Source organism: Phodopus roborovskii, unplaced genomic scaffold (assembly GCF_943737965.1).
Source record: "Phodopus roborovskii unplaced genomic scaffold, PHOROB, whole genome shotgun sequence".
Taxonomy (NCBI): domain Eukaryota; kingdom Metazoa; phylum Chordata; class Mammalia; order Rodentia; family Cricetidae; genus Phodopus; species Phodopus roborovskii.
The window spans coordinates 30,495,457-30,567,545 of NW_026126480.1; the positions used below are offsets into that span (position 1 = coordinate 30,495,457).

At 40.9% G+C, this 72,089-nt stretch overlaps 1 protein-coding gene across 1 annotated transcript; it reads right to left on the minus strand.

Annotated features, from left to right (window-relative positions):
* Positions 1–2,401: 2,401 nt before the first annotated feature.
* Positions 2,402–58,492, minus strand: Usp31 (ubiquitin specific peptidase 31). Its single transcript, XM_051192854.1, has 16 exons — positions 57,730–58,492; positions 33,336–33,473; positions 32,283–32,371; positions 32,094–32,186; positions 31,179–31,314; positions 29,079–29,223; positions 26,387–26,564; positions 23,836–23,947; positions 23,287–23,381; positions 20,629–20,706; positions 19,694–19,823; positions 15,492–15,611; positions 12,990–13,215; positions 7,731–7,889; positions 6,200–6,352; positions 2,402–4,478 (listed from the first exon to the last, which is right to left on the minus strand). The coding sequence occupies exons 1-16, from the start codon at positions 58,345–58,347 to the stop codon at positions 2,911–2,913; spliced, it is 4,038 nt and encodes a 1,345-aa protein (XP_051048811.1). The 5' UTR covers positions 58,348–58,492; the 3' UTR covers positions 2,402–2,910.
* Between the last annotated feature and the right edge of the window lie 13,597 nt (positions 58,493–72,089).

Below are 72,089 nucleotides of genomic sequence, written 5' to 3' on the forward strand. Positions count from 1 at the left end.
AAGTGACATTAGCATTATCTGAGGAGTCATGAAGGCAAGATGGAAGGCTAACCTAAGGAATGGTGTAGCCTCATGCACAGAATGTTTACAGGAAAAGAGAACAAGGATAAAATGGAGTTTTATTTAACACCAAAAAAATTACTACCAATGTATCACTCTGTTGGTTGGTGCTGTGTGCCCCCTGGGACTGACTGCCCTAACCACGCTCAGTGGGTTGCCAAGCAGAAGCTCAGGCCAACCATCTGAGCAGGTGATGTTGGCCCCAAAATACACTTATGTTCAGTGTATCCAAATCACTGGGAAAAGACTGTAATAACCAAGTCCCTAACCCTGCCCAGAACTGAATGAACCAAGTGACAACACTCTCACCAGCTATTTCACTTCAGACAACACCTTCAAAGCAGGTTTTCTTGGGTCTTAAACGCACCCCAGAAGTCAGGAACTAGATTTCACTGTGTCTCAATCTCATAAGCACACAGCTTCATAGCCTAGACAATGCTGTAATAGATCCTGATTTTTTTATTAAATTAAATATGAAATAAGGACTAAACTCCATATACATATAGCTTTTTGACTTTATTATATTATAGAAATTGTATTTCTAGATCCCACGAAAAAGTAAAGAGACTTATACAGGGTTTTTCTGTTTGGATTTTTTAAGAACACATGATACATGTGGGAGGGAGGTCCATTCCTACTGCATTCAAGAATAAAACTTTGTAGTAATGTGAAAATTAAACTAGTTTCTATTCATCTTAATTATGGCCAAACAGCTTATTATTAAAATCCTTGGTCTTATCACACTCTAATTCTAAGACTGTTTCAGAGGCTCAAATCACACAAATGCTCAATTCCTGATACTGATGGTTTCACATTTGGTGCTTTTTCAGAAAATAAAAATAACAAAAGAAAGTAAGATTAGTGGCTAAACACTGATGGGACTGACCTTGTGCCACTGAACAATAATTGACATGCAAAGGCAGCTGTCACCTCAGGTACACCAAGGCAGAGCAGAAAGCCTCAATGCTTTGGGAAGCCACAAAGTGTGTTGGGGCGGGGGCATAGAAGCAGCCAGTACAGGACTGAGTGCAGTGGACACTGGCTCACATACACTGGACTTCATGGAGCACTGTGGTAATGTGCACAAGGCTGAACATCTAAGCCTCAAATACCACAAGGGCTGAAAATCCCAGCCACCCTGACCCTGAAAGCTATCAGCTAATGTCCACACTAGCAGCAAAATAAACTTAAGTAACCTATTGGAAATACTTCCCAAGAGGTATTAAAAACAAACAAACAAACAGACAAACAAACAAACAAAAGGACAGTGCAGAAATCACAACTGCATGCACATATGCACTGCAGTCACTTCACAGAAATACTGAAAAGGAAGTCTGTATGGGAACCATGAGCCTTAGTACTTAATAACACATTAACTCAACATGCTGTATTTAATGACAAAGTGACAAATGTTACTCAAGAATCAACACCATGATTCTCTTGAAGAAGGAGGAGGAGAAGAAACAACTAAAAAAACTGGGCTAGAAAGTACTTCCAAGCAATTTCCACAAGGCTTAGAAAACTGTGTTTTGTCTGTGAGAATTCAGTGAGGTTCCTCTCTTTATATATACTAATGCAATTTGCAACTACAAGCCAGAGGGAACATATGCCAGACTCTGCTTGAGTTCTAGATCTGAGATTAACTCTTCAGAACAGAGCAGACATAAGAGTTCCTGAAAAGCAGTCAAAAGGAAGACTGATGGGCAGGATCCAAAGTGCATATGCAATGCTTTGTCTCACATCACATCAACACACAGTCAGTGGCTCTTGGCAGGAGGCAACTTCCTTCTTTTCCAAGCAACAAGATAAGGCAGTAAGCATGCACGCAAGGGGCAGTATGAGATCCTCAACATCTGACAGAAAAAGCAACATCAGGGAAGGAAAATGCTATCAACTCAGGCTTCCAGCTTGGAATAATTTTTTTTTTTTTTTTCCTCCCTGGGAATCTTTCAAAGGCATTAACTGTTCTGCTACAGTTCGGAATTCCAATGACCTTAAGAGAGTAAATTTAGACTGGAAAAAAAAAAAAAAAAAAATGGTGACTGACTTTCTGAGTATCCAAAATTTGTGCAATCTTAGGACACATCCAAGGAGTCAAGACAGGCTTGGGTATGCATATCACTGCAGATATGAAGGTAGCAAAAGATTTTATGTCTACCTCTGAAATCTCTACCTGTGGCAGTAGGAGAAAGGACACAGTCACTACCTCCCCCCATTTCACCTTCCTTTTGAGCTCATTTATTAGTAATGTACATCAAACCTAGACTAGCTGAGTATATATACCTGAGAAACATTAGTGTTAAGATATTGCCCTTACAAAAACTGGTAGGTGGGGCCAAAGTGCAGAAAACAAGTTTTCCCTCGGTTTATTTTGTTGTTAGCGTCACAGTTTTTGTTTTTTGTTTGTTTTTTCAAGCTCTTGATGTCACTCAACAATCTATACGAAGATAAATTCTGCTCAGATGAAACCCAAGTCAAAACAGTTCATCTGTCTACACACTGATAGCTTAATTGATTCACAGGTTTCCAAACCCTAGTGTCCAATGAAAGTCAGTAGAGTTTTCTAGAAAGAAATTGGTACAGTTGCTAAAGGGACTACCCAGACTATTTTCTACAGTTATTCCAGTTAACTTGGTATCAATGCTTTGCCTATGGCTCTTATTTGGTTCAATGGCAAAATAAGGCGACGCTTTTAACAATCTGAATTCCACACACACATTCATACTCTCTCACAGTCAGGCACATGACCCCCAAAAAATACAAAATAAAAGCATAGAGGGCTTTAGTGGGGAGGGAAGAGTTCTAAATAAATAAACATCTGTACAGATAAAACACCCGGATTACAGAAGATCACTGAGGTTTTTGAGAAGGCCGTGCAGAGGTTTGCATGCTAGAAGATAGCTTTTTGGAGCCTTTCTCAGTGGTCAGCCTGCTACTGGGAGACAAGGGAACTCCAGAATCTAGCTGGGAAGACTTGGATCGGCGAGCAGACAGCAAGGAATGTTTAGCAGAAGCAGGGTCCTTGGAGACAAGCTGTTCTTTTCCAACTGCATTTGTGTTTGCCTGCTGTGAGCCTTGGGGCTGATGGCCTTTCTCTGTCTTGTCATCTGTTGTGTTCTTACTGACTGACTTGACAGAGCTCCCACCAGCCTTTTTGGACAGCAAGGTTGTCTTGCCAAGATCAGTGGACCGCCGGGTTTCTTTCTGTCTCAAGGCTGACTTAAAGAAGGATAGTCCCTTGTCCTCAGACTTGCTGTCCCTCTTCAACCCAGAGCGCACACTTGTGCTAGGTGAGCGCAGACTGGCCATGGAGGAGCTCCGAACATGTTTGCCATCAACTCTGCTGTCCCCTGCTCTGGCTGGATTCACTCGAGGGGAGCTGGGTTTGGAAGTGGAGGTGACACTGGCTCTGTCAGAGCCTAAGCTTTGTCTAGAACCCTCTCTACTCAAGCTCTGGTCATTAGTCCTGCTCTTCCCAGAAGGGAGGGAGCCCCTGGTGGCAGGGCCTGGGGCTTTTTTGGCAGATATGGAGGAAGAGGAGTAAGTGAAGGCAGAAGCAGACTTTTGCTTCTGTGGTGAAGGCGATGACATGGATTCCTGGGACTTGGGGGATGATTCTTTTTTGGGTTGGGTAGAAGCAGGCAACGAATGCCTTCCACTGGCCCTGGAAGAATCTGCTTTGCTCCGACAGCGGGAAGGTTTCATGGAAGCCTTCACAGGAACAGGTGAAGAAGGGGATGGACTTGAAAGAGAAGATTCCTGGCTGGCCAAGGCTGGCCTCCCCTTCCGCATGCTCTTCTCTGGCTCAGAAGTGCCTTTTGAACTAGGCGATCTCTTGGTTGTGCTCTCTGGTTTCTTTGTGAGGGAGTCTGAGTGACTTGGAGGTTTCACCTCTTTGACTGGAGAGCTGTCAACAGAATCACTCTGATCCACATAAGCAATCTGGTTATTATTATCAAAAGGATCAGAGATGGGGGCCAAGCAGTCCCCTTGTGCTAGATTTTTGCTTGGTTTTTCTACAACACTGGAGTTTAATTTTCGAGAGTCTGACTCATCTTTGAACACACCTTCCATGACAGCCAGTGGGGCCCGGCCCACAACCTTGTGCTCTCGTCTACTGTGACTGTCACTTGATTCCTGGTGGCTACCAGAAAGGTTCCGTAGACTACCAAAGCAAGAAATGGAGACTTTGTCATCACCTGCCTCCCCAATCCTTTCAAGGGTGGAGGCAGATCCATGGATCGGGGAGTCCCCTGAGAAGCGGGAAGGAGAACTGGAACGCATCTGTAGCTTGGCAGACAGGGACCAAGAAGGCCGCATGCAATTTTCATTGACGGCCAAGGGGCTGGTGACAGAAGATCTGGATGACAGACTTTGACGCTGCACACTTCTCACAAATGGTCGAGTAGAAAAGCCTCCTGAACAGCAGAGAAAATTGTCAGTTTAAACCAACAAAAACACTTGGTACACCTTAAGACACTGAAGACAGAGCAAGAGCAAGCCTGGCGGAACAACAGGACCGTGACCTTCAAAGCTGGCCTGTTTACTAGAGTCAGAGATAGCTGTTTTCTTTCAACCCTTTGAGGACCAGTTCCCTTATCCACAAAATAGGGTCATGCTAACTCTGAAGTCAGCAAAATGTTCCCCATCTATTTCCTCCTATGTCAGGGTCAGCATGCTTCCTGGAAGGACATAGTCAGTCTGTCAGGCTGTTCAGGCAGTTGCTCAGCTCTGTGACCTTCCTATAAAAGCAGCTACAGGTGGCACACAATTAAGCATGGATGATTATGTTCCAAAATCTACGTGTGGCCTCTGGTGACAGTCTGCTGACTGTTGGTCCAATTAGATAATTAAATAAAATCTTAGAAGTCTGTGTCCAGTAAGGATGCTGCTACTCCCAGATGTTCACTGAACATGGGTTGCTACTCCAATTCCTTCATCTTCCTGAAGGACACTTGGGACTCACAAAATGACACAAGACCCATGACCCCATTGCATTTCCTGTGCAATTAAGTCTGTAACACATAATAATGAAAGGACACCAGTGGAAAGAACTAGCATCTTGGATATTATACATACTACCTTGAGTGACTAGTAGATTAGTATTTCCAATGGCTTAAACCTCCCCAAGATAATTCCAAGCTGAATTCTATCTACATTTGTTACTGTAGCTGTGGCCTTTGTGATTTCTAAGAGTCAGGTTCTGTTCTATGTGACTATTGAACATAACTAAATGATGATGCTTAAGAAGATATTGATTTCACCAACTAGACTGTTTTAAAAAAGTTTAAGGCAAGCTACTTCTTGGTTTTTGTTAAAACAGCAAATTCCAAGTTTACAGGGCTGTGATGAAAATAATGTCCACCTAAATAGGTATAGGCCACTAGTCAGCTTTTCATAAAATACTGGGAAAGACAAAGGGCTTAGCAACAATAATCCAATATATTCCATCCATTTCACGGGGAAACAAAATGCCAAAGCAGGTAGAGCCACAGCTCTGCTAGTTTGACTACTTCCAATCACCTTCCATTTCAGCTCCATTTTATTTTCTCAGAATTATCCATCACCCCTAGAAGAAGATTAAAGCAACCGAAATACTGGAAGCAGGGTGAGTCTCTTTGGAAGATGAGTCACTGTCTTCATTAAAGAAGCTGAGCTCATCCTCTCTACCACCTGGGGCTCCTGAAAGTACTAAGGGCTATCCTGTCAATACTCAAGCAGAAGTGAAAGGTACCAAGAAAAAAACCAAATAAACAAAACATACTTCAATATTTAATCAGATTTTCCCCAGTATTGCTATTGTGACTATGTTTAGAGCAGAGGTCAAGCTGACCCAATGGTGTCCTCATTAAGCTGAGACAGCATCCCAGGCAAGGTAGAACGTCTCTGAGTCATTACAGCCATTCCACAACTTTAACAAAAAAGAGTTAAAGATCTAATCTGTACATTGACATATAAGTGAGAAATAATGAGTAGGAGAAAGCCCTGAGTCATAGAAAAGCCACAACGCAGTCATGTACCCCCACTCTTTTGAGTTCTACAATCTCCTTGGAAAAAGACTTTGTTCCTAAGCCTGTGGAACCTGTATTTTGTTTACGAGTTGACACTTTGGAAACCTGACATCAAGAATCACACCCACCATCATCTTCACTTCTTTCCCCTGTCATCTCCACAGACTCAGAGAGTGAGGCCAAGGAGGTACGTCTGGAGGAAGCTGCAGAGGTCACACTGGCTTGCTTGCTCCCTGGGAGCCGGCTCACCCAGTGCTCACACAGAGAAGAACTTGTGGAACCTGCAGAAAAGCAGATGAGTCCTGAGGTCAGCCAAGAGTCCTGCACTGCACACATCCTGTCAAGGTATTGCCAGCCAAGCCAGAGGTTTGTGTCTTCATTCCAGAGTTAAGACAAATTTCCAGAGCTGAGTATCCCTAGCAAAAATGAAGAAACTTCAGGCAATTCCTGCATACAGGAATGTCATAGAATCAAAACTCAAATACAGAATAAATGTTTCCAAAAGCAACACCTAATCCTGGCAAGGGAATAGTGAACAGGGACACATAGCCACTCAGTCTACAAAGACTCGCTAAGCACGCAATACTACTGAATCACCCAGAGGAAGGGCAGTAACACAGACACTTTTTCTTAGCTTCTCTCTTTTGGACATTTTAAAGCCATTTTATAATATTAATGGCACATACATGCACATGCATGCACCAGCATGCGCGCGCACACACACGATAGGGGATGTAAAAGTGCTGTATGTCCTTCGGTCCTGTCAATTCCAGGGGTACCCTTAAATATGTTATGGTAATAGTGTTCTTGAAAGTGACTACATGAAGCAGCACTGTCTTAAAGAGACTGACTTTTTTTTTTTTTTTTTTTTTTTTTTAAGCACATCTCATATTCTAGAATGGCCTAAGAGTACCAGAGTTCCCTCTTCCAGACAAAGGAGCAATCTACCCACAGAGTAGGCCTTGTCTCCTGGCAAGGGTCCCTCTGCTTGAGTGAAGCTTCCTTTCAGTTGCTTTGAGCACACCCCTTTACAGGCCTGGAAAGGGACATAGGTCACTGTTCCCTGTCTATTTCAAGCTATTTTCTTAAAGCCATAGTCTGAAGTAAGAAGCATGCACCTTTCTTCATTTGGATTATCTATAGCTGCATCCATGTTGTGTGTGTAACTCATTTCTACATTTACTAACATAATAGGCTGCATCTCATCAGCAGAACTAAGCCTTCAATCAGTTAACAGCAGTCAATCCTTCCCCTAACACAATAGATTAATCTTATGGAAGAAAAAGAACTCTCTCTTCCAATGGTCTTCACATACCTTCACCAATGGTAAGCAACCAGCATCCCTACTGGGCAGGTGTTATCAGATGGAACATGTTCCAAGATAACCCAAACAGATGTCAGAACAACACCTCAGGCTACTAACATTACTCCTCCGGGCACTTAACCAACAAGTAAATTATGAGTTGTTTGGCTAGACTCTGCCCCACCTTTAGGTGAACTCTGCTGGTCCACAATAGTTCAGTGTTCACCTGAATTTCCTTGGTGGAAGTGTAAAAATTAGTCTCATCAAGCTTTCAATAATGAAGCCTTCTGAGACATCCTCTGGACCAAGAATTATAACCTCCTGCTCTGGGAAAAAACAGCCAAGAGCCAGGTTACCTGCTACTGAGCTATTGGCCGACCAAGATGGGATGGCTGTCCGCCTCTGGTAGAAAAGTATGTAAGCTGTCTGTGTGCACACCTCATCTTCTGACAGCTGCTGCACATCACTGTCATCGAAGCAATACCAGAGACCATCCACGGAGTTCTTACAGTATGCTGCAAAAAAGAGCACACCATCAGCACCAGAAAGGCCACACCAGCATTCTACCCATGAGCATTTTAAACTGCCCATAGTAACAAAAAGAGATTAAGGAGAAAAAAACTTCTAAGTTTCATATTTTACCTAGGCAGAATGTCCTGAGAAATTCCTAAGTATTCCAATTTCATAACTATTTCATCTCAGAAAACTCATTATATGTCTAAGTAGGTCTCAGCCAGGGACAATTCTGTTCTGCTAGAGACACTTGCAATGAATGGAAACACTTTGTCACAATGGGTAGGTTGGGATGGGAATCAACAAGCACCTAGTGGGTAGAAGACAGACATGTCCACAGTGCATAGGAAGCATTCTACAACACAGAATATCCAGTCTCATTGTCAAAAGACAAGATAAAGAACTTTGATTTTTGTTGTTGTATCACTTTAGTGTTTACTAATGGCATAATATGAATAGCCACCAACAAATATTTAAGACTTATCATATCTGCTGGGTGGTGGTGATGCATGCCTTTAATCCCAGCACTTGAGAGGCAGAGGCAGGCAGATCTCTGTGAATTTGAGGCCAGCCTGATTGAGTTCCAGGACAGGCTCCAAAGCTACAGAGAAACCCAAAATAAATAAATACTATCACACCCTAACCATCTCATTTAATCCTGAGATTTATTATTACTACAAATTTACACAGGCTCAGAAAGATTACTTATGGGGCTGGGAGCATACCTCAGCTGGTAAAGAAAGTACTTGCCAAGCAAGGATAAGGACCTCAGTTCAATCCACCCGCAGTCTAGTCAAATCAGCAAGCCCCAAGCCCCAGAAACCCTATCTTTAAAAACAAAACAAACAAATAACAGCAACAAAAACCTAAAATACAAAGTAGGTGTACCTGAGGAGGACCCTGGCCTCCACACACACACATTCCACAAATACTCCTATATTATCCTACACACAAAGACTTTCCAGCACATAGTTGTGCAGCTGATAGAGAATGAGTATATTACCTAATTCTTTGACTTATGCTTAAAGCCCTACTGCACCCCACCCTTTCCTTCAGGGTAAGCCTAAATGATCTATGGAAATTCCCTGGCAAGCCTGAGAATACAGAAGTCAAGAATAGATACATGGAGCCTTCTCTCCAGTTCCAACTCTAAACTTAAGATAGAAATAAAGAACATTTAAGTACCATTGAGGAAAACAAAAAATAAGAACCAGCAAGAGCCAATAAAAACATAAGTGTCTCAGTATTACAATGTGTACTTAGTGTGCCTAAGAACCTGGGTTGGATCACAAGCACCATACCCACATCAAAACCTTGAGATCGTGAAGACAAGTCAAACTATTAGGCTGGATCAAGGGGTCTTATATAGTCTGATCCCGAAAAGCAAATTATTATCACATTTCTCAACATATCCATTTATTGAGTATAGACAAGTGCTGAAATAGTAAATGCTGACAGCCTTAGGACAACTTTCAAGGGCAAGGCACATACAATCCTGACAGGCACCATGAATGACACCCTCAGTAGGCCACTTCACTTTTCCAAGTATGGAACCACAGAGATGAAAGGGACCCAGGCAAGGAACTGTTCCTAGCTAGAAAGGTTCCAGAAGACACACAAAGACTCTGAATGTGGGAGAGAGATCATGTGCAGCTACCAAACCAAGCAGTAAAACGGAGACACACACAACAAATGGAGTCATAGCAACAGCACTGGATGAGCCAATGGTGTCAGGCCAGGCTAATGCACAAACGGTCCATTTGGGGAGGAAGCTGCTATTCTGGAGAGGTGAGTGGGAGCAGAAATGCACAGGGAACACACCTACCAAGAGACAGATACCCTTGCTCTAGTTCAGTCTGTTTCCTTTCAGGATGGTCTGTTCTCCATTGTGGCAAGGAAAGGCCACATAGTAACTTACTAAGAAGCAATCTATTTATTTATAATTCTGCTTGCTTTTCTCCCTAACACTACCTTCCAAAGTGTTTTCTAGGCTAGTGCTACTCAAGCTGTGGCTCAGAAACTGGTGTATGTCCACCAAAACAAAGATAAACATTCAAAAACATCTAGCAATGACACTGCTGTAACATCTGTATTATATGTTTACAAAATTGGCTTATGAAGAGTTGGAAATGCTGAAATAAAAAATAACAAGGGCTTTATCACAGATAGTTTGAGTTTGCACAAGTTAGCCATATACACAAGCAAGAATGCATCAAAGACATTCCAGTGAAAACTTCAAAACAGAACCGTCAGCTAAAATAGTACTGTGAGGAGGCTCACCAGGTAAAGGTATTTATAGCCCATTTGATCCCTAGGCACCACATGACAAAAAGAACCAACTCCATCACACAGGCTGACATCTACATGCACTGCCACACCCAACACAATTTAAAAAAATCAATGTAATGCTGAGGGCTGTTTCTCTAAACTGTAACTGTAAACATTTACAGATCAGACAATCAATGATTTGCCTTAAGAACAGGAAAGGAGGGAATTTGAGATGACTCCACATGGCACATGGTGGTAACCCTTTTGCTGGGGAGGCAGAGTCAGGAAGATACCTGAGGATCAATGGACAGCCCAGCCTAATTGGCAAGCTTCAGGTCAATACAGCCTGTCTTAAAAACAAGGTAAGCAAAGCCTGAGGAACAACATGGTTGTCCTCTAGTCTTCAGACACAAACCCAAATATACGCATAGCACTGCATAGAGGAAATAATATAGACTGGTGCCTCTCAACCTGTAGGTTAGGGCCCCTTTGGGAGTCAAATGACTTTTTTACAAGGGTCACCTAAGACCATCAGAAAACACAGATATTTACAATTCATAGCAGTAGCAAAATTACAGTTATAAAGTAGCAACAAAAAAAATTTTATGGTTGGGGGTTATAGCAACATGAGGAATTTTATTAAAGGGTCACGGCATTAGGAAGGTTGAGAACCACTGATAGAGACTATATGAGCACCTCCTACATAGCAAGGGGCAATGAGCAGATACACTCCTGTTCATCACTGTGCTTCATAGAATCAAGTAAAGTTATTTGGCCAAGTTTTCAGATGGGTCTACAATCTCACCCAAGCTCCTTTTACTAAGCCACACTGCTGTTTCCAAGTAGTTTCCAAAGTCTGTTCTAAATAAAGAACAACATGATAATTCTAAAATCTAGCACTGTCCTATTTTCCCTAACAATTCATTTCCTAGGCAGTATGTAATAAATCCCTATTTTGCAAAATGACTTCTTTACCAAAGCTGAAGTAGTGTAAATATCAACCAGAAATACTTCTAAAGGGTTAATACAGTGAATAGTTAGTAGATTTCAATTACTTCTAAGTCTCCTTCCATTCTAAGAGTAAAAAAATATATAATCTCAAGACTCAGCATCCAAGAAAACATAGATATAACTAGTAATGTTAGAAAAGGAAATATCCAACTAGAAATACAATCATCACACATATGGCTGCTATAAAAAATATATAAAACAACAAACATTGCATTGCCATCTACATAGTGCTTTTTAAAAGCACAAGGTAAAACATATTTAAGCTATTAATGTCTTCTGTGAAATGAGCACCTTGGGAGCTCCTTTTCTCCTTGCAAATACCTCCCAGACAAGCAAAGCCAAACTGCTCTGTCATGAACACACCAAGAGGCTGACTGGATCATTCCTCTCAAAAACAGCTGCTACCAGCAGAGTTAAACCAAGAGGGTTTCAAGAATGAGCAATCATAGCCAGGCACCTTCCTATCCTCCTGAGTTGGAAGACAGTATGCAAGATTGGGAAGGCCAACAGACACTATCACCTTGCCAATACACAGAGGAATTGGTGGCTAACTGCTAGGAGAAGAATCTACAAGGAGGGTCATCAATATTAGATTAAACTAGCCAAGTCACTTAACAGAAATATGTTCTGACAAATGCAATGTTACACAATTCGTCAATATAACTATACAAGCTAAGATGCTACCATGTCATTAAAGCAATATCATCTTTACTGGATCACCAAAAAGATGTGGCTCTCTGAGCCCATAAGGCAGTATTGCACAAACAGGTTACCAATCTGAGGCAGCTTTTCCTCCCTTCCTCTGGGCTCACCTCCACTACCACTTTCTATACATATGGTAATTTTCTTAAATTTCATTTCTATCTACATCTCTGCCTACTTGTTACTGCTCCTAGAAGATACAAAGTGGGATTTAGTCACCTGTGATATGATCAGAGTCTATTGTGAAGTAGCTACAAAGTGTTTCATATTTATGAGTGAAACATACCAGTATAGTTACATAGGTATAAAATAGCAAATGTATCAAAGCATTACTATAGATGAACCTTAAAGACATTACTCTCAATAAAATAAAGCAGTTACAAAGAATAATACTTTGTGGTCCCATGTCCAAGTTGCACCTAGAGTAATAAGTTCATCAAGACAGAGTATGGTGGCTATTAGAGGCTGGAGGAGGAGCAGCATGGAACTTACTGCTTAATGAGTTTCTGTTTGAGAAGATGAAAAAGTTCTGGAAATGGATAGTGATGTGGCTACACGACAATGTTTTCTAAATACCACCAAACTGGACACTTAACATTGACTGAAATGCTAAGTTTAATTATGTATATTTTTAACTATGATTTCTTTAATGTTAATAGCATTTATATTGATATGCCTGGTAAGCCCATTTCACAATAGCATTCTTTCCACATCTCTCTAGACTTCTTGTGCTGATCAGAGTTGCTTTTATAATGCAAAAGTAAATTTACCCTTAAAAGAATAAAGACATCATGAAAGTGGTTCATGACCATTCTAAGTTAGTGAGATGCTAGAGCCTCAAAACTATCACATAGCTATAATGGGGAAGCACGCTGGGTAAACAACAGTGGCTCCTCAGCTGTCTCGTGCAAACATTCTCCCATCAGGTCTGCTCACTACTGGATCAATGAACTCAGAAGAAAGAAGGTTCATGTATTTGATCTTGGACAGAGAATTGAAGGATGAAGCTGCTCTCAGAGCTGGCAAAAGGCACACTGGAAAAGAAAGGGAGATTCAAAAGCTACAAGCAAACAGCCTGAAGGAAGCATCAGCACAGACACGCGGTCTCTCGCACTGCAGACCTGTGTAGTGCCCCCCTTGCATGGTGCCATGATGATTGCACACAGCATACAGGTCATAGATGTAGTCCTCAGGGTCCCTCCCAAGTCCATAGGGCCGTCTCCATGGGGACCAATGAGATGGCAAGCTCCAGCTGCTCTGGCTTCTCTTAACCACATGCGGTGTCATGTCCAGGCCAGTCAAGGGGAACTTAACCATGTTCTGAAGTTTCATACGCCTGTCTCCTTCCTGTTATAAGAAGAAAAACAAGTTCTGATGACATTTTAATGTAAGCAGATGGAAGCTCAGTTTAGCATGAAATGTGGGCCCTGTCAGTTAAATCGCTTTGAATCACCTATCTGATGTTTCCTAAGACACATAACAGGGAAATAGACTAGGAAGAGTTAACTGTAGACAGGAACAAGCTTTAATACCACCTACAGTAGAACCAATGAGGACCAGCATGTAGGTGAAAATGAAGCTCTAGAATTTTGTTTTTATCTGTCAAAGCTTTGGGGGGGGCAGGCAAGCTTAGAAGAAAAGTGACAATTTCAGGTGGCTCATTCTGATACTTCTGTCGGATGCCTGAAGATAGAGTATAACTATGTAAAAGGCAAACCCCCAACACCTAGCACAAGAGAGGCATTTAATAAGCAGTGATCCTTTCCTCCCTACTTCAACAAGCACATTTATTTGGCTGAACTCAGCTATTTGGCCAACAATCTTAAATAATCTATGTTTTCCATTAAACCCTTTGGAATATCCTTGAAACCTAAAATTCTTAGATTTTTACTATTGAATACTGGAGAACATTTAACAAACTAATCAGACATGAATGTGACAATTCCAAGGACTTACGATGGATCTATTAAAGGAAAATATACATTCATGGAAGAAAAGCTTCTGAATGAGGGCCAGGCTGAAGAATGGGGCCCTTATTTTGTAGTGAAGAAGTAAGCACTGAGGTTTGCAGGAAGGAAGTGATGTCACCAGAATTGTGAGTGAAGAACTGAGCAGTATGTAAAACATGTTAGGAAGGGCAGAGTTATAGAGGTTAGAGATCAATTAAAGACTACAACTGCAACCACCTGAACAGTAACAAAGTCATTTAATTGTACGGTGACAGCAAGCAGGGGGAGACATACAAGGAATCCATGGAAAAGCCAAGTCAATTTGAGCAAGTGGCTACCAAGATTAGACTGAGAAGAAGAGATGTCAAAGATGACACCACCATTTTGAGTCTGGGATTCTAAAATGAAAAGTGAACGAAATCACTTAGCTTTAGGGAAAGAAAACAGAGAAGGTTGGACTAGATGTTTCATCAATTAGCTTTAGGGAAAGAAAACAGAGAAGGTTGGACTAGACGTTTCAATCAATTTCCCAACTACAGAGCCCAAGCTGTACTCCCAAGGCAAGTGCCATGTTTCATTACCACAGAAGCCCAGCTCTGAAATTTAGAAAGGTTTGGGAATCTAAAGTAGTCCCCTAAGTTTTACCCGGTGATTAGAAAAACCCAGGCCCGGGGACTAGGTTTGTCACCTTTGCTCCATCTTAGTCTTCACCTCTCTCTAGCCCTATTGCTACAACTCTCTCCTAAGTCAACAGCAGCCTCTATGATGCCCACAATACTTACAACTTTTTTTCTGCTAACAGAAAACTGAAACTTTTTTTCTGCTAACAGACAGCTGAAAGGATCATTTCAAAATACACATTTGGCAATTGCTACTCCTGTTTAGAGCTCTTCACTCTGCCTACAAGGGTATTCTTGAACGACTGCTCTCCACCTGTCTTTCTCTCCCATCCTCTCCCACCACCCATCTTCAGGAGTGACAGTGTCACCCCACTGTCCTGCTCACAGCCTCTTCAGGTCCCAGGCTCATAAACTGCTTACTCTGTCAAATAAAGGTACACACCTGCTTCTCCTTCTCATCTAGCAAACAGCTGCTCATTTTTCAGACACAAACTCTTAAATTCAGCCACAAAAACTCACTACAGATCACCTCTGGTTAAATTCTCTCACAATGTAACTATCTAGGATGTTCTTCACCTCAAGAGGCAGACAGACTTTTTGAGAAAAAGTGACTCACAAAGCAGTACAACAAAAAGCAGATATTTGTATCTATTTATCACTCACCTCCCCAACTATATAATAGCTCCTTAAAGCAGGACAAAACTGTGTATCACATTAGGTAGAAACAGAATTCTACCTCTCTCACAAAGAATCACTTCTCAATCCTAAAGTAAACACACTAAAATTTAAGGAAAACATTTACAAGTCTAAAGCTAACCCTTAAGAATAAGGGCAGGAATGACATGAACTACAATATTCAGGACTTAAAGGATCACAGGGTAGTCAGATTTTGCTTTAGAAAACATGACTATGGATAGGGTCAAACATGTGGAGACATTCAGACATCATCAGTGGCTGAATCCAAGACAGTCACCAAAGAACCCAAACAAGCCACCAAGAGGAGTCAAGGGAAACAAGGTCATGTTAGCTTTCCCCAGTGACAAGATTTTCTCACCTGACGGAATCTCTTGAGGTGTATAATAAGCACATCAGGCAGAGTCCACAGGCTTAATGTGATGCTCCCCTGTTGCAGCTGCTTGCAGTGTGGGCACCGCCATGCATCATCTGGAGCAAGCTGGAAACAAGGAGCACGATTTCCATTAGGTACCACATAATGAAAATCTTTGTCATGGCAGACAGCTGAACTACTCTCCTGCCCAGGGCCTGGTATTACTCAGCATCTCTCTGGAAGTTGCATGGAAGGGCAGCCAATGGGATAACATAATCATAAGTAGCAACTGGCCAGTGTAGACACCAGATGAGTGCTAACCCACTCTACCTCCCTTAAATAAGAATGACTAAATACTCTTGTTACAGAAGCGCCCCCAATCCCAGCATGCCCCCAAATGCAACCTATCACCTTTACATCAATATGGACTTTTTAAATATAGAACATCTTACCTGAGCAAATCCCACTACTGCCAACCAAAGTGGAACATAGGGGGCTATCCCGAGCCCCAAGTCCCTACCATTTCCTTCTTCCTTTCACCCCATATCCCTCCATTTCTGAGACTGTCTCTTCTCCACACTAACTTCCATGAACACACTGTACTCCAAGTCTCACTCACTCTCACCCACACTTCATGTGTCCTAACCATTCTCTCCTCCAGCAGCAGTGAACTGCTCTAAGCCATCCTCCCCATATGCTTTCAGCAAGCTCTTCCAAACATCAGTCCAATACTCCATCCACATATAACATCTCTAAATAGGAAAGCTGGGGACATGTCAACTCAGAAGTGTTAAATGCATGAAAAAAATCCAGCCAGAGGAGCAACATCCAACCTGGGATCACACATGGGCTGAGGTAAGGAAAGCCCTAGGAATGGAAGATAATTCCCACCAGAATGTAAAAGAACCAAAGTCAGAAAATTGGGGAAATTGTCCGTTTTAAGAGAAATAACCAACCTCTGAAGTCACCAGGATCTGAAGGAGCACCCCCTCAAAGGGGAAAAAAAAATTATATGCAAACCAGAATCATCTCCTTTAGATGAAGCAAGAAAGAGTAGTGAGACTATGAAGTCATCAGTGCCATGCACCACAAGATGGTCAAATGAAGCCTGAGCAGAGACCACTGAGAACCTCAGAGACCAATGTCCACACTTCAAATCAGATAAACAAGAAGAGGCTAGGTGGACAAGAGGGCTACCAACAGTAAATGTGGGCAGAATAGAGGAAAAAGACCAGCCTGGTAACTTCAAGGGGAAGCACAACTGATGGGCTGTTTTCATGATGTGATTCAATCATGTTCACAGAAAAGATTGGTGGACTAAAAGGTAGAAGTTTGGGTCAACAGAAATGATCAGAAAGCCAGAAGAAAGGGGCCCAAAGTATCATCTAGTAAGCCCACATTTCATGTGGCATATTAATACTCTCCTTAAGTGGCTATTTAGTCTTCATACTTGTGTCAAAAGTGGGTCTCTGTCTGTTTAAATCCCAACACATTATAAACAGATAGTTTCATGAGATACAGTAGTAATGTCATAACATTTAATCACTCTGATAGTTTCTAAGATATTTCTCTGGTTTCTGTACTGACTATAAGCTGCTGGAAAGCTCCCAGGCCAGGCAATTGCACTCTGAGTATACTTGGCCTATCAAGGAGCCAGCTCTACAGACATGGACTTCCAGTCTGGTCTCATACACAGGTCTTCTTCATGGCAGGACAAGATCACTCTCTTCAGCATTTCCAACCTTTAGATTTTGTTCTTTACATAAGTCCAACACCTCAACACAGGACAGTCCAAGTGTCCCCAAATAACTATCAGATCCCTCCTCAAGGCCCCCTTCATCAAAATATTCTTGGCTATATCGTGACCCCCCAAATGTACCATCCCCACCCTCTCTTCCACATTTGAAGTAATGACAAGAGCAGCACCAGGAACATCACAGTTTTAGGAACTGTTTCTAAAGCCTCCATGGACCGCACAACAGCTCACACCCATACAGCACTGCTCGCTCATCAGTACTGAGCCTGAAGACAGCTGGACCCCAAACTATTGTCACACAACTGACTGCTAAGTTCAGCCTCCTCCTCTATATCTGTACTGTTATTTTAAACCCCACATTAAACTTCCCATCACATACACATTCCAGTACATATTTACTGAGCACTTCCTATGTGTCAAGCACCTCTCTTGGATACAAAGATATTCAGTTTGAGACAGATAAAGTCAAGGCTTTCACCATCCTAACTCTCTCCCTTAGCTCTTGTGCTCTTGCCACATTGATTAGATTTCTGTTTTTAACCCTGTCAATCTCCTTCCCACCCTAAGACTTTACTTCCCTTATATGGCTGTTTTTCTGATCTAGGGTATGAACAACATGAAGGTAGAACCACTGTCTTGGTCACTGAGTATTAAAGAGCGCTTTGTTTAGGACCCAACACACTATAGGTACTTGACAAAGCTTTAAAAGAATGAGCCTCTACACTCTAAAGCAACCTACCTGGCCAGCACAAACTCCTCAAACCAAGGCAGTGAGCTATTCTGTAGATCAAATGCACCTATCAGTTCATCTGCTAACCCCTAAGCTTTGTATTATTTTCAAACATCTCAGGTCAACTTTTAAGAACATGCAGTGAAAAAGACAGTAAACAAAGAATCTTTAATCAACCAACTTCAAAGCCAATGGGCTATTTTATAATTAAACACGTGTCCTTTGATAAATTATTTTTGAAGAAACTTGCTACACACAGATTGAGGGAGAGAACTCAGTGAGAGTCAGAAAATTATTTCCCAATATTTGAAGAAAATGACTATTTGTTACAGTATGACCAGGGGACCTATTTCAGGCTAATTTCAGCCCCTATCAGACCTATCAAGAAAGGAAATGGGCACCAGGTCTTAAGTAGACAAACTCCTTATAATAGAAGGCACTCAGGCAGCTGGAACAATCATTCATTTTAAATGAGGTAAAAGAATAGAAAAAGGAGTTTTAAAGTCCCTTCTAAACCTAAGGTGCCTAATTCCATAAATACAGGAGCAAAGTGTGAACTAACGGCCAAAATTATAATCCTGTTATAGTTGAATGCAAGTGCTCCCTGAAGGTGCACATACTAAATTTTGGTCCCTATCTGGTAACACTATTTTTGTAGGTATTGGAAACCTTTGGAAGGATCTGGATGGAGGAAGAAGGTCACCCATGATAGATCTTTGGGGTATCTTTTCCCTGGCCCCCTCCTTCTGTCCCCTCGTTCCCCACCAGCCATGAAGAGAGTAGTCTTCTCCTCAACATATTCCCATCTCCAGGATATTATGTCTCATAACAGATCCAGAATTAACAAAGCAAAGGACTGTGGCCTGAAACCATGAGCTAAAACAGATCTTCCCCTCTTATGTTGTTATCTTGAGTATATCAAGTGTTCTGTCAAACCACACAGAGTCAGGCTAACACAGATATGAAAAGCAAGATTAGATGAACTCTACACCCTCTGGTCAAGATTTTCCATAGGCCTGAGCTCCAGAGACTTAGCCATCTGCCTACCTGTTCATTCAACAATTAAATATTTACTGAGTTCCTATTATATGTAAACCACTATGCCAAGTGGTCCAGCACACTATGCTCCAACACAACATGATATGTGCACTGCTCTATATCAGAGCCACTGTCACTGAGTACTTAATAAGGAACTCAATTTTTCATTGTATCTAATTTTACTTAATTTAAATTTGAGTAAGTCCTGACACCTGTGTTTACAGGACATGTATACTAAATTGAAAAAAGTTGGGTTGTGTTAGTGCCACAGCTGTAATCACAACACTCAAGAGAGAGGTAGAGGTATGCCTTTGAAACCATCCTGGTCTACATACCAAGTTTTAGATCAGCTAGGTCTATATCATGAGACCTTGACTCAAAAACATAAAACAAAAATGACACAAACAAATATATTTTGAGAAAAGTTTCTATTACTAAGGAAAATAACACTTCCAAACTGAAATGAACAATATTAATAATTATGACTAAAATAATTACAAAAGTTCATTTCTAGAACACTCTAAATACTCAAAAATTTAAGTCACTCCTTGTTAAAGTCCTAAAAGGACTAACACTAAAAATGCCCACGTGGTGTGTAGAGTCTGTGGGAATGCAAATTCCTGAGGCACAGGCATGTGTGTTCCTGGGCAAGACTAATCTCATCTTGCTGGCCCTGCATCTTACCCGTTCTTCTTTGGTGTAGAGTTGGAAACACTGGGATAAAGTGCATGTTTGTGGCTGATGATGTTGTTCCTTCTGCAGACGGACACTCTCTGCATCAGGGATATATTCATCTTCAGTGTTTACAAACAAGCTGCAATTCAGGGGAAAGGCAGCTTTCAGAGAATGACTTATAAAGCAGATACAACAGCTTTTCAAAATAGTTATGAATTTATAACCCAAAATATCAATGCATAAGAATGTGGTAACTAACTCTTCTACTTTCTAAAATGTTCTTGGAAATTTCTCCACTGCAAAGTTATTTCAAAAGTTAACTTGGAATTAGCTTTTCTAAAATTGTCTATGATTGTGCTTATTGTGTTTTGAATTATGTGTATCTATGTGGGTATGCACATGTGAACACAGGTGCCCAAGGGGGTCAGAAGTGTCAGCTCTCTTAAAGTTGGAATTACAAGCTATTGTTAGCCTCCTGAAATAGATGCAAGAATTGAACTTGGTTCCTCTGCAAGAGTAGTATGTGCTCTTAACCAGAGCTCACTCTCTGTCCATGCTGCTTAAGTCATTCCTTCTTGACTATGTTATCTATGGACATGCATTTGATACAAGCTTACTGATTTACAGCTGTACAATCCTGAAGACACCTGATCCTGTCTGATTTATGCCTACAAGAGGTATGTCCCTGTGACAAAAGATCAAAGTAAATCAACACACACAGCAATTAATGAACATGTGGCTTTCTCCTAAGCAGCAGGTAAAATTTCTAAGGTTTTGTACCTAGGTAAGAAGTCAGGAAGAGAATAATAAACTGCTTCAGTAATGGGTTAAAACACACTTAAGATACTCAGTTAATGGTTAAGACTTGTATGTCCTGGCTAAATTAAAAGCTCTGGGTGCTGCCAAAATGATAATAAAGTTTAAACAAACAAACACACACTCACAAATCTTTTGTCTCCTTGTCCCATTCTACTACCAGTTTCACATGAGCTGTGCCTCCTGGTCCACAGGACTTTAATGCCCTAGAGAATGAGAGTAGAGCCACATGTTATTTTTCTAAGAAAGATTTTACTTAAATGTGATTATATTCTATCTAGAATCTCATAATTATAGGAAATCTTAATAGTTTCCCATCAGAAGTCTTTAATGAGACCAATGCAGCTTCTAATTTTGTAACTAGTTTAGAAGCAGAATGAAAAATTCGTAAATTAAAATATTCAATATAGAAATAAGAGTTTGCTTGCATACTCTAAGATATTATTTATCTTTCCAACTTTTGCCCAATGTCTCACCCACACAGAGACTAGACTCAGTTTCTTGAGAACAGTCTGCTCTCACACTTGCCCAACCCCACCCCACCATGCTTATCTTATGTCCATGTCAACTCCCCTGTACCTTCCTCTTCCATAAATACATACCAGCCAATTCACTGGTCATCACCATTTTTTGAGACACTCATCACTAATGGCTAATATTCATCTTTTATCTTTTGTATGCTGTGCAATATTTTTAGATTACTTAGCTACTTGCATGTCAACCAAATAGTGGCATGTCAAACAAGACTACATTGTTTAAAAAAATTAAATGGTGGTGGGGGAGAGTGAGACAATGTCTCATACACCCCAGGTCTCAAATTCACCATGTAGTCAACAACAGTCTTCAAATTCTGATCTTTCTGTACTGGAATTATAGGCATTCACAACCATGACCAGCTTATGTGTTTTTAAAACTATCATTATAATAAAAATAATGCAACTTTTCATTTTTATGTAGTCACATATGGATAGTCTATATACATATATCTGCTAGTACAAGAGATAGTATAAAGATAATAGAATAGATGTATAAAAATCACAGGAGTAGCAAAGCAGAGCAACTAATTCCATCAGAGGAGGAGGAACAATAAATCTTTACACAATAAAGAGAATATGGATAGTGTTACATGTTCAAGCAATCATCAGTACAATGAAGGCAAAAGCACATTTGGTGTAGGGGGGGAGAAAGATAGCAAAGAGACCTGGCCAAAGAGAAATAGAGAGTTAAAACTATAGGTTATGGACTTTGCCTTCTAGACAACAAGTTACCAAATAAGAGTAATGACTAGGGTATAACCAGAACATTAGCTTGGTACACTTCAATCTTCGTAAATGAGAGTGTAATTTATTTGTCATTTGTCTGTTTGTTTATGCATACATACATGTGTATTTGTGCAATTGTGTATTTTTTTAAACTTCCTAACATGAGCTACTTTAATTTCAAGAAAGTTCACAGAATACTTAGGTGCTAGTTTTATGTCAACTTGACACAAGCTAGAGTGATTGGAGAAAAGAAAGCCTCAATTGAGAAAATGCCTCTAAGAGACTGGGTTGTAGGCAAGCCTGTAAGGTATTTTCTTAAATTAGTAATTGATGGGGTAAGGCCCAGTCCATGGTGGGTGGTGACATCTCTGAGTACTGGATTCTATAAGAAAACAGACTGAGAAAGCCATGGGGAGCAAGCCAATAAGCAGCACCCCTCCATGGCCTCTGCATCAGCTCCTGCCTCCAGGTTCCTGCCCTGACTTCCTTAAATGATAAATAGTAATGTGGAAGTGTAAGTTCCACCAGACTTGCTTTTGGTCATGGTGTTTCATCACAGCAATAATAACCCTGACTAGCACAACTTTGAACCCAATATGAGTTAAAAGTAAAATAAGTGTTTAATTTCTTTTCTTTCTTTTTTTTTTTTTTTATGTTTACTTATTAGGTTTTCTTTCTTTCTTTCTTTTTTTTTTTACTTTCTAGTTTTTTTTTATTCAATTTATTATTTTACATGTTGATCCCAGTTCCCTCTCCCTCCCTCCCTCCCTTTTACCCTCTCTGCCCTCTCACATGCATCCTAACCACCCTCCCCTCCCATCCCCCTACCCCAATTCCATATGTAGGGGAGTGCCATCCAGTTGGGGTCATGTAGATCTGATAGGTCATGTGAAGTAGGGACTAGGGCTTCTCTCCTGTCTCTAGGTTAAGTTAGTTATCCCTCCATGGGGGATGTGTTTGCAAGGTCCTTTTGTGCATCAGGGATACATCCTGGCTCCACTGTCTGAGGTCCCTTAGACTGCTCAGTCCTTCTGGCTGAGACCCATATTCAGGGGGCCTGAGTCAGTCCCATGATGGCTTCCCAGCTATCAGTCTGGGGCCCATTAGCTCCTCCTTGTTCAGGTCAGGTCAACTGTCTCTATGTGTTTCTGCAGCCTGGTCTTGTCCTCTCCATCTGCATCTGGGTTCTAGTTCGACTCAGTGTTTATGTATGGGTGTTTTCTTTTTTATTTATTTTATTAATTTATTTATTTTACATCCCAACCACAGTTCCACGCCCCCTCTTTCCATTCCCTCCTCTTTGCCTGCCACCATCCACTCCTCCTCTGTTTCTGTTCTGAAAGGGGCAGGTCTTCGTGAGTATCAGCAATGCATAGCATATCAAATTACCACGTACTTAATTTCTACATGAGCTTAAAGAATTTAAGACACAACATGCAAATTATACCAGACATCAGACATTATGTTAAGTGTCACATGAGCACATGTGAGATTCTTGAAAATAGTTTTGTGTTTGTCTTTTACCTTTCTACTGTTGGGTGGCACAAGGGCTGTTCTTCCTGAGGCAGCAAGTAAGTTATTCCCACCACACTGACCACACGCAAACTGAATGGACACACCTATATCAAATGACAAATGAGAATTCAGCTGGACTTAGCCAAGGGCGTGTTTCACAGTGGCATTTCCAAAACAGATCAGATACAGCAAACAGCTCACCTTACAAAATACTCCTCCATGTCATGTACTCAAAGGCAACTTATTTATCAAGAATTTAAGCATTCCATTGCTTTCACAGAACACAATTCATTGGCCTTCTATGTACACCTCAACACAGTAATTTTTAAAATTTATAGATAGAAAGTTGTTCTATAACATCTCATGGTGAACATATATTAGTTAGGCACCTAGTTAGGCACCATAATAGTTCAAGGGAACTTTTCAATGGCAACTCCTTTCAGAAACTGGGGGTAAATTCTCAGTCTTGAAAAATCGCAAGAAGAGCAGTTTCACTGTACTGACTGCTGTTTCTTTGTAAAAAGCATGCTCTACTGGAATATCAAAATGCTTACAAACCTGGATGCTGACAGTAGGCCTCAAGAAATACTTCATCTTCTCCAAGATCTCCTTCTGCAGAAGGTCCCATGCTACTGTCTTCTCTAGGTGTAGGACAAAAGGCAGTCCAAATCTACCACACAAATAACAGGGTCACCTTAAATTACAGCAATCCCTTCAGAGTTTCAATCCCTTATTCTTGGTCTTTTTCGAATGGATTACAATCTAACTGGTTTTAGAACAGTACTCAAGCAGGGGGGGTGGGGGAACCCTAACAATGGTAATCTCATGGGGAGACAAGATCAGAAGAACTGCATTGATCCCTGAATATGTCCTTCTCTACACACACAGATCTTTTGTAGACCTCACTCCCTCAGCATAGAATACCCTCCCCCACTGCCCTATGCTCTCTCCTGCTTATCTGCATGATACCCTCATTCCCTATGAATTAGCACTAGCCACTGGTTTATAAACACTGCCTGACTTTCCATCCTCATGTGCTATCTAGGCTTATAGCAACTTGACACAAGCAATATTCATTTTGGAAGAAGGAACATCAGCTGAAAAAATATTCCATTATACTGATCTGTGAGGCTTTTTTTATTATTAATAATTAATGCAGGAGGGCCCAGCTCACTGTGGTCCTGAGTTGGTGGTCCTAGATAAGTGCCCTAAGAAAGGAGGCTCAGAAAGCCATGGTGAGCAAGTCAGTAATTCCTCCATTCTTTCTGCTCCAGGTTCTTGCCCTGACTTCCCTCAGAAACAAAATAACTTGAAAATTGTTTGACAAAATAGACCCTCTCCTCACCAAGCTATTTATGGTAGTGTTTTACCACAGCAATAGAAACCATTAAGACACTTTACCAACAAACTGATGGCAAAGACATGAACATACCTTAGCAGCCTAAACAACCAACGCACAGAAAGCAGAAGCTGCTCAATGAATCAATCACTTCATGAATCTAACTAAAAGATGAACTGTGAAGATCAGGTTGATGCAGAGTGCTAAAGTGCTAAGAAAATCATTCCTAATGGTCAGCTAGTGATTTATTCACAGCAGTAACACTGAAGCTATTTGTCTGAAAGTACTCATGGGTAAAACAGCTTCCTATCACACAACCATGATTCTACTCTAAGAGCCTGGTGCCATCAAAGCGGATTTCATAGGTCTCAACTCCAAGAAACTACTACAAGCTCCCTTCCATCCTATACTTTAAACATGTCAAACTCCTAATCTGCATTGGAGCCCCACCTCTATATGGGACCTTTCCCCAGATGTTCCCACAGCTCACTCCTCCTTTCAGTGAGACCTTGCTGAACTCTGGTTCTAATGTATACCAAGAGTCTCTTATTCACACACTATCATTTTAGCCTGTGTCTGTATCTTTAACATGGTGATAACTTCCTGAGGTTAAATGTGTTGACTTGGTTTTGGTTGGCCTGTACCTAACTAGAGAACCTGCTTACATCCCAAGAGTTTAGAACAATGCCTGAACACTGTAAGTATCAACATTTCTGTTAGTATCATTAATACATGTGACATTTTTTTAAAGTTTATCACCCAAGGAACTTATTTCCAAGTGAAATTTTAAAAGGATCAAATAATGGCTATCCTGACTAGTAAAAATAAATAAATAAAAACAAAACAAAAAACCTCTGAGTCCTTCTTCTGAAACATATTCATCTGTTGTTATCATTCAGGTGAAGCTTTTTGTGATCTACTTTGAAAGATATTCTATAGTTCCCATACATTCTTAAAGAGGTCAACAGAGAAATTTGAGGCATTTTTACTCCCAAATTTCTAACTCAGAATGCTGAATGAATAAAGGTGCCACTTGCCAAGACAGGAAATACTGGAAGAGAAAGATAATGTGTTCAGTTGGGGACTTAAGTCTAAGAAACACATATCATACAAAGAAATATGTAAAGACTTTTTTTCTAAGGTTTAAGATATAGATTCAGAATTCTAAGAAAAGCCTAATAAACACAGGACATCAGCTCTCAAAAATCTAAGCAAGCTTTTCCTTTCCTTTTTTCCTTCCTTTTTTCCTTCCTTTTTTCCTTCCTTTTTTCCTTCCTTCCTTCCTTTCTTCCTTCCTTCCTATTTTCAAGACAGGATTTCTTTGTGGAACTCACTCTGTAGACTAGGCTGGCCTCAAACTCACAGAGATCTGCCTGCCTCTGCCTCCCAAGTGCTGGGATTAAAGGCATACACTACCACTAGCACCAACCAGCTTAAATAAGCTTTAAAATAAGCAGCTTTCAAATTCTAACATCCTAACTTTATAGTCTTTCCCTTCCCAATCAAACAAACGAAACTAACTTACACAAAGATTCCTTCTGAATAACTGAATGGAAAATGAACTGCAGCTAGGCATAATGGCACCTGCCTGTAACCCCAGCATTTAGGAACTGAGGCTAGAGGATTAGGAGTTCATCGGTAGCCTGGGATACACAGCAAATTAAAAAATTCCCACTAAAAGTAGGTTATTTTCATCTCTGCTTTTGAAGGATTTTAAAACATGTAACCTCAAAAATGTCAGTATTTATTGGGAAATAATCTGGTTCTTACCTTTTCCCTTGCTGCCCAGTACAGGCCCGGTTACACACAAGCAAAACAATCTTGTCGCTTGCCACTCTGGTGGGCAAATCCACTTTCCCTGGTTTCGCTGCAGTTGATGGTGGGGAAGACAGTCTATGATGATCCAAGCCAAATTTCAAGTGGTTTAAATTGTTGTTTAAGTGAATGCCTGACAGAATAAAAACAGTTCAACTTAGCTCTTCAAGATTCTTTTCATTTATTCATTACAAAGAACAGGAATAGAAATAATAAGAAGCTGTCATTATATAATTTAAACCACAACCAAAATAGGGACAAACACTCTACTATGAGATTATTCACTTAACCATTAGGCTAGGTATCAACATTCATCATTTCCTTTAAAGTAAGTTTCCCTACCTTTAAAAACTAGAAATTAGAATCCTCTACATGAGTCAAAGTCAGACAGTTTTAAAGGGCAAAAACCCATAAAAACAATTTAAAGTTAGATCTAGTAACTGGTAACCAAATGCATTCCAAAAGCAATGTAGTCATTTGAAATCATCTACAGGATTTCACTAGCAGTTTCTTGTCCCTGATTATCACAACAAGAGGTAAAACTGCACTTACTAATCCAGACCTGTTGTGAGAACATAACTAGAACATATCACCCCACATTAGTAAGAACAAAAATTCCTGACAGACAACACAAATCTTCAGTGTCCTATAGCAGAGCTTCTTGTTATGCAGGGCCGTCCATCCAGCTAGTCAATACCTAGGTTCTGCAGCTAATCAATGACAATATCTGTTAATTCCAGTAAAGGAATTAGGATGGCACCTAGTGAAATATAGCCCCATAAGGAGAAAAGGCCTTTCTCACAACACCACCAATAATACTAACACTTGAAGAAGAAAACAGAAAGCATTCACAGAAGAGGTCTGGCAGTAAGCTAAGCAGTCTAAGACTTGCTGTTAAGATGCAGCAGCACCATAATAATTTGAATGACAAGTAATAGCTAATATAAAAATAAATCCAGATAAGTTTAATAAAGCAATCACTAAAAATACAAATTTTAGGCATAAATACCACAAAGAAATCCCAAAGGAGTAAGAGTGGAAAAAAAATAAAGGTAATAGAAACTAAATCAGAATTAACAAGTAACCTCATTCCCAGGTGCTTGGCAAAGGTACAAGTGTGAAGTGATCAGGATTTCTAATGAGATAAAAGGATGCTGTTCAACTGCTGCAAAAATCCACTCTTCAAATCACAGCCCTTTGTCTTCTAACAGATGGGACCTGGGGCCAGTGATTTAACCTCTCTAATTCACAGCTGTCATCGCCAAAGTGAGAACTATGGTGTTCTCAAATGTTGCTACTAACTAGAGCACTCATAAGGTCATTAAATCATAGTCTAACACATGCTTGCAAGTGATGAACCTTTCAACAGAGGCAACCTCTAGATAGAGTATGATGTTTAGATTCATTAATGCATAGGAAATCAATGTGATAAGATAAACCCTAAGCATTCAAGGAGCAAGGACTGAATTGGGGTATTTTTTTTCCGTTGAAAAATCACTAGCTGGACTTTTGGTGCATATTAGAAACTGCCAGGTATAAAAAATATGGAACCATAATATGGCCAGGACTCCAAAGAATGTCAGCATAGTAGGGAAAACAGAGGAGAAAACAGGTCATTTCCACATACATATACTAGATAGATGAGCAGAAGCAATGATTGAGTTCTGCAATCCAGAAGTTAACCAACATGTCCTTTACAGACCCATGTACTTGAAGTCTTGGTCCCCAGCTAAAAACACTACTACCAAGAAAAAACGGCTTCACTAGAGGAAGCAGTCACTGAGAACACTCTGCTTCACTTATTTGTCTATCTTTGTTGGTACCTGATTCTATCCAGATGCATTGTTTATTTAGTTACAAAAGAAGTTGGAGCTCTTCTTTCATTTATACCTTCTTTTTTTTTTTTTCTTTTAAAGAATTAGTTTTGAGATTTCTCTCTTCTATTGTCTTTGTCTTAAATTTATGTTTTATTGAGCACAGGAACACAAATTCCTGGTGCAACGAGATGGATATAGAAAAAACAAAAAGGAAATAAAATATGGGAACAGTGATTTATTAGAGAAAATGGTGTAAAAAGAAAAACAAATCCACCTGGCTGAATGTGAGGAAGGGCATCTAAGAACCCAAGCACAAATTCATGTCAGAAATAGAAGAACCCAAATTTTAAAAGTTGTTACTCTAACATTTAAAAAGGAAGACGAAATTAGCCTTGCTCTCTGAGTAACTTGGGGAAGGATGTCTTTATAATGTGCTTAATAGTTTTCAAGAGTAAAGGAAAAGGAACAGAACAGAGATTAAAACACAAGCACAACTAGAGAATTCAAGCAGCTTAAAGCAAATTTATACAAAATAGGCAGAAAAGCTGGTAAGGTGGACCTCTGGGTAATGTGAAGGCATGTAAAGAAATTAATATAACAGGTAAGTGAAGGGTCAAATGTTCAATACATTGAAATGAGATCTGGGTTTCAAAAGGATCATCACTAACAATAAAAGAGAGATTTTATAAAAACAAGATAACAGAAATCTAAAAACACAACAGTATGTACACTTAATCACAATTTTTAAAATATACTGTCATATAATACTTCAATGCCCACAGTGGTCAAATTTGCAAACTCAGGTGCATAATAGAGACATGACCATTTACCTCTTTGACTAAGAATTCCTTCAGGTCTAAATATTTCTGGAGTCTCAAAGGCAAAAATGCAATCACTCTCATGAACCGTCTCCAGGTCATCTGTGTCACTAAAGGAACGATGGAACCCATCATAGTACATTTCCGTTAACACAATCTACAAAATGGGGAAAATGTGAACAGTTGGGTAACTGGAAATTAAATATAAAATGACCTTCTAATCCTACCCTTACCTTCATAAGACCATCAGATTGGTAATGCTCAGTAGAGGCTATTAGATGTCTTCTAAGACCACATTATTTGCTGGTAATGAGAGACTTAGAAGTGTAATAGTCTCTGTGACTGTGTAGAAATACACTCTGAATACAGACTCCTATGGCATGAAATCCAGAGTTCTTCCAAGTTTGAGGACAGGTTATAACAGGATTACTCATTCTTGTTTCACAGAAAGAAAAGGAAACAGACCTGACTAGGGTTCCACATGTATTCTGTCTTGCATGTATCTATCTGCATTATGAAGCCAAGCTCTAAGTAAACAAAAAGCAGCTGAAAATGGTATGTGCAATGGCTCTACTTTTAGGAGACTCCCAGAAAACAAAATCTAAAGAATACTATATAACATAGCACTACAGTTAAGTGACCTTCTTAGCACTGGTACTTAAGATACTTTAAATTTCTAAGTTATGTTTTTACAATGAAACAGAAAAACAAAAGACAGGGAAGAAACAATGGCTACATTTAAAGTTTATGTTGCATGTTCAGCAGTACTGTCCAATGCAAAAGTACTAGACTGGGCACAGCAAGAGAAAGTTCCAGGCCCAGCTTGTCATCAACGGCCTTCTTCAACAGGATGAAGAGGCACCACTGGGCTCCAACTACCATCACCACCTCAAGAGTCCTAACATTCAACAGGTCTGAGGTGAAATGACTGGAAACTTGTTTCACAAATGATGCCCCCCCCCAAAAAAAAGAAAAAGACTCTTTGCACATTTCCTTCTATTCCTTCTAAGAAATTTTATGCTTGTGCTGTTTTTCTCCTGGTGAGCATGGAAGCATAATTCACCTCTCCAGAAAGCTGAGGGATAAAGCAAACTAGTAATTATATCACCAATTTATACCACATGTGAAAAGAGTGAGACAGCACTGGGGCTTTGAAGACACAGCTGCATTGCCTCAGATACCAAGACCTCATCCTGGAGAGGAAATGGAATCACGCAGCAATTTAAAAGAAAGAAAATATCAACATTTCATCATTATGCCAGTACTCAGCCTATGAAAACAGAAGAGATCGTCTACATTAAGGCAACACTGCTTTAGGTGTATTTGCCCAAATGGGGCCAAATGAGGCCAAAGAACAATATACCTTTATTATTCATGTGATTATATATAAGCTTTCAAAAGCTATTTCACAAATAGTCATCCTTCCTTATAAATCCCAAGGAATGTTTCCCATAATGTTTTTTCCAATAAAAACTGTAAAATATGTTGTCACCAACAAGACAAAAGAATTTTTTGGTCAATTTAAACATAGCTATTTATCAAAGATGTATTTCCCTTCCCTTTCCCCAAAATGAGAAACCCAACTTTTTCCTATCTAAACAAAAGACTTTGGTCTTCAGTAAGGAAACAAAACAGGGTGGCAGGTATAACTCAGGTATAGAGCACTTACTAGCAGTTTTAAGGCCCTGGGTTCAAACCCCAGTGCCACAACAGTGGCTAGAAAAGACACACAAATGAACATATACTATATACAGAACATCATACTGGCAAGATGCCCATTCTTACCACCACAACAGGAGGGAATTCCTAAGCCTCTCTGTCACATACCATAGTAGTGTGAAAGGTTAAGTAATTACAGTTTACGTAGAAAGCCATGAGGTTTTGCATAATGCAGTTTTTCCTTTCATATATATGATTAACTGAAGCATGCAAGGGTTTTTCTATACACTGTATTCTTTGAGGCTAGATTTTCCCTCCTCACCACACTAAATGCAACTGGTTTTAAATTTCTAACATATTTGACAGAAAATTTTAAAAGGAAAAAAAGAATGCAGATAAGCAGAAAACAACACTTTAGTGGCTCATGTGTAGTTGGTCTTAGCAGGTTATTACCTGATCAGTGGGGATCTTTGTCTCCATAGACACAGCTTCCCGAAGTCTGGCAACAGTCCCAGACAGAGGCACAGCCACACCAATCCTCATGCAGTGGGAACATTTCCCTTGATACACTACAGTGACATAGAGAGGCCTGTACAGATCACAAAGTCAGATCTTCTCATTAGTCACTTATTTTAGCTAAAATATGGAAGAAGTGAAACAAACCTAACCTGAAATCAACACAAAAACTAAAATAAGGCCTGAGACAGCTCAGATGCCTAGCATGCACAGCCCTATAAGCCCCCAGTACAACATAAACCATAAACAGTGGCATATGCCCACCACTGCAGCATTTCGAACCTAAAGACAGGAGAGTGGAAGTTCAAAGTCATTTTCAGCTATACAAGTTTGAGACCAGCTTGTGATACATGAGACTATCTAAAAACAAAAGAAATTGAAGTCAACATCCCCTTTATTTGGGAGCCAAACAGAAAAAAAAAAAAAAAAAAAAAAAAAAAAATTTCATTTAGACCTAACTAGAAACTATTAAACAAGTCAAAAAACCTTTGAAAAAGCCATCTTCATAAAAACATTTTTCAAGTAACATATCCATAATTGGTTCTGCCTTTTTCTTCAAAATAGTCTACCTTCTGGAACCTCTGAAAGTCTTAATAAATACAAGTAGGGTCTCCAGAGAATCTATGACTAGTTGGGGGGGGGGGGAGAAAATGGTGTGGGCTTGCTTATTTCATGTGCCTGCTCAGCCTGTACACTCAGACAGGCACTTAGCTCCAAGAATGTAACAAAGCTTGTGTTCATTACCATTAAGCCTATTAATTGCTAAATAAGTGAAAGGCTTTAACAGGAAGCTGCAGAGGAAAAAGTACCCTATCACAGCAAATTGTTCATTTTACACACATACATTCTTACCTTGTGTGGGGTAGTGGAATTGGCAAAGAAATGCACAAGAAAGGGTCAAAAGTGTTGCTCTGTTTCTGACAATGAGGACATGTCAAAGAAGATCTTTGAAAATAAAAATGTAAAATAGTCACATAAGATCACATAGAACTATGTTAAGCACACAAAGCAAGAGGGAACAAACATATCATTTTCTCCTACCTGTACTGGGCTTGAAAAAGTTCTTGTACAAAAGTGCTACAGACAGGAAAAGATGGTCCCTCAGGCATCATATCAATCTCTGATGGTGGCTAAAACAAAACAAACAAACAAGCAAAAAAACTTAAGTACAATTCACAGGCCTAAAGTACCAATTCTTGATTGAAGTTGAGCCTAAAATGTCACAAATACTCTACTTCCTTTATAAGCTGTATATGGAACCCAGATGCTTCTAAGGTAAGAAGAACACAGCACATAGCCTGAAGATCACATGGATTCATTCCCTCACACAGACTACTACTGCATTTCTCTAGCCTGTTGGGAGGCTGGAAAGCTCTCCTCCCTTGAATGTGATGTGCATCTTGATGCTTAATCACAGACTGCTTCAAATCTTATTTAACCTTTTCATGATCCTAGCTACTAAGCATCTCCTACCACATGTCAAGAACATTGTACAGGATGTTAGCATACAAGGATATGTAACATGGTGCGGCCTTTAGGCTATCTCAATATGGTGATCGAGCCAACCATGTATACACAGTCATGACAGTGTTCAGGAACAAAAGGACCTTAAACCAGACTAATACACAACTTTCTAAAACTAGAAATTTTAAAATGTAGAGCAGACTTGTCACAAACTTCAAAAGCTCCAAAAAAAAGTATTCTTCCTACTATATGAACCACTTTACCTATCATATTACAGCTACATGTGGAAAAGTTATATGTGTGAACTGTTATGTTTCTCAGTAAAACCATTCTGGACTTAGTTTCTATGCTCAAATCCAAGACTAACAGCAGAGGTCTTAATAGAATAGAAAGCAACTGGTTCCCTTCATTAGACTTGTGGGTCATTAGTTACAGTTGTCTTTTACTTACACTGCCAGCATAATAAGCAGGATAATCCCATAAAGTGTCCACTTAGCTTTATACTCACCCAGAGCTGGTCACTCTACTTAATGCAACAAGCCCTCAACAGAAGTTTGTGAGGAGACTTCCTTCTCTCTTTACCCCTTTCCCAACTCCCCAACTGCTCAAGGAGTGAGTACACGTACTCACCTTCAGAGGGGGTTGGCCACTCTGCTTCACAGCATGGTTGAGGTCTTCATGAACTCGATCCAAAAGCCATAGCAGAAACTCCTGGGCATCATGCTGGGAATTTCCTCGATACTGCAGAGCATTCTTTGACACAATACTCTATGCAAGGAAATAAATCAGCAAAAGCAGTTGTGAGTTCCTCGCTCTGAAGACAAACTATCATAATTCTGAAAGAGGGATATGAAATCTCAGCAGTATCCGAAAAGACTGCAGAAAAACAAAACCAGAGGAAAATCCTGATGAATGAAATCCAGTTACCAGCAAGGTACTGATATTAACATCTTAGTTGTGACATTGACATGAGATATTAGTGACAAGGAAACTAGTGCAGATAGTGAAAGGACTTTTATGCTACTTTTGTTGACATTTCTAGAATTCTAAAATTATCCTAAGAATTAAGTTTAGGAATACATTTTTTATTAACAGAGCAGTTGTATAGACAATGTGTCATGGGAGTAGAACACAAGATAGAGAAAGAGTTGATGGACAGTGATGACATCTCAAGAGATATAACTTAAACTTTGAAGAGGAAAAGACAAGGCTCAAAGTGGGGCAGCAACATGTTTAAACCAAAAAAAAGTGGTAAGAAAATATTATGACTCCAAGAAAGACCAAGAAGTTCAATAGACTGAAAGAACAGGTCTGCAAGGCGGAGCAAGAGGAATGAGTAAAGACAAGACTAGCTCAGAAAGGATTTTAAAAGCAAACTAAAGATGTCACAGGAATCCAGAAAATGACTAAATGAACTGGCTAAGACCACATGTGAGAAAAGAAGCTGGGTACAACTATTCCAAAGGGAATGGAAGTATAATGACCTGTTGGAATAATTAGAAAAGAATGCATACAAAACATTTTACATATAAATGAGACAAATAAGCACTCCAACTTTAACTATGAGTGTTTCATTTGAAGTAGGGAGAGGGTGCACAGTGAAGCAGTTATGAAATAAATTAGGAAAAAAACAACAAAGGTCTAAGGCAACATGGTGAAGACATAAATGAAAAAGCAAACCTGCAAAGGATTTAGAAAGGTGTCAGAATCAATAAAATTTGTGACCCAATTTGTAGAGAGTTAGGAAATAGACCTCTATGACACCCATGTCTTCTCTGATGGTGGCTTTTACGTACATCAAGACAAAAGAGGGAAAAATAAAGTAGGTGATGAGTTCTCTTTCAAATCCACTGTGGCTCACATTCAGTAAAGCCTCTAAGAAGAGGACAAGGCAGACAACTGAGAAAACACACATCTGGGCTCAGTGCAAGAGTCTACACTAAAAACAGAGGTGCAGAAGTCAACAGATGAGTGACTATAATCACAAATACTACTGAGATTGCCCAGTAATGTCACAGACATTAAGCCAGAGGAGGAAACCCAGAAGACATACACATTTAGGCTTGGGAGGACATCAAAAGAGACCAAGAAAAAAAAAAAAAAAAACCATTAGAGCTGTGGCCAAGAGCATAGAGTTCAAAGAACTAAATGAAGAATTCCATGAGGGAAATGACCTACTGGTATTATTAAAGGTAAACAATGATAAAGCAAACCAACCAACTACAAACTGTGGCCAAAGAGGCAACTCAGCAGCCATTTGCCATGTAAGCCTGGCAACCTGAGCTTGATTCCCAAAAACCCATGTAAAAATTGGTGGAAACAGAGTTGCACTCTGACTTTCACACAGGTGCCATGATGTGTGCACATCCCCACACACATCATGCAGGTGCACATGCACACACGGAGAGAATCACAAACTGCCTGCTGTAGCTCCAATTGAGAAAAATAATGACCAAACAAAAGAAAAAGAAAAAAAAAAAAAAAAAAAGAAACAGACTGTAATCTGATTGATGACCAATCATAGCTTGATGACCAATTACATGTAAATAAAAACAAAATTTGATTTATAAAATATATTAAGATTCAGTTTGGGATGAAGAATCAAAGAGATATAAGAAATAATACATGCAACACCAGCAAAACTCACCAGCAAACAAGTGAGGAAATTCAGGCATGATGGCCCTCATCTAATATCTCAGCACTTGGGAGTATGGCACAAGAGGATTACTATATGAGTTCAAGGCTAGCCTGGACTACAGAGACTGACCCTGTCTCAAAAAACAGTGAAGGAAGAACCTGATAATAAACAGGGCTAGAGGAATACAACCTGGATGTCATTTGGTAACAACATGGTGAGACAGGCACAGGACTGCCTTTAGTATACTACCCAACTTCTCCCAGCAGAGGACAGATTTCTTTCTTGGTCTTTATTTCTACCTCTTCCCTGGTGGTCTAGTGGTTAGGATTCAGCCCTCTCAATCTCTGCTTCTTTTGTGCCCCTAAAGCATTTATATACTTGACATCTCCACTGTGAAATACATTCGCTTGTAGTCTTCTGTTCCTTCACTTACATCAAAACAAAACCACTGGTATGTTCAGTAGAAGAATAAGATTTAAAACAAAACAAACAAACAAAAAAAAAAAAACCCAAAAAGCAAAAAACCCTAGAACATCTTTTGTAAGAAATATCACTGATACTAGCAATTAGGCCAATTGCTAACTAAGTATGGTACTAGATCAGTGGAGCTATAGAGAAAACCAGGAATGTTATCAAAATTTTCTATTTCTGACTTGGATAATGATCAGGCATAAACCAGAAAATGAGGGCCCACTCTAAACACTGAGTTTCAGACACTGACATCACCCCAAATGAGGTTGCCCATGGTGCTCAGGAAAGATATCTAGGTGGGTGATTCAAATCAGAAAGGCATATGGGTATCAAATGAGCAAAGAGAACAACACATCTAGTGAGAAGAGCAGCCACCACGCCAGAATCTTGACAAACATGAGCATAAGAAAAGAAATGAAACTGGTCAAGGAAGTTCACCCAAGCTGAACCAAAACAGAACTTAAAGGAGATGGAAGCAACAGAATACTATAGAAAAGTCTAACACAGGCATTGGGATGCTTATCCTCTGGGTGGGCAAACAAAAGAGTCTCTTGCCCATTTGATCTCAGTGAAGCAAATATTTATCACAAATGGGTAAAGCAAAAGTAACAGAACAGCTTCCCAGACAATCCTTCATATCCCAGAAGCTGGGTTGTACAAGGAAGGAAAGAATCTGTGCCTATCCAGAGAAAAACAGATAATGGAAAGGAGAGATCTGAGAACCATTATCAGCCAACAGAAGCAGCAAGCAGTGGAAATCCTAGACACTGACAGCTGAATTACAGGCAAGACAAGAAACTATGCCTGCCAATTTGCTTTGCATGTTTTACTTCATGGAGGAAACAGGGAACACTGCTAAGAGGTCTTACATATCATGGGAGAAATAGAAGTCTAAAGCATGTATGTAGCCAGGTCACAGCAACTGCCTGAAGCACAGCAAACTTCTGTTCTGATCACACTCTTATTTTTTTCAGCTGTGTATCCCAGAAACAAGTTAACCAAAATCACACAGCAGCCAATGAAATTTCAGGGTTGGGTCAACATTTAATTCTTTATCAAGACTTGCATTGTTTGTTTATGCTTCTCACCACTAACACTTCAACTCATCCAGACTCACCCACTAATCATTATGTACCACAATATTGTACTATGATGTTTAACAAGGTACTTGTCAAGCAAGACTAAACAGGCAGTTGAAATAATACAAACCTAACTGGGGCAAAATCCATACTGTGTCAACCCTACCCTCAATCACCAAATCACAAACTGAAGGAACTGAAGGAAAAGAAAACATACTGAACAAACACAAAAATAACTTTTTCTGCCACTTTTAGCCCCTCAGTGTGATGACATCTCACAGAAGACACTCAGGGTCTGGGGTTTTGTTTGTTTGTTTGTTTTGTTTTGTTTTTTATTTATTTCTCATACCAACCAGTTTCCCTCATCTTCTCCTGCTCCCTCCCCCTACCTCACTCCACCACTCCCCCCATCCACTCCTCCTCTGTCTCACTTAGATGGGGTAAGGCCTCCCATGGGAATCAGCAAAGCATGGCACCTTAAGCTGAGGCAGAACCAAGCTCCTCCCCTCTCCCTCTACTCAAGGCTGAACAAGGCATCCACCATAGGAGTAAGTTCCAAAGAGCCAACTCATGCATCAGGAACAGGTACTGGTCCCACTGCTAGGGGCCCCACAAAAGACCAAGCTACACAACTGTCACCTGCAGAGACAGCTAACCTGAGTTTGTGGGAGCACAAGGATGGACAACTAGGGAGCTGGCATGGGACCAACCTACGCCAGACAAAACGAAATACAGAATAAGAGCAGACCCTACTCCAAATGACTTGACAGATTTTGATGATTCCTCCTGGAAGGCATCACCCTCCCTGTGGAGTAGGGGGAGAATGGGATGGGAGGGGTGGGGGGCATGGGAGGGAGGGAGAGGGAATTGGGATCAATATGTAAAATAAGAAAAAAAAAAAAAAATATATATATATATATATATATGCCAATTCTTTAGTGTGTGCCTCACAAAAAGCAAGTGGAAGTCAGGACTCCTAAATGCCACCAGCCACCAGAGATGTCTGATTCACTGGATAAGTGTGTAGGAATGATCCTGATGGCCAAAATCTTTAACTGGCTCAACCCCTACAGCCCTGGCAAGCAATTTCATGAGTCCTATCTGATCCTACCTTGAGTTTCCTTTTAAGATTCTTTTTCACTATTAAATCTTAACTTATTTGATGTCCTAAACTTAGTCACTGTATTTTTTAAGTTTCCAGTGGCTAACTGTGACTATCATCTGCTGAATAATAGCATATATCAAAACATTAAAATTATGCAATATATTTCTTCTGGGAAAAATAAAACATGGACCTTTCCAAACTTAACTTCATATACTTGTGTGTGTTTTATAGACTCTGGGTATTTCTATTTGGAAAATATTAAACTGAGCCTATCAGCTTAAGTCCTATATATCCTACCATAATTAGATCAATTGTCTCCTCAGACACCAAATAAAGTCAAAACACTAGCAAGACTCTTAAGTTTCATAATAACATCCTTTTAAAAAGAAGCATTGTTTTCCCTTTGGAACAAAAAGAATGACTTAAGATAATACCTAAAATGAAATTTGGTTTCTAAACTAACACTAGAAATAAGTAAACATTTGTCTTGAAAATGATTCATCTTTTAAGTCTGACTTTTGGACAACTACTAAGTTAATGAAGAAAAAACATACGGGATGAGATTGTGCAAATGGGTGAGTACTGTAAAACACAGAAGATTGAGGTAACAGTGAGAAAACAAGGTATCCATCCACATAGCAGTATGCCATACAGGGTCCAGAATACTGTACTGTGTCCTTCACCTATTCCCTCACCTTCATCTCTACTGTGGAGGCCCTTTAGCCTATCAATACAAACCTGGCAACAAACCCTGGAAGGCAACCAACTCTAAGGTCTTGACCATCTTACATACTGAAATGCTTCCACCCCAACTTCTGACTCCACTCCTTTACTCTCCTTCCTCAGAAGGATGGTGTACGGACATGTGGGGACTCCTGTGAGGGCCAAAAGAAAAATTATGCAGATTCTATCATGTGATTTTTTTTTCAAAACTATGAAAAGTAGACTTATCCTGAAGTTGAGTGACTGCTAGTTTTAAAGCTTTTAAGAGAATGCAAGGTTTCTGGAACTGTGGTAGTTGTGAACCCTTGAAAATCCCAAAACCTGCTTATGTGCCTATATACCTAAAATACATGATTTAGCATGTGTACTGTATCTCAGCAAAATTACTTGTAAACCAATATACACTTTGTATCTAATTCAAAATAAAGGTAAAGAAAAAATAAAAGTAGTCAAGAAGGGGAGCTGCCTACATGAAGGATAAAGCCACTAAAGGAGAGCAGGAGCTTCTAGAGTACTAGCAACTTCTTATTTTTATTCCTGGGCAACTATCAAGCTGAAAATTGATGACATGCATTTTTTGCAATGTCTACAACATTCCATAAAAGTTTAAAAGTTACCTTCAAAAGGTGGGAAAAAAGAAAACACTAAAATGTCTTCAGCTGTACTCTTGGGCTCTAGCTCTATGTATTTCCTATAGATTCTATTCACCCAGATACTTAACTAGAATCAGATCAGAAACTTTCAAATACAGGTGTGAAGCAGCAAGCAATAGAGGCTCCCAAGAACAATGCACAGCAAGAGAATGCTGAGCTTGAAGGGCACTGGTACAGAGTTGTTTCCACAGAAAAGGAAAAGCTGTGGATTCTTTCCAGACTAAAGTGGTTTGAGCAAGCCAGACCCCCTGAAACAGTGTCCCAGGTGACCCGACATCAAAACAGCTTGGACAAGGCAGCCTTGCAGACTACAGCCAGGATATCTGCATCTTCTTAGGATCCCCATAACAGCGCCCCCTACCAGCAGGAAGCAGTTGGAAAGAACGACGCCCCAAATTCCCAAATATTGACGCCCCAAATTCCCAAATATTGTCTATAAATGTTTGTTTTCATTTAAATGGGGTTGGTTATAAATGGTTAATGATCACAACCAATATCTTTTTAAAGGTAAAAAGGGGATTATGATATAGATATGAATACTTTGTTTTGGAACAGATTTTCATTTATTGATTTCTTAGCTTTGGAATGGATTTTCATTTATTGATACAATTTAAGGTCAATTTTGTGATATCAATATTTCTCTTGTTTAGGTATTATGTTTATATAACTCATTTAGGAATGTAATATATAATTTAGTACAGATTATAGATAATTACCTATGATAGTCAAAGCTTAGAGTTAAGTTAGTTAGTTTTTCAAGATACACAGAGATGTATTTGAGATAGATAGGAATTCTTCAAACCTTTCAAAGACCTTCAGAATATGGCATTTAAAATGGTTTAGGGTTTTATTGACAGTGAGACATAAATGCTCCTGGCAACACAACCTGAGTCAGAAAGGAAGATGGACATTGAAGAAACTTGTTATGGAGTTTACTTCCAATATGGCAAGACTAGCCATTTGGACAAGATACTGCTCTTGTCTGGACTGTTTGACTTTATGCTGTATAAACTGGACATGCAGGACCCACAGAAACTGATTTGCTGATTCAAGATGTACATTGCTACAGAGTTTCTGCTTCATGGAAGAGTCTGCCAGACATTCTGCAGGACACAAAGAAAAGTGACTGACAAACTGCCAATACAAGAAGATAGTTTAAGGTTTCCTATTTTGCTGAAGAGTTTGCTAGACACACTATAGCCTATGGGCTGAAGATGGAAGATTACAGAAGAACTTTAGTAGGTGACTGACAAGGCAAGATGTCTCTGTCATTTCTAGAGTTTATATACTATCCTTCTGTGGTCTTTGAAGGAGTTGAAGACAGATAGTTATGGTTATAGTTTTCCTTAGTTAGGCTTAAAGATAAGTAGCATATAGGACTTTAGACTCACAAAGATAAAATAGATGATGAAATATCTTCTTAAATCTTGCTAAATGTTAATGGACTAAATAGTGTTAACTGTGATTCTTATTTGATAACTGTTATGTGATATATTTTGCTATGTTAAGGTTAAAACCATTCTTTTTATTTAGACAGAAAAGAGGAGATGATGGGAGATGCCATTCTGTATATAAGTTTCTCATATTGGTTAATGAATAAAGCATTGTTGGCCAATAGGAAAGGAAGATAGGAGGGACTAGGAGACAAGGAGGAAAGAGGAAGTAGGAAGGAGGAGTCAAGATGGAGAATCTGGAGAAGGCAGAACCACCAGCCACCTCTCACTGGTAAGGCCACGTAGAAATACATAGAAATGGGTTAATAATTAAGACAGAGCTAGCCGATAAGAAACTAGTACTTGGCCAACAGCATTTTATCAAATACAGAGTCTCTGTGTATTATTTGGGGCTGGCACAGCAGCGGTGGGGACAGACCAGGCAGCGGGCAAAAACCTTACTCCTTACACAAGGGCCAAAAACCAGAAATGAGAATCAAAACAGCAATCTAGAACCCTTCACCTGTATGGCCCCAAAGAAACACTCCATGCCAGAGAAGAATTCAACAGCTAATGTTTGTAGCAAAGAACACTAGTCAAGGACAGCACAAAGATCTGGAAAAATATGCACAGCATGTGATCCAGTCATTCATATAAAAAGTTAAAAATCTTCAGGACAGTTGGTGTTTAAATAATTACCTGGTCCTCTTTTTGCTTTTGATTGTATTGACAATTCAATGGCACAGAATATATCACACTGAGAATTACCCACAGTGAGTCATTCAAGACACACAATCTATGAGTCTAGTTATATAATGGCAATGAAAGAAAAACTAAAGAAACTGGGGCTCAATGGCCTACCAAGACCTCAGAAGCTCCAGAGTTCTGACAGTCAAACACATAGGCTCACAGATTTTCCAAAGGAAAGGAGTAGCTCCCAACCATGGCCTCCCTTCCTCTCAACCCAGCATGGTCTCTGATGATGACTAGATAACCAGGAGTATCCAGGAAGGAATCAAGCTACAACACCCCAACCAGCTTCCCAACATCAAACAGAGGAAGTGCAACTGACCTCCCCTTTTGCATAAAGATAAAAAGTACCCAATGCTCAGCTCTTTATCCACCAGGAAATGAAGTTTCTTTCCATTCTTTCCCATTCTATTAAAATCCCCAAATTGTTTACTCAGATATTTCCCAGAAGCAATTGCTTTTAAGGGAGTTTGTCTTTAAATTACAGAGGTTTATTATAACTTCCAGTAAACAAAACCTAACATAAGATATTTACCAAGTTGTCACTGACTGTTAAAAGGGGACTCTTACTGTCGGGCAGATTGAAGGGTAGTCTAACTTAATGTATCATGTATCTTTATACCTACATGAAATGTAAACAGGAAAGATAGTCTTACCATTAACATTCTCCCACTATTGTAATATCCCTCAAGGAAAGGATGAATATCTCTCCCTATAGATTAAAAAGGGTCTTCCTCTGTCCCAGGGATGCTCAAAGGCAAAGTGTAGGATTAGTAACTATGTGGCAGAAGACTCATGGAATGAGAAATCTGCACAGAAAATGTTCTTTGCATTATTTTATAAAGCAAATAACTGTGCATATCTACCTTATGATATTGTAAGGAATATAAAATAATCCCTGTGGAGGGCATACAGCAGGTGCTTGTGTCCCTCAAGAAAGGCAAGGACAAACACACAGCTGTGCAACTACCAATTACCCAAGTTGGAGAGAGAAAAATCAATGGAAACCACACACATACATCTGCTTGTACTTGAATACTGGAAGAATAAATCATAAAATTAAGAAGTAATGGAAATGATGTAAGGATTGGAGAAAAGGCTAAAATTTTAAATGGATCACATTTTGTGGAGTTGACTTCACATCATAAATTCAACTTTCCACATAATAATGCAACAAAAGTGAACTTAGGCAGCAATCCCTCAAACAAGATTTTTTAACTTTATATCCAGTTGACAACAAACTCCAAGTGACTTCCAAGCACAGTGGCAGGCCCAGCCCTAGAAGCATCTGTGCTGTAGACATCGTAAAGTATTTCAAATGCCCCTTGTTAGCAGCAGCACTGGATTATTACTGAGATTAATGTACAGTGTAATGAAGCAACAAGAATCTGCATGCTGGGAAATCAGTGTAGTGGTTTCTCAGAAAACTGAGAATCAATCTACCAAAAGATCCAGCTACACCATTCTTGGGCATATACCAAAAAGATAATCATACCACAAGAACACTTGCTCAACTATGTCCATAGCAGCTTTATTTGTAATAGCCAGAACCTGGAAACAACCTACACATCACTCAAATGAAGAATGAATAAAGAAAATGTGGTATATTTATTACTCAGCTGTTAAAACAAGGACACCAGAAAACCTAAGGGCAAATGGTGGAACTAGAAAAAAAAAAAAAAAAAAAAAAAAAAATCATCCTGAGTGCGGTAACCCAAACCAAGAAAGAAAAACATGTTAAATACTCACTAGTGGATATTAGCTATAAAATAAAGAATATGTATGCTACAATCCACAAGCCCAGAGATAGTAGTTAACAAGGAAGGTTAATAGAGAGAGGGGTGCCTAGATCTCCCTGGGAAGGGGAAAGAGATTTCTTGACTGGACTGCAAGCAGGTGGGGATGGGAACAGGGGTGATCAGTTTGGGTGTGGGACAACATAAGGGGAGAGTACTGATACTACTGGGAAGGGAAGGCATGTTGGGGTCAGGTAAAAACCTGGTGCAAGGGAATCTCCCAGAAATATACAAGGATGACTCTAGCTAAGACTGCTAGCAATAGGGAATGTATAGCCTAAACTAGCCATCTCCTGTGACCAGGCAAGGCTTCAAGTGAAGGCAGTGGGAAACCAACGCAACCACATAACCTTCAACCTGCAGTCTGTCCTGCCTATGGGATGTGTTGGAATATGGATGACCTAAAGATCAAGGGAGTGGCCAACCAATGATAAGTCTAGCTTAAAATCCATGCCAGGAAAGTAAGTCCACCCCTCACACTGCCTGGAGTACCAGGACCCACAGGCTGGATATCCCAGAGACCTAGAATAGAACCAAACATGACTAGAGGGGGAAAAATGTCAATGTAATGATGCCTAACAGTATTCTGCTATATATATAGATTGGTGCCTAACCCAGTTGTCATCAGAGAGGCTTCATCCAGCTACTGATGGAAACACGCAGATCCACATTACTCGGAGCTTGGGGAATCCTGGAATAGACAGGGAGAAAGGATTATAGGAGCCAGAGGGTTCAAGGACACCACAAAAAAACTCACAGAATCAACTAACTTGGATCAGAGGGGCTCACAGAGACTAAACCCACAACCGGGGAGCCTGCATAGGCACTCTGCATATATGTTACTGTTCTGTAGCTTGTTCCTCTTGTGGGATTTCTAACAGTGAAAGCAGGAGCTGTCTCTGACTCTTTTACTGGCTTTTGGGACCCAACTCCCCATACTGGATCACGTTACCTAGCCTTAAAAAAATGGGGATGCACTTAGTCTTACTGCAGCTTGATATCATGTTTTGTTGATTCTCATGGGAGACCTGACTTTCACTAAACAGAAATGGAGGAGGAGTGTATTGGGGGGTGGGATGCAGGTGGAGGGGACTCGGAGGAGAGAAGGGAAGGGGAAACTGTGGCTCAGATGTAAAATTTTTAAAAATAATAAAAATAAAAAATAAAAAAGAATCCACATGCTATAAAGAATAGGCTCTCCTGTGCAGGAGAAAGGAGAGGTTAAGGCCAACAAAAGCCCCTAAAAGTCTCAACTAGAACCATGATCTAACTTTAAAACCATACATTCCTAGAGTGTGGTATCCCAGAACCATTTGCACTGAAAAACCAGGACTCCATAAACAAATTGACTGACTCCAGATCTAATATAAGGAATGTATATGTTAAGCCAGGAACATCCTAACTTCCTTATATCCCGGTTTGATAACACCAACTACAAGTATTTTGCCAAAAGAAGTTAACCTATTGGCCAAAAATGACCAAAAATGTTAAGTATCAACAAGGCTAACAATAGCCAAGTGTTGTGGAACATGTTCCAGCACCTAGGAAGATAAGTCAGACAGACAGCCTACACCTATGAATAAGGGGAAACTCTAAATACCAAAGTGGGAGTGGTAAGTAATTATTGTATGACTGAGAGGTGACATCTTAAGCCTATTAAGTCCATAAAGTTACAAAAGCTAACTACATTAGAAAATTAAATATTTTTAAAATTTGAAAGATTAAGTCTTTATGTCACAAAAGGGTAAGTGTTCAGAGCCATTTTAAAAAAAGGATGCCAGAATTAAGTGTCACCATTCTTGTCCCTTAATGAATTAAATAATTACCAATGACTGCCAACATTTCAAGAGGCAAAGCCTGAAGACAGATTGAGGGGGGGGGGAGGTTGGGTACAGCATCACTGACACAAGGGAACTTTACCAAAAAAGAGAAGGCAACTCTCTAACTTTAATCTTCTTAAATTGTAGACCTAACAACATTTTACAAGAAATACTGGCAGAGAAACATTTCAACTGAAGCTCCATGAATACATCACAAAAAGACTATAGGACCTCCAGAATAGAACTCTTCAAAATCATACCATGAAGTACAGAAACTGGCATTAAGCATTTACAAAGAAACATGTACAAACAATAACAGTGCTAAATTTAACAGTCTTAAAGAAACTGCTCTTTTTTTTATATAAATTGTTTTGAAATTTGTACTTTTTTAATTTTAAGATTTATTTATTATGTATATAGTGTTCTGCCTACATGTATGCCTGCACACTAGAAGATGGCACCAGATCTCATCATAGATGGTTTTGGGCCACCATGTGATTGCTGGGAATTGAACTCAGGACCTCTAAGAGCAGTCAGTGCTTTTAACCTCTGAGCCATCTCTCCAGCCCTGCTCTTTCTTTTTAAGATGGAAGCATTTAAATTTTGTTTACAATTGTTTATTATATGTGTACATGTGCATACACATGTGATACAGAATCAGTTATCTCCTTCTATCATGTGGTTCCAGACTGACAGCAAGTACCTTTACCCACTAAGCCAGCTCACTGGCCCATAATATAGCTGGTCTTACAAGCTGTTCTGGTTTCATTTTTCTAGTACTTCATATGTACTTTATTACAAACCAGCTCACACCTGGTTTTAGTTTTTAGGTTTGAAGTTTTGTGTGTGTGTGTGTGTGTGTGTGTGTGTGTGTGTGTGTGTGTGTGTGTGTGTATACGCATGCGTGTGTGAACGGGCACACGTGTGTGTTTGTCTGTGTGTATGTGAGAGACAGGGAGGGAGGGAGAGAGAGGGAGACAGAGAAGGAGAGAGAGAGAAAGAGGGAGGGAGGGAGGGAGGGAGATTTTTGTTATACAGGGTGTGTATGGAAGTCTAAAAACAACTTTTGAGTCAGGTCTCTACTTGCAGTGGGTTCCAGAGATTGAACTCAACTTATCAGGCTTTGCTGCAGTGATTATTTTACCCACTAAACCATCTTGCTGGCAGCAGTTTGAAATTTTTAAAACTTTGTCCTTAAAGACAAATAACCTGAAAAGTACTGGTGAATAACATGAATGATTCACACAACAAATAAATTAGAAGACAAGAAGAAAACAAAAAATGAGAGAACTAAATGATTTGTCAACCCACTAACAATTTAGAACCTTATTCAATCCTAATATATACAAACTGGAAAAAAAAAGTGTGTGTGTGTGGTGTGTAAAGATACACACACACACACACACACACACACATACATAGTACAGAATAATGATGCTACAAAAATCCATGTTAGTTTTTTTAGGTGATTGATGGAACTGTTTTTTAAAATACGAGACACATACTGAACTAGTAATGGAGCAAACACTCTTGAACTTCACTTTAAAAGTCAGAGGGAAAAAAGGCGATAGTTATTAAATAACAACTACCATCAACTGGTAACTGGAAAAACCAAGAGTCAGGCACATGTGGGCTCAATATACTCACTGCACAAGGATAAGTTTTCTCAGCTAGTTATTTAAACTTAACTAAGAAAACACAGTGCCACAAGAGTGCCATGAAAAATACTGCTTTCAAAGGAAGGAACTACTACTGCCAACCATGGGGATTAGGGACACTTTACTATAGGAGTAGCTTTTAAAGTGGGCCTTGAGGAATTATGTGCCCCAGACCCACAGAGAAGAGAAAGTAGGACAGGCAGGAAAATATGGGGCAAAAGCAAGAGGCAGCAAGGACAAGTGGTTGAAGATAATAATGCAACCAGAGCCTTGTCAGGCACTGTGTTAAGCACTTTACAGGTATTTCTCACCTATCCACGATAATGAACCTATTAAGAAAACTGGATTTTTTGTTTGTTTGGTTGGTTGGTTTGGTTTTAGTTTTTCCTTAGAAGCAGGGGCTCACAATATCCCAGGCTGACCTGAAGATCATTCTGCTGTCCAGCCTGGCCTCAAACTATCTCAACCTCTCAAAGGCTGGAATTACAGGAGTAAGCAAGAAAGCATTATTATGCCATTTATCATAAAATAAAACTCAACTAAAGGGAAAGTCCCTTACTACAGATCTTTGGATCTGAACCAAATGTTCATACTCTTTCATTCAGTCCTTTAGCTGTATTCCACTGTTTCCCAACATAGAAAAGGGACAGCATCATGAAGAAGCTTAACTGCTAAGAAATACACATTGCTTTCTGTATGTAACAGGAAAGACAGTAACAATTTTTGAGTTGTAATTACAAGTAAAGACTAAGAAGTCTAATCTGGCAACATTCCAAACTCCAAACTGGAAGTTTACAAATGAGGAAGGTAGGATGACTACTGCAATTATATAACTAAGACATAAGGCGAGCAGAACTAGGAGCTGGAACTGTGTGCAAAAGAGCTACCAAATGCCTTTCCTCAAAACAACTCCCTTACTTTACTGTAAGGTACGCCTCATGGCCACACCTCTCTGTTCTACACTAACCTCCTCACACTTCTGTCCCAGAAAGCGTATAAAACTGCAGTCCAGCTCTGCTGCTCATGAGTACAGAATCCCAATATCCAAATCCTATTTAAAATAAGAGTAACAAGCCCTCCTTCTCACAGCTGCTGTGAAGAATAAAAATTGAGTGTGAAATCACTTCATAAATAATCTTGCTCTACACACACACACACACACACAATTTTCATGACTATGTCTACTTTTTAAATTCTTACAGGTGTCTTACCTACACGTATACATGTATGGCTGGTGTCCATGAAAGCCAGAAGAGGGCATCAGAGCCCCTGGGATTGAAGTTACAAATGGCGTGAGACACCATGTGGGTGCTAGGAATTCTCTTAGCCCCTGAGCCATCTCTCCAGTCCCATGTTCCCCCAAACCAGATAGCTATAACTTATTCTTAAAGATTATAATGCCAAGAGTTAAAAATACACTGATCTGATGATAGCACCAACATTCCTTTTAGTGGGAGCAGAAACCAACAAAGACATTGTCTGCCAGTCCCATGGAATCTTCTAAAGTGTGAATTGTTTGTTTGTGGATGTACTATTTGCTGCCATCTGAATTTAACAACTGGAGGGAAGAAGCAACAGATGTTCAGTGACTGGCCAGTTCCTCTAGGCACTGCCTCAGTGCAGGCACAAAACAATAGCTTCTATACAGACAAGAAACAATCACAACATAAGACTCAAGATAACCCCATGTGCTCCCTGAAAAAAAATGTTTGTTATACAAAGAGGGGGGGGAATCATTTGAAAAGTAAATGAACAATTAGTAACAGAGCAAACAAGTATTTTTGAAGGAAGAGGCAACAGATGACAAATTTTACTCAATTTTTAATGATTCCTACTACTTTTAACAAAGAAAGAAAGAAAGAAAGAAAGAAAGAAAGAAAGAAAGAAAGAAAAGTTTGGATTTCTTTTGTTGTGTTTTGAGTATGTGGAAACTATGAGGTCATTGTTTTCCAGAGTTTTTACTAGAGGAAACAGCTGTGGAGACTATGCAAACAGAGAACACTGGCCCATTTAGTAGCCCCTCATTGTGACAAGGATATAAAGGGACAGGAAAAATCCATCAAACCACACACTAATATCAAAACAGAAGTGGCCAAGTCAAAGCAAAGCTTGAAGCACACAAAGGAAGATGTAAAACAATTCACTGGGACCAAGCATCTATACCAACTGTGCTTGGGTTAAGGTGTTTGTTCTATGGGCAGACCAGACTGGCTAGTTCTTTTCAATTTAAATGATTCACTTTGCACAGCTCCTGAAAATGCAGCACTCAACAAATACTGCATTAAGAATTGGTTTTACCAGCAGGGCGTTGGTGGCACACAAGCCTTTGATCTCAGCACTTGGGAGGCCTCAGAGGCAGGAGGATCTCTGTGAGTTCAAGGCCAGCCTGGTCTACAGAGCTAGTTCCAGGATAGGCTCCAAAGCAACACAGAGAAACCCTGTCTCAAAAAATAAACAAAAACAAAAACAAAAACAAAAAAAAAGGTTTTACCTATGTTTCTAAAGTTCAAACACTACACACCCTACACACCTCCAAAACTACTTTCCACTGGGTATACCAATCTTGAAAAAGTCCCATCCCAAAACATTCTCTCAAGAACCCTCCATATTATTTTCAACTCTTTATCCTTCATTCTTCCCCCATAAACCTGCCAAACACTGTCAACTCACCTTGAAGTGCATACTCTGCACATAAAAGGAAAAAATGAAGGAAAGGAGGGGGGAGGGGGAGCAGGTGGGGGAAAGGAAAGTGCATGCTGCCCCTCATCCTGAGACTGCTTTAAGAGAGAAGTCACAGAAACTGCACCCTTCTGCATGGCAACTCACTCTCTGGGCACTAAAGCCTGCTACTCCATCTTCTGGTTTCTTCCCTGCTCTCTGAAGGTTTAAAGCCCCACACACAGGCCTGACCCAAGTCTACAACAGACCTGGTCATCATGAGCATATCCACACTGCTAACAGTCTAGTATGCAAGCTGTCTTAGCTGTGGCTTCCTTACCCGGGTTCAGATTAGCCAACAGTGTATACATTCCACAAACCAGGAATGGAAACTTGATGCTGAATAAGACGTAATTGCTGCCCACTAAACACAAGGAACTGGGGTAAAAAAAACAAAACAAAAAAACAATGGGTTCAGACATCTGAATCCCCTTGTCTCTGGAAGTGAGTTTCTCTGTTTTTCAACAGTTCATACAACATAGGGATTATCTGGTTCCAAGAAGAATGTATGAATAAATACATCTAATCTGTTAATTTTTTGGGGAAGCAGATGGTTCGTTACTACCTCAATTTCTTCTTAGCTATTATCTGATGTAAGCTTTCTCTGAATCGTTATTAGTTTACAATTTTGTTGAAGACTACTGAGTTTGTCGATGACAGAAAGATATTCAGTAGGTATAGTTCTCTAAAATTAGTATATAGATACTTAACATTAAAATTCACACAAAATAACTTTTTTAACTTGACAAAATGAGAACTTTTAAAGACAATGAAAGAGAGTAAACAATGTTTGACATCAATAAAACTGATGAAGCACTGCAAAATTCACAGATGCATCATCAAATGCTAAAGAAGCCTTCCACACAGAGGCAGGGAGATAATAAGGGTGGATGAGAACAATAGCATCAGTTAGCACTTGCTGAGCACTGTGCAGGCCTCCTGCCAGATTCTTCTCTCATATATTCCAAAACAGGCTTAGGAAGTAGATCTACTGTCATCTCCACATTACAGATGAGGAAGTGAAGACCAGAGATCTAAGCCTCAAGGTCTCAAGGTAAGCAGAGGAATAGGACTAGAACACAGGCCACTAACTTCCTTGTCTACACTTAACCACTTACCATACTATACAAACCTCTCAATAAATCCCCCATCACACAAGGCACATACTAAATTAACAAAATTACTAAAGAGAAATATTTTGGAATATAAAAGGAAAAATTATTCAAATCTGAGTAGACAGCATAACCAAGCAGGATTTATTCCTGAAGTGAAAAGAAGGTTCCACATACTAAAACATCAAGCAAGTAAAACACCACACACTAACAAAAAAGAGAGGAAAGAGGCACATCAGCTCAAATTGATACAAAAAGAAGCATTTAATTCTTTCAATGAATTAAGGGGGAAAATAAGTCAACAAACCAGGTAGAAAAGGATACTTCTTCAAGACAGGGGCAATCACATTCAACCATCGAATCCTGAAAGCAACTCCCCCAACACCAAGAAATAAGACACAAGGATACTACTTTGCAATGAAGGGATTGGGGGGGACTGAAAATATAAAAACTGGAAAGCAGCCAGTCTCTCTCTGTTCATGAATGATGTCCCCATTTATGTAGAAAACTATAGATACCAAGAAAATCTGCTGGAACTAATAAATTAATTAGCAAAGTTGTAGGATTTAGAATAAACATGACAAAGCCAATTACATATTTTATGCACTATTAGTAAACAATCCAAAAAATAAATTAGCACTTCTAGGTATGCAGCTGAGAATGTAGCTCTCAATTCAGTGGGACAAAACCTATTTAGTATGTGAAAGTCCCTGGATCCCATCCCCCAAATCAAAAAGAGCTATTCCACTTACAACATCAGTAAGAATATACAGAAAGAGTTTTAATCAAGGAAGCAGAAAGACTGTACTAAAAATATAAAATACAGCTGAGAGAAATAAAAAAATGGCATAAATAAATAAAGTTCTCCCATTTTCGTGGACTGGCAAATTCACTATGATTACAATAATATTGGTACCCAATGTGATCTACAGGCTGAATGCAATCCCTATCAAAATTCCAGCCACTTTTTTTTTTTCTTTCCAGAAATAGAAGTCCTTTAATTTGCCAGGAGGTGGTGGTCACACGTGCCTTTAATCCCAGCACTTGGAAGGCAGAGGCAGACAGATCTCTGTGAGTCCAAGGTCAGCCTGAGTTTCAGGACAGCCACGGTGGTGCACAGAGAAACCCTGTCCTGAATAAATAAATAAGCCCTTAAGCTCATAAGGAATATCAAGAGACTCTAAAGCCAAAAGGATCTTGAAAAGGATAAATGTGAAAGTATCACACCAGATTTTAACTTACTTCACAACTACAGTAATCAAAACAGTGTGGCACTGACATTAAGACAAACATAAAGAACAACAAAATCAAATAGAGCTTGGACATATATATAATATATAATCAAATGTTTGACAGTGATGAGGAACAGTCAGTCTACTTCTACATATATCTCAAGTCCAGTCCCATCTTCCATTTCCTCCCTCCACTACTTTCACCAGGTCTATCGCAAAAGCCTACTGACTAACTAGTCTCCAAACTTCTCTGTTCACTATTCAGACCAGGAATAAGCATTTCATGTTTGGACACAATCGTGCAAGAACACTGTTAGAAACTAGTAACAGCCAGTCTTTGGTCAGAATTAAACCTAAGTATTTCACCTTGGCTTACAAGACCCAGTGAGACCTATCTTTTCCAGCCTCATCTGCCTAATCACCTGCCTCCCTGCATTGCAAATAAGGGCCTGTCAGACTTCTAAATGCACCTCCAGGTCTTTCCAATAATATAGCCTTTTGAGTCCATTTTTCTACCAATCCATCTGGCAAAATTTATTATTCTCACTCATGTCCCTTAACTTCTTATTAGCTCTTAGGATTTAAAATTTCTTCTTTGCCAATGTTGGCTAATATCCACCTCCTCCCAGGCAAGCTCTGAGAATGGACTATGATTGCCTACTGCCTTTTTTATTTTACCACTGCTGTATCATTGTGTTTAAATACTACATACCCATAGTCTAGCTAGCGCAGTGTTAGGAATTCCAATTTGTGGAAGTGTTAACTGCTGATAGTGCAGCTTAGAATCCAGTCCTCTGAACTCCTTCTGAACCTTCCATTTGTAGTTCAAAACAGCTTCCTTATAAATAGATGGGTCCTCTGAGGACAAGAACTTTATTCTATAATCTTTACACTAAACCCTCTATTCCCAACCTCTCACCTAAACTAGCTCCTTTAAACACAATAGTTGAGCAGATGTGGTACGGTTTAAGTCAGATGCCATGTTTTAAACATGACCCCCAAAACTCCTGTTTTTGAAATGTAATTCCAAATACAAACACTGAGACCTTTAAGAAGCAATTGGACCCTGACCTCAAGAAAAGATAAATGTCATTATCACAGGAGTAGGTTCCTAATTAAAAAGAGCAAGTTATACTCCATTCTTACCCTCCTTCCTCACCCCTCCACCTGCCCCACAAAATTCCATGCTCTCAGTTTCCTGACTGCTCATCTTCTGCCATAGGATGATGGAAGAAGCCCTTTGCCAGATGTGGGCCCCTCAACATAGCAATTTCCAGTCTCCAGAATTTTAATAAATTTATTTGTAATCTCCCAGTCTGTGGTATTATAATAGCAAAAAGAACCAGAACATCAGCAAACATGGAGTTCTACAAATGTCTGTGTATTGTACTCCCCCTTCTTAGACAATTTCCCATTTCCTGCACTTTAAAAAGTCGGAAAGGACTGTTTTTAAGCAAGATTTCCAAAAGTACCTGAGCCTCAGGAGCAATGGCATACATTCAAACCTGGTTGCAGATGACCTTATTTTCACTACAGTTCTGCACCACAGTCTCGGAGGGAAAAATGCTGCTTGTCTCAGCATGTCCACTAGACCTGCTCAGGTGCTTCGCTGAGACCTGTCATACCGGTGGCTGGGCTGATAAGGCCACTCTGGCCTAAGACTCGTGTTTGAGGGAGTATGCAGCACTTCCATCAGAAGGTCACTCTGCTATAATTGCTCTTTGAGAGCATGGTTTGAAAACTGAGACTATAAAACTTATCTGTCTTGGTTCAAAGTGCTCATCTGTCTTTTTTTCACTTGTTGCAAAGAGGACTGAGTACTAGAAATCAAAAGGTATTCATAAGAACCTGAACAACTATGCTTCTGGTAAAATTAAAGCAATAAGGTGATTTTCCCTTAAAACAGAATAATATTCAGATTTCAAAATCATTTACTTACTGATTTATAAAGAAAGTTGCTGACCCTTGTGTTGAGTCTAAGTTCTACCCTCATAAGCAAGCTTGTGCACAAACGCACATACACAAAGCTACAAGGTAAACAAACAGGCTAGAGTCCAGGAAAGTTAGGCAACTGTATGCTGAAAACAGACAAAATGCTTTTCCACCTCACCATCCTGGCATCTTGGGCTAAATCATGGAGGGTAAGGGTTCACATTGTTATATACGGAATCCCTGAAATCTACCCAATAGATGCCTACAGCACTCTCACCCCACGTGGTATAACAACCAAGTATGTCTCCAAACATAGACAAATGTCCCCAGGGATTCAAGGTATGTGGCAAAAATGCTCTGTTTGCAAACCATGTTCTAAAAGCATGAAAGCATATCTGTATTTAAAAAAAAAAGAAAAGAAAAGATGCATGCTGCACCTAGAGAAATTTCTTAAAGCATATCAAAGTTGAGCCAGTCAATTTGTCATTCTAGCAAATGGACTTCAAAACCATAGTCCAATCAGAAGCAAATCAAAGCAAATCAAAGCAAACAAACAAACAAAAAACAACAACAAACCCCACATTTACCTGGAAAGCTCCTGAAAGAGGACTTCTAACTGAAAACTTAGAAACACGTCTAACCTTGAAGATTTAACATGATAAAAATCACACTCAAATCCAGTTAATGCTCTTCTAGACCTTAAGGCAAAATCAAGAAGGCCAATTGATTCTAATTCCTCTGCCAGCTCCAGTCAGGTGGTGGCTGCCTGGAGCCAAGAACTGAGCAAGAGGGCAGGGACAGGCAGGCTTCACATCCATCTTCAACTTCCCTTATGTTCAAAATAGTATCAGGAAAAAAAAGGAATGGAAGTAAAGGAGAAAACCAATCCTCAATGGAGAGGAGGACAGAAGTAGGTGTGTGTGTGGGGGGGGGGGGAGACAAAAGAAGGAGGGAGTGAAGACTCAGGGAGAAAGACAGAAAGAAATCATATCACTCTCCAACTTTATCACCTCTGTTCCCAACTTCCAGATAAGAGTCCAAACCAGCCCACAAAGCCCTTTACCATTTCTTTACAACAAGCTTCCCTGTGGTGGTCTGCACCATGATGGCTGGCTACAGTGCAACCACCTATCTAATAGCTCACCATTTCCCCAAAGCATAGGTAATTTCACACTAGTCCTCATAACTTCCTGGCCCAGGTAACTTGTGCCTCCTTTTCTGTGATGTCTTCTCATCTGCTCCTTGAAGCCCACTAGTATTCAAAGTATAGTCCCTAGATGGACAGCAGCGGCATCACCAGGAGCTCCTAAGAAAAGCATACTGTGAGGCCCCATTCCAGCATAACAAGATCCTCAAGTGAACTATAAATGTGAATTGTGTGCCAGTTCAAGTGCAAGACAAGCTCTTAGGGAACCTAAGTCCCACTGGATTCTACCCCTCATTGCAAGTGTCTGGCACATAGTGAGGTACTTGGGAGGGCTGTCTCACCTGCTTCTAGCCTTGTGGCAGCCACCTGACACAGGTATAGTCAGTGAGGTGTCAGCAGAAGCCTGCTGGAGGGTCCCAAGAGAACATTTATTTCTCTCCTGACTTCCTGTCTTCCTACCAGAACACAAGGTACTGCAGGTGTCACTGTCAGGCAACCATGAGGTAACAAACACAAGACCAAAATCTCAGTAACAGCTCAGGACAATAGAGTGGAAACAGAATGGTCTGGGTTAGCACTGGGTTAGCAATATAATTACAAAGAAGCCTCTGGAACGCCACAGAACCACTAGACTAATATGTCAGCCTGTCCAACATTTCTACTTCACAGCACTCTCATTAGGGAATGAATGTTCCTTCTGATGTTGAATGCATCCCTATCTGAGTAAACCATCAGTAAAAGGGAGGTGAATGAATGAATACACAGTGAACTCTACTGAAGATTCAGAAGACTACAGTGTTTCAAAAAACAAGGACTCCAAGAACGTGTTCAACTTTGCCAAATGCGCCTCTATAAAGTCTCTATTCTTCTAGAAGTATTGACCCATTTCTGTTGATAGCTTAATGGATGCAAAAGTGCGCACAACCTCATAAAAAGCAATGGAAACAACCTCGAAGAATATGCTCAACTTTGCCAAAGTATGACTATCAATCAGTCCTGCACATGTAGAATTACTAACCCACTTCTGCTCACTTATAGCTTAATGGAAAAGCAACTTCAATTTTTACATGCTAAGATGATGACATACCAAAAAACTGCAAATTCCACACTAGGATAATGCCTTAAAAACATCCCCACTGTCATGGGTACTGATGGGTAACTGTAAGCAAAGGAGAGGGGACCTATAAAAATACCACTCTCCTAGTTTCTTACTTCGAGACCTCTAACATGAGGTCTCAGACAAATATTTCCATTCAAGGTTCAAGATCAAACAGCAAGCACTTTTTTTTTAAACAATATAAGCAAAAATGACTAAAAGGGGAGTGGTATGCAATGGCAATGTTGCTCCTCAGCAAGAAGGCAGGACTTTACCCAAAGCAGACTCCTCAGCTACATCATCATTCAGTCCTGAAATTCAATCAGTACTTGGAGAAATGTATTTTAGAGAGAAACTTGATAGCACCAATGGAAAACCAGTACCACTTGCCATAAATAGAAGACAAATCAAAAAAAAATTCAATAAAAGCATAGCCTTATTAAATTTAGCTACTGTTGGGCTGACAAGATAGCTCAGCAGGTAACCCTAACAACCTGAATTCAAGCCCCACAGAACACATAAAGGTGGGAGAACTGACTCTACCTCCACACAAATGACACACAGACACACTAAGTAAATGTTTTTGAATAAACTTAATGTTGTTCACCAAAGTCTTTAAGCCTGAAACCTAGTTTTCTTACTTAAAAGGAAAGGGGTGGGGTTGATCCCAACACACAGGAGGCTGTCAGGAAGACCTCAGGCTGAAAAGTCAGCCTTGGGCTACATAATGGGACCCTGTCTCAAAGAATAAAGAAAGATGGTAGAACATGAAGGTGAGCCAGACGGGGGGTGGGGGGGAGTAAATTTCAAACTGAGCTGTTCTCCCATGCATGAGGAAATAAGAAAGGGAATGGAAAGGAACTGATTTTTTTCATTGTTCGACTTCTAGTTAATATCCCATGTTCCACTTTAAAGTGGAACAAAGATTCAGTCTCCAATCATCTCCCTGTTCAACTTGCAGCAAGAACCCAATTCCTTCAGGCCAAATGATGCTCACCATCTGAACCTTGCAAACTCCTCTGCTCTCAATCCCATCCTCTCACTACTTGGACAGCTCCACCAGCAGCTGCAAACCAAAGCCAGGACCACCTCCCCATCTGCTACCTCATCCGGTTCTGCCTTCTTCAAAGGATTATCTTTAACACCTGATTAGTTTTACTTAAGAATAAAAAGAAATAGAGGACTATGTGTGTAGTGTACTAGACACAGCTGAAACACTTTACTTATCAGGTTGAACCCCCTTCCAAGTGCCCCAACTGGGTAATTGCATAGTGGCCAATGTAACCTGTCAACTTGCTGTGAGCAGGTACCGGGTAAACGGGGCCACCAAGAGATTCGGTAATTTGCTAGAAAAGAAGCAGCCAGATTCGAACCCTGCTGAATGCTCTCCCACCAACACCCGCTCCAAAGATTGCAGTTTCCATAAAGGCTAGGTCTTGCTCCCGGCAACATCCATCCCTGAGGCGGATCACAGGACCCGGTGCCCGTGTTCTGGGAGCTCAAAGAAGGCAAGCTGAATGCATGAACGGCGGCAGGGATGAGTTCCTTTGTCATCTGGATTATCTCTTCCAGAACTCTCTGAGCATCCAGCGCAGAAATCATCCCGGCCCGAAGAGGAGGAGCCCAAGAAGCGGCCGAGCTCCAGGGCCCCCGGGGCTCACCTTGAAGTCTCGGCTATGCTGCGGGGTATACTCCAGAGTCCAGAGCGCCCGCACCAGGTGCGCCAGTTGCTCGGTGACCTCACCCTGGCCGTGAGGGCCGCGACCCGCCGGCTGCTCCGGCTCGGGCGAGGGCTCCGGCCGGCCCACCCGGTACTGGCCCAGTGCCAGGTACTCGGCGAAGAGCTCGGTGTTGCTGAGGCACTGCAGCGTGGCGTTCATGAAGCACGTGTTGCCGTGGTTGCGGAGCCCCGCCACGCCGGGCACCGGCTCCGAAACGCAGGCGGGCGGCGCGGGCGAGGCGGGCGGCGGCGGGCACGGCGGCGGCGTCGGCGCTGAGGCCGGCCCGGGCGGGAAGCAGCTGCGGAGGCCGCCGCGGTCCGGGGCGGCGCCCTCGGAGCTGAGGTGCGAGAGCGTGGACAGCGTCTTGAGGACGCGGCTCATGAAGCTGCCCACCGAGCGCGCCGACGACGGCGACGAGGGCGCGGCCGGCCCAGGGCCCCCAGCGCCGCCGCCGCCCCCAGCGCGGCCGCTCCGGAACAGCCGCTTGCTGAACGAGCGCTTCTCCTTCCCGCCCGCCGCCACCGGCGGCCCGGGCCCGGGCGCCGTTACCTTGGACATGGCGGTAGCTGACTACGCTCATCACCGCGCCTGTCCGCCCGGACCGCGACCCCGCCACGGCCGCCGCCGCATCCCGCTGCCGCCCGCGCCTCACCCGGGCAGGGGGGCCTTTGCGCCCCACACAGCCTCAGAGCGCCGCGGAGAAAGCGAGCGAGCGAGCGTGAGAGCAGCGGCCGAGGGGCGCGCGTGCGCGCGCGGCCGCCCAGAGGGCGGCTCACGTGACCCGCTCGGATCGCAGCCCCGCCCCACGCTGAAGCTGCCCAGCCACCATGTTGACTGTGGGAATGGCACTGCCCCTGAAGCCTAACCCTTGGACTCCAGGCTCCGGGCGTGGTTCAGCGGCGTGAAGCCCAAGACTGGCCATGTTTAGTGTGGGCAGAGTCCTATACGCTGGCCAGGCGCTGGGTGGTGGATTTTAGGGATGGGTCTCGGTCTTTGCTCCTCAAATAGAAGAGATCTAAAGAAAATACGGAAATCAAACTGTCCCTTACCAGGTAGTGAAGGAGTTCATGGACGTAGCTTTGTCTTGTCCGAGGCAAGTTGACCCAGCTGGCTCCCGAGGGACTGCAGCGTATCATCCGAACGCAGTCACGGAGCTTGACACATTCTAGTGGGGTTTTCTTCCAGGATGTACCTTGGGATCCCAACAAACCAGTATTATTAAACTTGCCTTACTGAAAAGTTTTTTGGGGGAAAAAGCTTTTAATCTACTGAGCTCTCCCATTATTCACTCACTCGTTCATTCATTCATTCAATAGCTACTGAACACTTACTGTGTGCCAAATAATATACTAAACAGCGAGACTACTACAAGATTGAAACCAACTAGGTTTCTGCTTGCCTTCCTACAATTTACACTCTCGATGGATATTCATTCATAATAACTACTGTATTCTACACGATATGTCAAGCATGGAATATCTTCTTTAATCTTCAGTTCAATTCCTTTGCCATCTCATTTCAACCCAAGTTTGATTCAAAGCCTTGACCCTTAAACCGAGGGTTACAGACCCACTACTATCACAGAAACCAGAAAGAGCCTGGTGATCCAGTCATGCTTCATGTGACTTAGGAATACAAGAACTGTTGTGGACAATGGCAAACTGCTAATTATTCTTCTAAAAAGATTGCTGCCACTCACCTCCAGTCAGTTGTTCAGATGTGAGAGTGAGGGCTTAGTGTTTCCAGGTCATCTGGTTTTTTAAAGAGAAGGTGGGAATGCTATTTTTACATGTTGGTTCAGTTTGAAAAGGAAAAAAAAAAAAAAGATAGTGCAATGGAGAACAGTGTGCATTAAGGCTGCCTTCTACTCAAAACCCACTGGTTTCTGACCTTCTCTTTGTATGTTCTCTTTGCTGAGAGATTAGCCTTATCCTGGTCACTGTAAAATGGAGATATTGGGGGAGGGAGCCCATAACATTTTAAAAATAGAAAGGCCACCCTACACTCATTTCATAGTAAGTAGTTTTGGCTTCTAGCTTTCTACCCAGTAGTAAGTATGGTATCCTACAATGACATTCTTGGTTTGCTCTGAATAGGCTGGAACCAACCCCACTTCTACCTCCTAATCAAAACATCTACCTTAATTGGACCTCAAGCTCCTTGCAACATCAGAAAGAAAGTCATCCAATGACAACAGAAGCTGAGGCCCCTGCCCCTCCACCTTTGTACACATACTTGCTATTCCTAGTGACTTGAACCTGATTGAGAACCTTTGCCCAAGCTGGTACCCCTGCTTCAGGTATCTTTCCTAGAACTTCCTCACTTAGTTCACCTCTCCTCATCCCTAAAACCTTGCCTTTGGTATGAACCCTTCCTGGAGGTATCATTTCTGCTGACTCTCTTAGTACTTTCTGGCCATAGCATTAACTTGACCCTATTGGAATTCAACATACAGCGAGCCACTATCTTAGTTACTGTTCTATTGCTGTGAAGAGACACCATGACAAAGGCAACTTATAAAAGAAAGCATTTAATAGGAGGCTTGCTTACAGTTTCAGAGACTTAGTCCATGATCATCATTGTAGGAAGCATGATAGCAGGCAGGCAGGCATGAGGCTGAAGTAGTAACTGAGAGCTTACAAGCTTACATCTTATCCAAAAGGTGGAGGCAGAGACAATGAGATCGAGAACAAGAGTTTGTGTGTGTGAGGGCGCAAGAGATAGACAGACAGACACACAGACACACAGATACAGAGAGACTAGGTTTGTGTGGGCCTTTGAAAACTCAAAGCTCACCCTCAGTGGCACACCTCCTCCAACAAGGAAATACCTCCTAATTCTTACCAAAATCCAAAACAATTCCACTAATTAGGTCTCAAGCATTCAAATACATGAGCTTATAAAGGGATCCTCTTAATTCAAGTCACCAGTCACTTTCCGTATACTGTAGGCTTAACCCACAAGACTTCACCCATCTTCCTCATTTGGGATTCTCTGTTAAGATCACTTATTCTATAGAGTATATCCTTATTACATCTGAATTCCTGGAGGGATATCTGAGGACTGCCTTTCCAAGTTCCTCCTACTAGTCTAGGCATATTGGTCCCCAGAGACCCCCAAACCATCCAATCCTGGCTTTTCCAGAGGAGGCTTTGAAGACTTCTCCTGTGAGCACTAATCTGTTGTTTGTTGTTGTTGTTCTTCTTCTTCTTCTTTTTCTGCTGCTGCTGCTGCTTAGGTTTTATTTATTTTTATGTTTATGAGTGTTTTACCTGAATGTATATTTGTACAACCAGTACAGTGTACTGGAAGTCCAGAAGATTCCATCAGATTCCCTGAGAGTAGAATCATAAACATTAGCTGCCCTGTGGGTACTGGGAATTGAACCCAGGTACCCGGGAAGAACAGCCAGCATGCTTAACTACTGCGCCATCTCTCAGCCCAATATGTTTGCTCTTTAAAATTTGTTGGAACCAACACTCCATAATAAATATCCCACTGTCCTCCCTTACACTTATGCTAGGGAAACACAAATGAGAAACAAGAGCACACTGGGAGTACCCTTGCCTATGCTTTACTTATTCTTGCAGCTGCCCTTATGCTGAAACTCCTGTCAAGGAGCTTGTGTACTTCATATATTGCCAAGCCAACCCCAGGGCAGGTTTATCTGAGAACACAGTTCCCATCCAGGAGATGGTGCTGAGTTTTATCATCTTTATCACATTGGCCACTTTAATTAAAAAAAAAAAAAAAAGAACCCAGAGAGCAACACCATTTTTAGGAGTCAGAAGGCCAGGTTTGAACAAGTTAACACTATTTGATAGTGGAGAGATTTGGGGGAAACTCTGTTTGTTTGAGAATCAGCTTTTCATTCCTGGAAAGGATTGATGCCTATCTACACATTTGTGTTGATATCTGGTAATGTATTAAAGTGCCACATACTCTTCTGAGTAGCCATGGGGAAGATAGCAATATATTTTAACGGCCATGAAAAGAAGTGTTATGATCTTAACTGGCATGTTAATTTGTTTTTATTTGTAGGAATGAGGTTGAATACAAACTGAACTTTTAGCTCTTCCACATTCAAACCAACTTTCAGTTTGGAAGGGACACAAAATCAGAAGAGAGAACTCAAGCTTCCATTGTGAAAACAGAGCAGGTTTGGAGAGAGTATCTTCTTCCTACCCTATTAACCAGGACCTAGGAAGGTGACCTAATGAAGACCAACCAGATGTGCCTCTCTGGACTTAGACTCTGAAAGTATAGAAACGAGGCTAGTTGGAGATGACACTTCATATCACCCCATAGGTGTGTGTACAGCAGTGTGACATAAGTGTGTTCAGCAGTGTAACAGAAGTGAGGGATAATGCCAGCCATGGCTGCAGCCAGTGTCCTGCTGGCTACATTAGTGACAAGTTCTTACTGGTGTCTGCCTCCCTGAGTTTCTGCCCAAGCCTGTTTCTCCAGCTCTGTTTTCACTGTGAGCTAACCTGATAGGCTTCCTATAAATTCCTTTATTGCTGAAACCAACTGGTGACAGTTTCTTTTGTCTGTAATCAAGAAAATGACCAGCAGTACCTTTTAATTAGCAGTTCTTAAATTTATACTGGTGTGAATTACCTACATGCATTTGCAGTTTCTTTCCTTTTATAAGGGTTGGCTGACAACAGCAATTTGCATATGAATAGTTGCTATTCAGTTTTTTGATACAGTGTCTCATTCTGTGGCCTGGGTAGCCTGGACTTCATGGTGATCCTCCAGCTCAACTACCTGAGCACTGGAATTACAGACACTGTCAACACCTGCTTTGAATTGTTTTATTCTTTGTCTATGCTGTATCATTTAGTTACCTTACAACCATGTTTACAGTGTTTCCATATCACATGAAACAATTTAATATTTTATGTACTCAAATGGGTCCATCTCTTCTATAAAGATGATTGTTTATCATGCTTAGACAAACAGCTTTCCCCTGTCCCAAGATCACAAGAATAGTAATCTGTGTTTCATTTAGTTTTCTTATGAGGGGTTCCCCTTCACTTTAATGTTAGAATTTCTGAAAAGTGTGCATATGTGCATATCTCTCTCTTCTCTCTCTCTCTGTCTGTCTCTCTCTCTCTCGTGTGTGTGTGTGTGTGTGTGTGTGTGTGTGTGTGTGTAAAATGAGATAGGAATATACTATGATTTAATTTAGTTTTGACTTTTCAATACTCATGTTGAAGTTGGGTTTTAGTATGGCTTTGTTGGGAAGCAGGACCCAATAGGAAGAATTAGGATCATAGGCATGGAGCCCACATAGGGATTAGTTGCCATGATGGCAGGCTGTTATGAAGCAAGTTTGGAGTCCCCAGCTTCTTTGGGCTTCTCTTCCATAACGCACATGCCCTTCTGCTTTCTGTATCAAGTTGAAACAACATAAAATCCCTGCCAGAGAGTGACAAGATATCTCAGACTTTCCAGGCTCCAGCAGAGCCCTGAGGCTGTTGCTTAGTCCATGAAGACCTGGGTTCCATCCCCAAAGCCCCTACAGCAGGGATGTGAGGCAGCACACCCCTGTAATACCAAAACTGGGGAGGTGGAGGCAGTAGGATCAAAAGTTCAAGATCATCCTCTACTACATAGTTAGTTCAAGGGCAGCCTGAGACATACCCTGTTTCAAAACAAAGTTTCTTTTCTTTGTAATTACCCAGACTCAATGTTCTGTTACAACAACAGAAAACTTCTAAAGCAAAATCTTACTCCTCCTCTATTGCAGATGGCTCAGCACAATTTAAAAGAAAATAACATGACTCTCGCCATTGCCTTAAAACTCCACTTTCATCTCACTTAAACTCTGTTTAGTTTTGGTGTCTTAGGGGGAAAATGTTATATCCTATTAACTCTATATTCCAAAGTAATATAGATTTAGAATATATTGAAATATTTGCCAGGCCATCCTTCCTTAGTATTAGCAATTTGCTTAGCCTCCCAAATCATTTTAATCCTTTGGGGCCTAAGTCGTATAGATTAATTTAGGAAGAAGTAATGTCATCCCAGTTTTTAACTTATCCAAGAATGGAGTTTGCCTTTTTAAAACCATTCAGAAGGAAAGGGGGGATGTGGCTCAGTGATGGAACACTTGCCCAGCATGAGCAATGCTCTAAGCTCCCTTTTTCTTTTGCATTACATGCATATATGTGGTGTGCATGTCTGTGCACATTCTTGCATGTATGTGGATACGTGTGTGTACAATTGCACATGCTCATGCATGTGGGGGATGATGTTAAGGGTTCTCTTCAATCACTCCCCACCCTGTTCACTAAGGTAGGCTGTCGAAATTGAACCAAAGCTCATGATATGGCAAGTCTAACTAGCCAGCAAGCTCCTGAGATTCCTCCATCTCCACTTTCCACGCACTGGAATTAGAAGTGGGCTGTCTGTCATGCCCACCCAGCATCTATGTGGGCTCTGCAGATCTTAATTCTGATCTTCAAATGTGCACAGCAAGTGTTGCCTCCTAAACCATCTCCTCAGCCCAGCCCTGAGTGCCAGGCCCAGCACTGCCAAAACAATTAGTAAAAAAAATTTTAAAAGCTATTAAAGGGATTTTTCTCCCAGAGACTACCATCCTAATAGGTCCCACACAATGTGAATATGTGCCTCTTTATTGCTATTATACACTGGAAATTTTTATGCTATTTGTCAACATTTAAACAGCCACCTTTGGTGAACTTGAGTTCTTTTTCATAATTTTCAGTTGACCCTTGAGTTTTTCAGGAATTCATACCAATGCATGAGATAATAATCTTGCCTCTTCTTAAAGCCTATTTGTACCTTTCTCTTGTCTAATTGTCCTTCCAGAGTTCTGTTTGTAACAATAAAAAGAGTAGAAAAGCATTCATCGTTTCTGCTATTAATGGCCATGCTCCCAGGACCTCACCATTAAGCTCTGGCTGGTTTGGAGCTTGAGATATATATTATTTATTGCATTAAAGTGGTATCCATTTATTCCTACTCAGAAAGGGTCATTATCAGAAATGATCTTGGACTTTATCAAACACCTTCTCTACATCCACAAAAACAAACTTGCACTCCCTTATCCTTCTACCTTATCTGCCCATCAGAGGGTCTGAATAGCAGGTACTAGCATGAGATGTCCCCCACAGGGGCATATGTGTTTGGATACCTGTTTTCCAGATGGTGGCATTGCTTTGGGAAGTTACAGAACCTTGTGGATAGGGGCGGGGCTGGCTTTGCTGGTGATATTATAGAGCTCTAGGGTCCACCATGACAGTTACAGGCCAGCTTCATTTCTAATCTAGTTTTCCACTTTTTGATCTACCAAAAAACAAGAAGAAGCCAAGCCACAAGTTCCCACAAGTCTTGGGCCTAGTCCTAGCAATGAGAAAAGTAATTAACACAAGAAAAATTTAAATTGCTTTTACTATTGTGAGCTTGAAACTTCACTGAAAGAATGTATAGAACTGTCAGAAAGGCTTGGGAATTAGATTTGCAAATCCAAAGAAGAAAACACAGGTAGGGCCCAGCTCTAGAAAATGCTGCTTAAGATGCCATTGTTGGACAATAAAGGAAATGGATGCCACCAAGACCAATACTGCCATTAGAGCACAGTTACACTGCTGGACTCTGCTGCCACCATGAATACCCTTGAATAACCTGTCATTGTCTTTGGACTTTTGCTCCCACAACCTCATCAAGTTAGCCCAAGGAAGAAGCATCTATCTGCACCATAGAGCTCAGGTCTGGTCCCTAGCAGCTGGGACTTAGAGAAGGCAGCAGCACCTCCCTCTAGCCATCACAAAAGAGAAAAATTGCCTCCCCTCCAGTAAGCCTCCCCTCAAAGGAAGATTACTCGGTGCTGCAAAACCAAACCTGACAAACATCTACTACATCTCATGTAGAGTGCTTTATTGATAAAATTAAATACTTTATCTTTTTATCTTAATTTTATGTGCATATGAGAAAGGTAGCTTAGGCTGGGGATATCTCCCCAGATCAGTTGGTAAAGTATATAGACACACACACACTCTGGGGGGGGGGCTTTTTTCATGTCTGTGTGTATCTATGGAAGGTGTCTCTCTATCTGTCTGTATACTATCTTTGCAAGTTTCGCTCAGACTTACTAGTTCTTTTTAACCAAGTGTGAAGCATTCCTATTTTCTTTGGCTCTAAATCATTTAAATGATGTATCTTCAAAGACTGAGAATTCACACAATTTATTTGATCAGCCTGGCAGTTCTTTGAATAATATATTTTTTAAATTTGTAGCCATTAATACTGCCATCTCTAAATTTTCCTTCTCTTTTTAGCTTAATTTTAGTCCTTTCATTTTTCTTTCTAGAAAATGTTCCAGATTCTTCAATTCATTCTTGAAATCTTACAGAGAATTATTGTTACCATTATGTCATCTTTATTGGCTCAGGGCCACAGAACTGAGGTAAACACATCCCTCCATTGGAGCTCTCACTGGTGTTCTCAATTCATGTGCTTCTCTCTCCCAGTCCTGTCCTGAGCCTCACATTGCAGCTGAGGTGGCTGCTGTTACCTCTGGGGGCCTTCTGACTTTTCTTCATATCTGGTCTCCAGCCCCTGCATGCTTTGCTTCCTTCTGATAGCCAAACATGTCCCTCTCTTCTGAGTGCTGCCTGTAGGCTGCTGGCAAGCTAGGGAAGCCAAAAGATGCTTGTATTTTGGGGATTCCCAGTTAATGAATTTTGGGTGCAGGAGTGTGGAAGCCATCTTCATTGTCTCCAGATCAGACAAGTTTTTTTTTTGGGGGGGTCATATTCCAGAGCTCTCTGCATAGTTAGGATGCAAGGACTCTTTCAAGGACCTTGCTCTAATCCCATTGTCTCAGTTAGGTTTATAAGAGACGCCATGACCACAGCAACTCTTATAAAAGAAAACATTTAATTGAGGTGGCAGGTTACAGTTTAGAAGTTTAGTCCATTGTCATGGTGGTGGAAAGCATGGCAGAATGCAGGCAGACATAGGGCTAGAGAGGTAGCTAAGAGTTTACATCTGGATAGCCAGGCAGCAGGAAGAAAAAGAGACAAGTGGCCTGGCTTAGATTTCTGAAACCCAAAGCCAACTCCCCCCCCCCCCCAGTGACACACTTCCTCCAGTAAAGCCACACTTACTCTATGAAGGCCACACCTCCCAATAGTGCCACTCCCTCCTTCGAGCCTATGGGGGGCACTTTCATTCGAACCACCACACCCATCTTCACGTGACTTCTTTGTTGACCTTCTCCTGCTCCCTCCAGCCCTGTTCACTTGGATCTGGAATGGCCTCCACGGAAGGACCATGTATTAGGGATTGGCCCTCACCTTGGCATTATTGGTAAAAGGTCTAGCCTTTAAGAGCCTGGGCTGAATGGGACCATTTATATAACTGGGCACATGCTTGTGGTGATACTTTGTTTATAATCTAACTCTCAAGATCAGAGTGCAAAACTAGCCACAGCCATAGAGGCCAGGCAGTGGTGATATACACTTTTAATCCCAGCACTTGGGAGACAGAGGTAGTTGGATCTCTGTTGGTTCAAGGCTGCCCTGAGCTACACGAAACTGATCCAATCTAAAAGAGAAATAGAGCTCACACAAAGGTGACCCCAGCACTTGGGATCCCCTTAATGCCAACTCTAGAGAGGAGTATAAGGTGGGAGGGGACAGGAGCATTGTGGTCTGAGGAGGACTGCAGTCGGAGCAATCTGAGGTTCAGTGGATCACCCCTTCAGTCTGAGCATTGGTAGAAGTGAGAACACTCTAGTGGCTGGCCACTTTTCTTCTCTGATCTTCAGCTTTAACCCCAATATCTGTCTCTGTGTTTTTATTATTGGTGCTACACTTGCCATTGAAGGAATTTGTGGGATGCCAGAGTCTCCACATCCCATCTCCTCTTCTAACCACCACAAGGGGAGCAGTTTAGTTTTGCCACACCATGCACTCCCTGTCATGAGGTATTTTGCTATAAGGGCCAACAGCAATGGACTGAAACCTACAAAACTGTGAGCCCAAATAAACATTTCATCTTTTTACTTTAATTAGCTCAGGTAATTTGTTATAGTACTGGAAAGCTAATATGGCCTCTTATCAGTCTCCTCTGAGGCTCTTCCTTAGCTAATCAATTAAGAATTCTCAACTCAATGTCTGATTACAGAAAACAAACCTACAACAAAGATGATTTAATTCAGTCCTTGTCCTTTAAAATGGACATGCTGGCTAATAAATTATAACATGATATTGTGGCATTTGGATACAGTCACAGGCATAACAAATGAAATCCTGAAGCATGCAGACATGAGATTGAGTGATAATTCAGCTGGGAAGAGCTGTGATCTGACTGTATTTGTACCTCCAAAACTCATGGTCTGTAATTTTTTATTACATCTTTATTAGTGTTATCATGATGCCACAACACATATGTGGAAAAGTCAGAGAACCACTTTCAGATGTAGGTCCTCTCCTTCCACCATGTGGGCCTGCAGAATTGAACTCAGGTCATCAGGCATCTTTATCTACTGAGACATCTTGCCAGCTCAGATTTGAAAGCATAATTTCCAAGGTGATGGTATTGGGAGATGGGGTCTTTGGGAGATGATTGGGTCATGAGAGAAATTTCCAAGAGAAACCCTTCACTCCTTCCACCATGGGAAGATAATCTCTATGAACCAAAGAACTGGCCCTTAGCAGGTAACTTGGAGCTCTCAGAATCCAGAACTCTTAGAAATAAATGTGTGTTGCTTGTGCATTGTCTATGGCAGCTGAACAAGACTAAGATGAGGAAGGTAGCCAACACTCATTCAGAAGTTGGGGTTCAATTTTAATAACATTTCAATTTAGGAAAGAAAAGAAATGGTTAGCCAATCTGCATTTTGAGAGATGTATAGGAGTCTGGCAGGCAAGAAAGGCAGCGTGCAGGTGGAGTGTGAGAGGCAGAAGTCAAATGGGTAGAAGCTTGCAGTTAGGAATAGCATGTGACTGCTGTGCTTTGGGTGTTAAAATGTAAAATGTAGAGAAGGAACCTGGGAAACCAAATGACTCAGAAAGTTGGTGATGCAATAGATGAATGAAGTCTAGCCTAAACATGTTGTTGTTCTTGAATCAGAGAACTGAAATCATGGAAGGCAGCCAGCCGGGTGTTGGTGACATATGCCTTTAAACCCAGCACTGGTGAGGCAGAGGCAGGCAGATCTCTGTGAGTTTGAGACTAGCCTGGGCTACAAAGCTAGTTCCAGGACAGGCTCCAAAGCAATACAGTAAAACCCTGTCTCAAAAGCAAAACAAAACAAAAGCATGGAAGGGATTCAGGAACCCTCAAGAGGACAGCATCACAGCGTAATGACACAGGAACATTCAAAAAGCTTGGTGTGTCAAGGAAGTTCAATTTAAGGTGGTTCCACAGACTCAGAATTAAGTAGATGGTGGAGAGTGTGCTTCTCTTCAATAATTAGTTAATTAATTCGTGTATTTTGCTTTTTGAGAAGGGGAGTTGGGGATGCCTCACTATGTGGCCCAGACTGATCGGCTGCTGTCAATCCTCTTGCCTCTTCCTTGCAAGGGCTAACATTATAAGCATGCACCACAAACCTGGCCATTCATTCCTTTGAGGAAGAAAATGGCTCATTGGTGCTTGTAGATTTCATAGACTTCCTCAACACTCACAAACATCTTCCTTTTCTGTGCTTTTTTGTTTAACATAAATGGAACAACCCTCAAGTTCAGAATCTTCCTCAGGCTACAATATTGGGAAAGTCTGTGTTTCCCAACTAATGTGCCCATTGAGAACCTTGACACCTTGAGCCCATATCTCCTCTTTATTGACACTGAGTGAGCTTTTATGGCTGCCTCAACTAATAATTCTGTGGACGAGTCAGTGTGTGACTTCCAAGGCCAGATCACAAATGTTCCATTTGGCTTGGTCCCAGAGTGATCACCCTTGGAACCTAGTAGCCATACTGGAAGGGAGTTCAGGCCACACTGAGAGCCTCACATGGAAAGGCACCAAGCCTAGAAGTCTGGCTGAGCTCCAGTTGCCATTCCATACTGGCCCGCCAGCCATGTGAGCAGTCAATCCTGGAAGTGGGGTCTGTCATTACATGCTGCTGTGTAGAGCAGAGACCCAGGTTCCCAGCCAAGGACTTCTTACATTGCAGGTTCATGAGTATATGGATGAATCCGTCATCTTAGCCTGTTAAGTTTTGAAGTAACTTGAGAGTTAGGATTAGATAACACGATCAGGTATCTATATAGTTATTATTGTTGTTGGTGGTGGTGGTGTTCATTTTATTTTTTTCCTGAATGTATGTCCATTCAGTTCTCTTGGAGGACAGTAGAGGGCATAGGAACCCCTAGAAATGAAATTATAGATAGTTGTGAGCCACTGTGTGGATGCTGGGAATGGAACCTGAGCCTTCCAGCCAGCCCACAGTGAGTGTTCTTAACTACCGAACCACCTCTCCAACACTTTGTTATTGTTTTGCTATGCTATGGATTGAACCCAGGGCTTTATGCATCCCAGACAGGTGTTGTAAGAGATTTTAATGCATTCTTTTGTGTTCCTTCATCCATTTTTATATTTTTCTCTATTTATAGTAATGCCAGTTTTCCACTTGCTGCAATCTCACGAAGTTTTCTTTTAAGATATATTTATTCCTGAGATGTGGACTAGAGTTGATGACTCATTGCCAAAGAGCAGTGAAAAGAGAGTCAGAATAGCTTGTCAACAGAGCCCTGGCAGACCCTGCCTGAGCCAAGAAAGAAAGCTTCTCATAAACAGAAGGACTGTGATGTCAAGGGTCCTCTTCAGGACATACTGGAGATGGTACTTCACCTCATAAGCCCAGGGTGATATGAGGAAATTCTACATCTGGGGAAACTCTATAATACCTGCTGAGGTTAGGAAAATCAAAGAAAGCCTGGAGAACTATCAAGGGGTAGAGAAGACCAAGACACAGAAGAACTCAACACACTGTGTTTTCCAGAATTGCATTCTGGACCAGAAAACTGAATGAAATGTAAATCAAATCTAGAATTTATCTATTTGTGTTGTAGTGGTTTGCATCTGATTTATCCACTAAAGTAGTGGTTCTCAACCTTCTCAATGCTGCAACCCTTTAATACTGTTCTTCATGTTGTGATGACTCCCAATCATAAAATTATTTTCATTGCTACTTTATAACTGTAATTTTGCTACTGTCATGAATCACAATGTAAATATCTGTGATTTTTAATGGTCTCAAGCAAGCCTTGTGAAAGGGTCATTAGACCCCTCAGATTGAGAATCACTGCCCTAAAGGTCTGTGTGTGGGGAAATTTAGTTGCCAGTATACCAGTATTGAAGTGATAGTACCTGTAAGGGGAGGAGCCTTGTGGAAGGTCATTGGAGGTTATATGGGCTTAATGCTTTAATGCCTCTCTAGAGAGAATGGGTTGCATCTTGTATGACTAATTCCACAAAGAGCACACTTCCTTTCTTGCTTTTCTGCTGTGTTGTGTGTGACAGTCTGCCACTACCATAGCACTGCTAGAACTGTCAAGCCACCAGAACTGTGGACTAAATATGCCTCTTTTCTATATGCATAGTCACCCAGCTTCATGTATTGTTATAGCAACACAATATAAACTGTAATACATGTTATACTAAGCCTTCTCTTGCCCTCAATAGCAAGTCCATTCCTTCACTGGCATTAGAGCTACTTATTCAAGATTCCAGGGAATGCTGAAGACCAGCTGAGACATCCAATCTCATGGACAGTACAACCACTGGATCCTTGGACCTTCCATTGGTAGACAGCCATTGTTGGACTAGCTGGACCACAGCCAGGAAGCCACTCTAATAAATCCCCTCTCTATATATGTATAGATTCATCCTATAAGTTCTGTTCCTCTAGAGAACACTGACCAAAACATGGAGGAAAGAGTTTATTTTAATCCATCATTGAGAGAAGTGTGGACCAGAATTTTAGCAGGAACTTGAAGCAGAAACCACTCTTCTTCCTGGCTTGTTCATGGGCACATGCTTAGCTGGCTTTCTATAGAACCCAGGACCACCTTCCCAGGAAATGGTGCCACATTAATCATCAGTCAGTCAAGACAATCCCCCACAGACAGGCCCAAAGGCCCATCTGATCTACAGTAGTCCCCAGGTAGGCTTTCCTCTCAAGTGATTTCTATGCTGTGTCAGGTTGGCAGTTAAAGCCCGCTAGGACATACAGTTATGTGAGATCAATATTAGGGGAAGCTGAAAAGAGAAGACAAGAACTTGCTGTATTCTTTTTTGCAATTGTTCTCCAAATC

Excerpts from the sequence above, each read along its gene's own strand:
- Usp31 (XM_051192854.1), bottom strand. The coding sequence starts at position 58,347 with ATGTCCAAGGTAACGGCGCCCGGGCCCGGGCCGCCGGTGGCGGCGGGC. Across the intron at positions 26,565-29,078 it reads AGGAATTCTTAGTCAAAGAG|GCATTCACTTAAACAACAAT; the intron begins GTAAATGGTCAT and ends TTATTCTGTCAG. Across the intron at positions 23,948-26,386 it reads ACTGGGCAGCAAGGGAAAAG|ATTTGGACTGCCTTTTGTCC; the intron begins GTAAGAACCAGA and ends TTTGTGTGGTAG.